The 60469-nt window shown below is 39.0% G+C and overlaps 1 protein-coding gene across 2 annotated transcripts; it reads left to right on the top strand.

The window, feature by feature from the left end:
- Positions 1 to 31413: 31413 nt before the first annotated feature.
- On the top strand, positions 31414 to 57182 carry smad6b (SMAD family member 6b). 2 transcript variants are annotated; one of them, XM_055028183.1, is made up of 4 exons: positions 31414 to 32956; positions 38401 to 38457; positions 40472 to 40537; positions 56461 to 57182. In XM_055028183.1, exons 1-4 carry the CDS (start codon positions 32155 to 32157, stop codon positions 57000 to 57002), a joined length of 1467 nt encoding a protein of 488 aa, XP_054884158.1. In that variant the 5' UTR covers positions 31414 to 32154; the 3' UTR covers positions 57003 to 57182. The 2 variants fall into 2 exon arrangements, with proteins under 2 accessions (XP_054884158.1, XP_054884150.1); XM_055028175.1 differs by having other exon boundaries at positions 31416 to 32956; positions 40472 to 40549.
- The last annotated feature ends 3287 nt before the right edge of the window (positions 57183 to 60469 follow it).

The raw sequence follows: 60469 nt of genomic DNA, 5'->3' as shown, positions 1-60469 counted from the left end.
TATAATGATTGTGGTTTTGATAGTTTGGGGGGGCAGACGGCCTCCTGCTGTGGTGACGCAGCAGGCACCAGAGATGTTTAGGTTCCAGTCTGTCTTTGCAGCTCCCTGACGTCTCCCTGCTTCCTTATCTTAATGAGTCTTTAACCGTTTCTGCTCTCTGTCAGCTAAAGGAAGGGACAGGAAGGGAGCAAAAGAAAAAAAAAAAAAAAAAAAAAAAAACAAAAAAAAAAAAAACAAGGGGGAGTCCAAATGAGAGCAGAGGAGACAGCGAAGGAGAGAGGCAGAAAGAGGGCCTCTGATAGAAAAATTCCTGACAGCTGATAAGAAGGAGAAGGAGATCCAGTTTGCTGCACAGATAGGATAGGAATGTGTGGCCAGATGATGATGACTGGGTCCATGACTACACTGCCCCTATCTGTGCCTGCCAAGACACATCACCACTGCCTGCCTGCATGCTATCCAGCCTCATTTTTTTTCTAAAAAAAAAAAAAGCACAAAAAAAACAGGATTTGATGAAGACTGCGCCCTCATCGCCTCTCTCATGTTTTTACTCAACAATATTATGAACCCATAATTATGTTACTGCAATGAAGCTGAACAGTTTGTCCAAAATTCCTATTTTCACTGTTGTGTTCTCTATAATACTGTGGTATAAAAAAGTGGTATAATTTCATCTTGATTCACTAGCAAGGACCACGCCACAAAGACATACGTTTGAAGATTTATTGATGAAGGGATGAGGGATGAAGGGATGAAGGAAACAGGGGATAAAGGAACAAAAGGATAAGGGTTGAAAGGATTAATCTGGAGGATGAGAGAGCCTTGAACAGAAGGGATGCTGGCTGCTTTTTGGTGGAATATTAGAAATGTAAGATTTCTCTGAGGAGGGATGCAAATTGCATGGTTCACATAGTCAGCTGTTATTTGAAACATCAATCGGTGGGTAATTAAAAAGAGAGCAAAGTGATTTGATTGATCTTCCAGGGCTACATGATGAAGGAAAGAGAGGAAAGCTGTGAAGTAATAGTTTTTTTCCAAATCATGTCTATGAGCGCCAGAAAATCTGGGTGAATAAGGAGGACTTTGAAGATGTCTGCTTTACAGAACCCAGCGTCTTGGCCTGCTAAGCAAATGATTTTAATGATCTTATTAAAACCTTCTTTGATTTCTTTGGCTAGAAATGAGGCAGCTGAATCAGGTCGTGAAGGAGCAAACTGAAAATAGAAAGTGATATGTGGGATTTGGAATATCTATGTCTCAGTGAAAACCATGAATGAGTCCGTCAACGAGAAAGTTAAACTCTCTATCAGGATGGTGTTTAAGGGGAGGAATGAGAGCATTCACCTTGATTTAGAGTAAAGATATTGCTCTTGTTCATTTACAGGGGAAGTAGGGTTGTGGGGTCAGAATATCTTTGCGTAGACGGCGTCACAAATTAGCAGGCATGCAGCGGTTTGCGGCTGGAGACTGAACTGTCAAGATTGTTGAAATCATTGCAGATAATCCTGTCCTCCTAGTATAAGATGCCATAGCTTCATTTGTCAGCACCATCAGAAAATTGGTGAGTTTACGAGAGGGAGCCAGAAACCTAAAAAGGTTCAACCGTCTGATAAAGAGGACTGGTATTGTTCTGTGGATGACCAATTCAGACAGCTGCAGCTGATCCGGAATCCTGCTGCTGGTGTTTGGCTAAAGTCTGAAAGGTAGCGCACGTCACTATAGTTCTATAGTCCCTACACTGGGTCACTGAAGCTCCGAGAATAGACTATAAAATACTGTTGTTAGTTGATAAATCACTGAATGGGTTGACGCCACAATACGTAAAGATCTGTCCGTAATCTTGGGTCTTCCGATTACGGACTGTTCTGCTTTCACAACCAAACATGGAGAAGTGACGCCTCTAAGCGGTCTACGATGTGACTGGAATGTTGTTGGTGGTGAAGGATGAACATTAGACGAATGTTGAAATGACGCCAATGAGGTGCGAGATGGAGCTCGAGTATCGAAGATGACAGAGCGCAGGCATCTGCGACTTGGAGCTTGACTAATTACTGGAAAAGGAGAATTTTCGGCAGCAGATCATCGTCTGAATCAGTAGGGTAGAGCTGAATAGCCACATTGCATTCCGTGGTGGTTGAATTTAAAGATTTGAAATTGAAGCAAGAAACTTGGTTGACAAAATGTAACAGACTGAGATGAGTGGGTGAGCAGATTATTTTAATAATCTGCTCTAATTTTCCGTCTGAAAAATTAGAGGTGTGGTTTGGGCGTGGCCCTGCTCCCAAACATTAGGTAACACATTAACTCCGTTTGGCATGGGCCACAGAGTTCAGGGTTAACTAAACTTTTCCTTGAAAACAGAGAATATTCTTTGAATTATAGGCCTGCAACAAAGTGGACATGAGAGGAAATAAAATCAGGCTCAGACACCGTGGAGCTCAACCAGGCAGCCAGAGAGGGCATTTTAGACATGCAGCCAATCTCCCAGCGTTTTAATTTACGGTAAGCAGAAGTGCATAGATGCATCCTAAAGGCCTCAGCAGACGCCGTCTCTTGGTGTGAGATGGAGAGAAGTAGTAGATTGTGTTAGTGGGAGCCAGAGGTGCGTGTGGATCAGACTCTAGCTTGGCTGGCTCCAGAGGTAATCAAACAAGCTTGCATGGTTCGTTTGTCAGCTCAGTACAAAGCAGACAGGTAACTTCACCATTCACAAGGAGTCTCCACTGATCATGCTTAGCCAGAACAGCTAAGGATGCTGTGATACTTACTGCTATAGGGAATCTAAACAAATCCATGTCATACTATATTCTCTTATAAATACAATGAAAAAGAAACTCTCTGATCATTAAGCATGAGATTGAATCTAAACAATAGTTTGTCCGCAGTCACTGTCTGTTCTCTGCCTCAAAGTATTGTGCATATTTCTTAATCTTTTGAAGTTTTTCTTCAGAGTTTCTGGAAGCAGGTCAGAGAATTTGTGTGAACATTGGCTGCTTTTTCACTCCTTTTCAGTATGAGGAGCTAAACTCTTGCTATGCAGGAGATTGTCAACATGCCTTTCAAAAGTATTGATGACGCTCAAACGCTTTCACATTTTTTTCATGCATATAAATACAACACATATTTAAATTTACTTTGAGATTCCTGAAACACTTAAAAAAAACAATCAACATAGGTGTTGGCCAATGTTAGGCACTTTCACATCGTCACTTAAATAATGTTTATTTTCATCTTGATGCCATTTGTGTACGTGTTTATACTCCAGATCTTAATTTTGTCATCATCCTGCTCCTCAGTGAATTTTAATAACTAAGTTCTCATACTTCCCGTTTTAAAGATTCCGTGTCCATGTGACCTATTGAATCTTTATTACCTTTGTCATTCACAGAAACTCACATGGTTTTCATCTTTACTACATGCTTTTAATTTCTCCACAACTTTACTCCGTACCTGTCTGATGTGTTCTTTGGTCTCCAAGTTGCTGTTTGTGAACAAATGTTTCCTAACAGACCTCTGAGACTTTCCCAACATTTTTGTTTTTATACTGCGATTAAATTAGCTTGCATGGTTATGACACCCCTTTTTATTTGGGGTGTCAGAGTTTAGTCTGTCCCTGAAAATTCCAAAATATATTAAAGTGTGTGGTTGTAATGTGAGGAAAATGTAACAAAAACATTCAAGGGGTATGAATACCTTAGTAAGCCAAAGTAAATCTAAAATCTTTTCTAAAGTCCTTGGAATTTTTCTCAACAATCTGCACATAATATTTTTTATTTTCTCATAAATGGACACTTCTTTTTTACATTAATCTGTCCATTTAACACCTTTTATAAGTAGACAGTTTACAGCAAACTGCTCTGGTTTGGTCCAAGGACTGGACTGGAAATGACTTTAAAAATTGAAGGTGCAGGGAAAAATATGAAGGCCATGGAGCACAAAAGAGATGAATAATGGTCTGTTCAATTTGTACTGGCAACTTTGAATTTTCAAGTTCCAACTTAGAGAAATCAAACAAATGAAGACAAAATATGGAAAATAGACATTAAACTTTGGAAGTCCCCAAAACACCTTGAGTGTAAAGAACCAGTATATCTAAAATGTATTGGTCAAAGTTAATCAGAGGAGCACATATTCCTTTTGTTTGTAATTCATGGGTGCACCACTATCAATAAAAACAACACATACATTTAGTTGGATTTGAGACATCCATATAGGTGTGACCTCTGACATAAACATGATTCAGCAAAAGTCTGACTACTTGGAGGAAAATGTTAAAATTTTTCCATTACATGTACATTTTTACTGAACATAAAGTAGTCGAGAAGATTCTGCTGATACATATCTTGTGTTTTAGCGTCTGATTAAATAAAGAGTCCTGTGTTTTGACCTCCTCTCCAAACTACTCGCAGCCTTACAGTCAGGAGGAAACAGCCGCACAAGGACACAGCAAACCCACACTTCACCTTTCAACTGAAAAGAAAAGTCAGGAAGAGGAGACATGTAGAAAAGCACGTCCTCCTGCGCATTACATTTTTCATACAACTCAACACTGCAGCGTGATAAAGTCCAGGCTGCTTTTTTTTTTATTTCCTGTCCGACACAAAACAAAGAAGAACAAAGAGATAATCCATGAGTCAAACCAGGGCTGTGTGTGCGTACATGTGTGTTAATTTGAGATAGAAAGGATCTTTTTACGACTCAGGTCATAAATATAAATATAAACATATATAAACATAAATATAAATATGTTTTTTTTTTTTTCCATTCTCTCAAATCTTCTTTTCTGAAGCAGAGCACGCCTGACAGCAATCTGCCAGCTCAGACGCCAGTCTCCACACTATCATCAGGGTGTGATGAGGCAGATAGCACTCAGAGCGCTCACTCCTTCACAGCGTGCAGTCGAGCGTGAAGGCATGGGTGGAGTTGTGGGTGTCTGACGGAGGACGTGGATGGGATGAGGTGGTATTCAAAGATGGCTAGACATTTTTGCAATCTGCTGTGAGAAACAGACAAGAAACATCCAGTCGGCTGGTGTGGGGAAGACACAATGGCACCAGCAGAGCGCCAGCAAAGCAAGTTCGCCTGAGGCATAGGTCAGAAATGTTATCACTCAGCCTCTGGTGACATGCAAAAGCCTATCTCCATCATCAGGGTAAAGTCATTGTTTTCTTTGTCCGATGGTGAATAGTGAGTCCCGGCGCCCACTCGTTCGTAGTGGACAATCAGGTCTAGGTGGAGAATTAGGCTGACGGCTTCTATCAGACTTAGACCACAGGAAAAGGCATGCATGTTTAAAAAAAATATAAAAACAACTTAATGTTTGGCTTAATGTTTTCAGAACTGGTATGACCAGGTATTTCTGCCAAAAAGCATTCATTCATGAATGTTTAGACATGTACTTACTGAAGTACACACACCGGAAGTTTTGGAAATATTTTCAACATAAAAGACGACATATCTAGAAGTCAGGGTAATTTGTTAATTTTTGAAAGGTCATGAGTAATTATTTTATGAACTGGATCAGCTAACACTTCTCACATTATATGTCCAGATTAGTTTATCGTTGAAGCTGAAGTAAGTAGATCAACGCCTCTACTAAAACAACTTCCATGGCAAAAACATCAGAGTGGTCTATGAAAACGCTATTTCAGGAACCCACAAAGCCTTCTTAGATTTTCATTGGGTTGTTATTTTCAACAGAAGCTAATTATCATCCGCAATGGAAACAATGGAATGAGGTGATGTGGGACTAAAAATCATGTCAGTACATGTGAAACATGTAATGACATGATGACATGTCATGTAAAGATCACTGGTATTCAATACAGACTGAAATTGTAATCTTTAATTCCTGAATCACTTTATAGATGTTGATTCATCTTTTTTATATCGTTTTGTGAATTTGCTTAATATTTGTGCCATTGCCTACTTGTTTTCATGCTTGTCTGGTTTCTGAGTTTTCTTTGTCTCCTTTTGGTTTGATATTTTGAGTCTCTTTTAAGTGTGTGATCTGTTTGCCAATTTTTGCATGTTTTCTTTACCCATTCCTCCAGAATAGATTCCTACAGCTGCTATTCATCAGTTTTCCTAAATGCCTATGTTCATTCTAGTAATCATCCTCCTCAGTATGTAAGTCTCATCATTTCAACCATATTCTTGTTAGATCCTCCTCTTCTCTCCTGCTTCTATGTCAGTTTCTTGATGTTGGCAGTGGCCCTGGTGCTTTTCCTGCTCCCTTGTGTGATTCCGGAGTGCATCTTTCCAGATTTCTGTCATTTCTGCTTCATTTTAAGTTAGCCAACTTTTGTGTTATTTACTGGTTCATAAAACAGTAACTGCATAAGCCACAGTAATACTTTTCAAATAGATGTTTATTTAAGACAATACACATTTGATGTGGTTGTAGCCCCTTTCTGGCTAGCCATTATGTTTATCGTCCAGCATAAACTGCAGGTAAGATATTAACTGCTAATAGCTTTTTAATAGAACCCTACAAGAAACATCCTGTAGAATCCCTCTAATTTCATAAATTGTAGCACTATACTTTTCAACAGCATAAAGCTTCTCCCAAAGGGTCAAAGGTCTTTAGGATTAGATTTGTGAAGTGTCTAAGTTTATGTGTGGTAATGAAGGAGCCAGGAGCCATGAAGAAAGAAAACTCAACGGTAACTTTTTTCATTGCAACAGTTTTTCAGAAGAGCAGCCATAAACCTCCTTGGATAAGAATAGATTGATGTACAAATGCATAAATAATTGTGTCTGTGTTGTATGATTTTACTTGAGTTTTCATATTAGACTGACCTGCTATGAAACAAGTAACAGGCCTCATCTCAAATTTTAGACTAGTAGTTATCTTGACTACGCCATTCCCCAGGAGTTAGGCATGCAGGTTATTGAAAAATTCCTCAGACATCATAACTTGACATCTGAATGTAACTACAGGAATCCCGGAGCCAGTCAGGAAGTGTAAGTTGATCTGGAGTCATACCAGCTGTCATGCTTAAGAGTCTGGAGCTGCAACCAACCAGGCATAGAGCATCTTTCCAGGTTGTTTTTTTTACTTCAGGGATTTCCCAGTAAGAAATTTGTCCTCATCACAGCTTGGAGACACCGTTGCATAAAACAAAGATAGGATGGAGATGGTTGTTTATAGACCAATGTAATATATAAAAAACAGAATCACTGTGACCTCTCTTACCAAAGATTGCTCCTTGACCCATTTCAGAACATACAGAAATTTGATACAGACAGCACCCTCCACATTTTTGGCATCTCTCGTAAATAAAAAACAGTACAAAAAATGTTACTTTCAAATTGGCTGAAATGTTCAATTGTAAAAATACTACTCCAAAAATAATCTAAATACATATATAGAGGAAGTATTTTTCTCATTTAGTCTTGACTTTTTTTTTTTGTTGATCAGAGTTTTAATTGAAGATTTTACAGTAATGCATGACTTCCTCTTGCTCAATCACAATATGACAGAGTCTTGTATCTATTCATTAAAACAGGAAAGCCAAGCCATAACTGATGCACTTTGTTCTTTGCAGTAGATTAACATGTCTAGGAACATTTGATTACTAATCTGCATTTTTTTCCCCCCGATGTGTAATTATGAAAATAACAATTTCTCTTAACTGGTCTTCAATGTTGGAAAAACAAGAGCGCCCATTCTGAATCTGTTTTGTGAAGGATTTCAGCTGTTGACCGATCACCTTTGGATTTCAGCTGTTGACCGATCACCTTTGACTTCCTTTTTCTCTGAGATTCACCACTAAGTAACTTAACTTTACAGGTTGGAACTTTGCATTTTTCTACTGTGTCAAACACACTGCAATGTTCAGGAAGGATGTTCATTTAGCTGCAATACAATAATGTGAGATTGCATGAAAGGATGCAAGTTTTTACAGAAGATCATCTGTTCTTAGTGTATTTTTCACACATTTTAAGTAAAAGGTCAGACAGATCCAGCATCAGCCCCCCACCAACATTGTTTTGGACCTTATCACTACAGTTTTAGGTTGTTTGTGGCCCAGTGTAAACAAACTCGGAAGATAATACATTTAGGCTACCTACATGTACTGGATAGCTAAAACTCTTTCAACCAAAAAGTTGGGAAGTACCTTTTGCATCAAAACTATGTAGTTAAATGCATTTTCCATCATTTCTGGGATTCATCATAATTATTTACACTTACTTTGCCAGACTAAATCACAAGCTGACAGCAGTTCAGCTGCTGCCAGCTTGGGACAGCAGTTGAAGTTTGTTGCATATCGACATTGCGAGATCTTGTCACAACTCTAGATCGTACAGATATTATACTCTTGGGAGAACTCAGATAGCTACAGCTCCAACATCAGTTTTATGGCCAAGGAGTTTTTCCAAATGTTGTAAAAAAAAAAAAAAAAACATAAATAGACTTGAAAAAAGTCAAACCTTACATCTTCCCAGTATAAACATTGGCTCATAGTTTTCCTAACTATTTTATTAGCAGTTGGTCATAAAAGGTTTTCTCTCACTCTGAGCGTTGGTGTCACAATATCCTTCAGGCTACATGTTATTCAAACATATTCACTAAGTCCAGGGATCACAGTAACATCTTGTTCTTCATTCCTTTGGTGTGCCATAAAAGGTGCAGTATATGTTTGTGTTGGTGTTGGCACGACGCCCTGTCTGTATTTGTGAGTGTTTCTGCCTTTCGGAAAGCACATTTGATCATGATTGTGTAATTCTGCAGCACGGAGGCAAGGAAACCAAAAACAGATGTGGTCTCTTAAGTTAGGATGGAGGGTGTATTGGAGGGTGGGGTGGTCTCCAAAAGTGGGGGATGTGCATGGGCAAAACATGCTCCCTACCCCACATTATTGATTGCTGATCCTTTGGTATGTTTGAGCTAACAGCAGGTGTCTAAGGGATAAGATGACAAACCGAAATTAAAGGGGAAAGTTGGAGATGAGCAGAGGAGTTCATCTAGCTTGTGTCTAACTCGCAATCTCCTCCAACTTTCTGTCAACAAGCTGGAATTCATTAATTCTCTGAGGATTTTTAAGTTACTGTTCTGCTCCTGATAATCACACACACATAGGCTGGTTGTCTCAGTGGCACAATGGAAACAACAGTGTTACAGACATGTTTTATCTTTGGCAAGTTACACTATGAGGGAGGGAAAGTTTTCTTGTGAAAGAAGGAATGCAAAGTATTCCCCACAATGCCACACTGCTGCAATTACTGCAGCGCCTGGTGATGGGCCAAGACAATGAGACGACAGCTTGTGGTGTGGGGGGGGGTTCAACTCCCATCTCCCTTCTCTATAATGCAGACCCGTTGTTAAACTATCTGTGCAGTAGTTTTGCTTCCAGGCGCCTAAACCGAGGTCTTATTTGATTGTTTTCTATGGTGTAAAAGATTACTGTTTAGACTTAGAAAGAAGTATTATGCACTAAAGCTTTTGGGTGTCCACTTTTGCTGCTGTCATTTTGGTCTCAATGTGATACTTACATATTTTTTGGCGTCCTCAGTAATTAACAGTACAATCCTGTTCTGTATAAAAAACACAAACTAAAGAGGTGAGATTAGGCATGTTAGGGCAGAGCGTGGGATGTGGGAAAAGAACTCGCTGTTGCCAGAGTGTCTGTCTCCCGGCGGCCTCGTCCGCTGCCGCCAAGGGCCGTCTGCCCTCCCGCCCGCTGTTATCAGCTGGCTCAGCAGTGGCAAAGAAACAGCCAAACAAGGCCCTGTTTATCTGCACAGATTGTGTTCACTACACATCCCAGCCTTTGGTCTGCGGCACCGCTCAAATCTGTCCGGCTTCACAGAGAAAAGACCAGTGCGCCTCCTCTCAACAACAGTCTGCGCAGAGGAGACGGGTTTCGATCAATAGGTGGCAACGTCCCAAATCTGTCCAACACCACAGAGACAACAAAGCAAAACTCCCCACCCCAGCATCCGCCCTAACATTCCCTCATCCACTTTGTGTTGCATTTAATATATCAAGCGCTGACAAACTCAAACTAATACAAATTCAACTATTCATTGGGTCTGCCCTTATAAACTCACTATGCTCAGCTACAGATGTGACAAACCACAACAAGGACTTTCGAATGTCTGACCCATCACCTGTTTAACAACATTAACAGAAAATACAGAGTATTTTGCCAGGACTGACAGTTATCAACTGGTGGGATAAGCAAACAAACATGTGGGATTTAATTTCTGCCTCTTTCACTTTGGTTCTAGACTAGTTATCGCTTCTCAAGAAATGTTTTGTGCTTATATGCATATATATAGCAAGTAGCCCTTAGCTCTAAAGACATACATTTTCACTGGTTTTCACAATAGTTTGAGTATTTATGCTAACTATGTGTATGAACAGGTTTTATTTTTACAGGAGTGAATGATAAGACACATAAGAACTTCATCATCAGGGCTTTAATGATGGATGTAAATTGCATGTAATTTTTCGTCAGGTTGGTAAGGGACATCTATTTAACTGTTAGTGGTGATGTTTGCATCTTTTTGAATCTGTATGTGTAATTCTGCTAAACTTCTGGAACAAACGTTTGTATTTAAAAACAACCAAACTGCAGTATTACATTCAGACTCTGGAAGCAGTTGAATCATTAAACAAACTAAATTCCTCTAATATTCATGTCAAACATGAGTGAATGAGTATAAACATTTGCTTAAGCAAACCTACATTTTTTAGTATTAATTTATAATTAAATATCTTCAATAATAGAATGTAGTATTTGAAAGAAAACATTAAAAGCATTCTGTGCAATTTGGAATTACTCTGAAATCCTCCTCCCTAATTCTTGTGGTCTAATTAGGATATGTTGAGATATGCAGTATCTATAAGCGCTGTCCCCTGTCAGACGCAGAAACATTCATGCACAAAGTCATGTTTCCCTTATCTTAAAGGCAGGGGAACCCTGGCTCCAGCGTCTGCAGACAGTGGCCTCTTATGGGTCAATGTTTCCAGATAGAAAAGGAAGCCTCCCACCCATCATGAAGAAATAAAATCTCTTTCAGACATCTTGACCCTGGGGACCTCCTGTTGAGATCATTTTAGATGAAGCTTTGATGAATGATATATGTATCAACTAAAGACCTGGATGGAGTTCTGTTTCAGCTCTTAAGCATATGAATCACACAGTGGTCATCTTATTAAAATATTTTTTAGGGATCAACTAGGGATGTTTTCTGGATTCTTAAAACAGTCCGATTTCAGAAACCACTGCAGCTGATGCTCAGGTACATTTGTTGTGCTGTAACAATTTTACTTTATTCTTTCAGTGATGAATATTTCTGCCATGATGAGTGTTGGGATTCTTGATGTTGACAGAACTAGACAGGGGCCTTGAGGGACGTCAGGGGTCAGAGGTCAAATGGAACTTAGGATAGCCTACCTCTCTGCAAGCCAAACTGTTCACTGGTGTTGACTTGAAACTGCCCAGACTCTTGAAGTGGTTCTCACTGGCCGTTTCAGCTGACCTTTCCCAAGTACACACTACGGGAGGCATCAGCTAGATCCCTCATAATAATCCAGCGCAATGGGAGTGCTTCAACATGTATACTCCCAGGACCCTTAGTGGTAGAATGTGCTGCTTTATCAACACCACATGAGGAAGAACTTTTTTTGTTGTTTTTTTTGCAGACCAGCATCCTTGTTGTGGGAGATGTCACAGCTCCATGATTAACTGGAATTAAAAGCTGTGCCTGAGCCCAAGAGGAAAGTCAAGGATAACCCTCATTTTCTTTTTTCTAATTATGATGATTGCAATACAGAAACTTCAGAAACATTAGGAATAGGTAATGTGGACTTCAAGTTTTATGATGAGATTTTGTGACATTTTTTGCTATGACTATAAAAGCAGAAATAATCTATTTTATATAGTCAGGACCATATGAAGATGGAGCGTCTTTAAAATCCATTTTCTAAGAAGTGTTATTAATTGTACAGGTCCTGCAAACCAGTTAAAAATAAATGAATTCAGTCATATTGTTAAATGTAAACACGGCTTCTAAGATCTCCTCAAAACAGCAATAAAGTTTATTGTTGTTTTTTTTTTTCTTTTTTTTTATGGTATTAATTCAAGATCATGGTAAAATTTTATTTTTCTTCCACCTCACAATTTTGTACAACTCTGTGTTTATGAATCACATAAAATTTCCCAGACATACGCAGTTTTTGTAGTTTGACGCAATGTGCAAAATATCAAAGAATTTAAAGTTATGATTTACAGTAACATGCTGTGAAACTGAGGGGATGTGTACATTTCAGATATTTTCAATGGAAACAGTCTGGGTAAAATAGGGCATCATAAAATGGCAGATGTCCCAGTAAAAGTACACATCTTGTATACTTACAAACTGGATTCCACACTTTTTGTTCAGTGATATTTCTTCGGCATCATGCTGAGCCGTGTTCCTTTCAACCTTGCCCCCTTATATCTTTGGCCTTTCTCACTTCCCAGAAGTTTAATATTCCCTGGGCATTTAATCATTTCTGTCTGGATGTGGCCTGACTGACACAGCGGGTGTCTCTGGATCGGGGTAAAAAGAGAAGGAAGATGGCTTATTTTTACCACTAGTTTAGGAAAGACTGAGCTACGATCACTAGGAGAAAATATGGTTCTAATTAAAGATCTCTTCCTCCTCTTTCACTCAATGTCTCTGTTTCACCTCTAAATTCAACCAATTTGCTTACTGCGTTTTCATCAGTCTAAAGTCGTCTTGTTTCACTTTTAATACCTGTGTGGTATATTTTAGGACTCACAGACTATTTCAAAGAGCAATTTTTCACAATACTAAATGGGGAAATAGAGTTACAGAGATAAATAAAGTTTTCTGTTCTCTGCTTTGAGCTGTCCATGAAAGAACTGCGACAGCATGCCATTCCAATAATAATATTGTTTTTAGGGGTTAGTGTGTCGAATCAAGATTAAAACGTGCAGTTTGAAACCTTTTAAAAAGGACTTTATGTAGAGGTCAAATCGTGTGGATCGTCAAACATGACGACGTTTCCCCAAATGCATGTGCTCACATATGTCTTGCAGCTGTCACTATACAGTAAAAGTTACATTCACAGAAAAAGATGGTGGATTAGACCTGTTCCAAAAAAGCAAAAAAGCTGTCCACCATGGAGGAGGACTGGAAAAGTGTGTAGGAAGGAAGAAATCAGAGATCCCCTAGGAGAAGACGGAATAAGAGGAATAAAATGGAGCGAAGAGGACGGCTTGCTTGAGAGCAGAAATGAAGCAGAAGTGTGAGATTAAAAGCTAAAAGCAGTGTGAAGAAAAGAATCAGAGGAAAGGCTAGTGAAAAGGAGGGGGAAAGAGAAAGAGACAGAAGAGAAGAAGGAGTCTGCATCCATCCTGGCTGTGACTGTCAGTGGCAGGGCCTCTCTCCCAGCACCAGGGGCTCCAGGGCTGTGGCCACATAATGAAGGCTTGTTTGAGTTCACATTCAAACATCACAGAGAGCGCCTAGAAAAACAGTGCCCCATGGGCTACTTTTATTAACCCAGCTAGCATTCCCAGCCTGAAAGTCTGTTCTCAAGCACCTTCATCACTTTTAATCCAAACTCTTCATACCTTCCAGGCATAAATTATGGCTTTTGTTTCTTTATACGTGCAAATTCAATCAAAAACGATACTCTTGTTCAAGAGAGAGTTTTGTTCTGTTTCACTTTTGGTTGTTTCTGCCTTGTCGAAGCTCTGCTGCTTGTCTTTTCACTCTCTCCCCCTCTGTCATAACATTCTTAAGCTTTGCTGAATGATGGCTGTGTGAGATTCACAAGGGAGGATATTTGACTCAGGATTTTCCGATAATAGGATCTGAAGCATGTTTGCAACAGATAGTGGTTTTGTGGTGATGAAAAGGAGTATGTGATCTTGCTACTGTTTGGAACAACAACTCCAATACAAGCTAATACTTCATACTTTCACCCATTTAAAAACAACACTTATGGACAATATCAAGTTCACAGAATTACACAGTCACCTAAAAATACCGGCCATACTGACTGACCTTGTGACATAACTGGGCCCATTGACTGATGGAAAGCTAGACTTTACTGATGCACTGAGAAAGGCAGAAAATATGCACAAGAGAAAGGGCACAATGGAGTACACGTGGGGCTTATTTAATATTTCTTATCGTCTTAAGTGTCTTTTTTTGAAACATTTTACAACAATTCTTAGAGCCAATAAGGACCGAAATTAGGTTTCAGGAATAACAAGAAATAGAGCTACTTCTTTCTGTGTAATTTGGCACGTTAGCAATGAATACATTTATTTTAAGAAATTGCAGTGTCACATAACCAGCTTTTCATGCATTTAAATGAAGCCACTTAGATGGAAGTGTGGAAGAATCTTGTAGTGGGGTTTCAGACCTCTTAAAATGGATTGTGCCAACTCTGAATCCGTTGGTATTTTAATCACATCCCTAATGACAGTAAACTCTGCCAAAAAAATAAATAAGCCGTTCTGTCAGCAAGATCACCTGATCCAAAGCAAATTAATCCTTTTTTTTTTTTTTGATAAAAAAGAGCTAAAATCTTTTTTCTAATATTTTCCAGTAAAATTATTTCCATTATAGTTAATGTCCATAAACATTATTATAGGGATCATCTGCAAAGGTCAGGTCTGACCAATCATTGTTGGCCACTTGGATCAAAAGTACCTGGGATATTTTTTTGTCCCAGTCCACTCCTGTTTATTACTGTGATATGGAAAATATAGCAGCCAAATATATAAATCTACTCAAAATGTGAAATGATTGTAATCACAATATACTTTTTCTGTGATTAGCATGTTATTTATTTGTTTGACAACAAACAAAAACATTTGAAGCCACTCTACTTTCAGTGCCAGTTTCTGGTTTACATTCAACAAGCTACAAAATTGCTTTAGATATATGCTACCAGCAATCCTGGAGATGTTATGAATAACATGTCCCAGTTATTAATAATAACTGGGACATGGATTGATTTATTGTAAACTGTCTAACCTGCCATCCGGATTTGAAGATTTGATTTGAGTTTTTGGGAATGCTGTTAAAGTCACTGCTTTGACATTCTGTGGCGTTTTCTTATATGTAAGGCATTGTTTAATCCAAACGATCAAACAAAATTATAATGAAGGAAATCAAGCATGTAGCCACATCAAAAATGACTTTCTCAACTTAATACTGTTATGTTTCTTAATCAAATTGCAGACAAGAATGTAGATGTTACATGATGGTTTACTATAAAGACCAAAGCACTTACATAACTACTCAGGACAACTGGGAACATAGAAAAATGACGGGTTAGAGCACGATTATACGCAGAGGTAGACGCAAGACTTCAGCGGAGAACAATGACACAGGTCAGAATATGTATACACACAGGGGTAAACAAGGCGATGAGGGTGGAAAAACATCTGGAACGAACTGCTGAGGAAGGAGGAGACACATGACAATGTCTGAAGTAAATAATTAAAATTAAAATTCCTGTTAGGTCTTTGCATACGTCATCCTCCTATCCTAAATTATCACCCCTAAAATACGTCTCTTTCGGTATTCACATCTTTAACTATATCCCTCATATTTTTGTTCCATTTTTTAAATTTGATTCAATTGTCTTCTTTGGTAAAACTTCTTTGGTAATGTCAGAAAATATCTTAATACCAAAAACTACACCCCATTTGGTAATTATATCAATTTTAACCAGATATGCCAGGAAACAATGTGAAAGGAACTGATACGCTTTGTTCTTAATTAGTAACCTAGGAGTTAAGATGTAATTTAATTAAATTAGGAAAGCTGGTCAAAACCCAGTATGGGAAAGAACTCCCCTCATCCTTTTCCAGACTTTTCATAGGGCCTCATCGGCCCTTTGGAGTCTCACAAATCCCCTTAAAGCCCCTGGAGTCACTGATGGTGTATCAGGCCCCTGGATCTGCTGTGTGCAGGGCTCGGTGACGGGCTGTGGTTTGGATCCAGCCTAGGGGGGTAAGAGGGGGGTGGACAGCTACTGTGAGGGCGCCCAGAGAGCTGGGAGTCACTCAGCCACATAGACCCTGTGTTTGTGTATGGAGCATTGCGCTCTTATCTCCCGCCTGTACTGACGCCACACTCTTCCTGTTTCAAATCTTTACTGCTGATTTTCTCTTCACTCTTGCCTCAGTCCCAGCCAGTTCTGTTGTTTTTCTGGCGCTCTTGTTCTTTTCAGGCCAGATTAGATAGAGTCTCAGTGGCGACAGAACCAGTGCTGCTTTTATTGTGGACGAGGGTGAGAAGCTCAATGCATCTGCTTGTTTAAATCTAATAAAGCAAATATTCTTAGTACCCAAAATGTTTTTGATTACTTAAGATGTTGAGATTTCACCATGAACTCACTGATCTTCCTGTAGCTCAGAGAAAAGACTTTAAAATGCTTCATCAATCCTATTGGGTCAACTTTCCAGATTGCTCAGGTATTCTGGTTCAAGTCTCTTTTGCATCCCCAGAATCAGAACCAAAAGCATTCAGCATTCACTGTCTATGTACCACAAATGTGGAACAAACTTCCAGAAAACTACAATAATACTGAAACAACATAAGTATAGAGTACAACCCCACCTGTTTACCATAGCCTTTGATTCATAATAACTGGGACATGGATTGATTTATTTGACATATAATTATTTGATTATTTTGATGATGGCATTTGTTTGTTGGTTGTTTTACAATTGGTTACTGTATCTTGTTTTCTCTAAGTGGACCGACCTGTGTTTTATTCAAGAGTTCCAAAAAAGACACACTGTTGAGAGGGCATCTATTGAAAATCCATTTAGCACATGTGCAAAATGATTTGTGGGGCAGAAAATTAATGTTGCACATAAACTAGAACACACCAACACCACAACGAAACACAGTTGTGTCTTCATGCTGTGGAGATGGTTTTTGTCCAGGACAGACAATCTGGAAAGAGTTGATGGAAATATGAATGAAGATACTTACAGGGAACTCATAAAATAAAACATGCCAAAAGCTACCAAATACCTGAGACTTCAGCGAACATTCATGTTCCAGCAGAAAAAAAAATCAACCCTCAACACACCATTTGAATTACTATGAAATTATTTAGATTAAAACATATTTATATTTTAGAATGGCCCAGTCAAAGTTCAAATAAAATCTAATTGGGAATATGAAGGAGCATATGAAAGGTAATGTTAATATGTACTACTGAACTAGAGCTTTTTTTGGAAAGAGAAAACAGCAAACATTTCAGTCTCTTGCTGTGCAAAGCTGCTATGCATACCCAAGAACTTGCTAATGGGTATGAATACTTTTGCAAGACACTGCATAACAAAACAGATCAGTGTGTGCCGTACAACTGTTGAAAACATGTTTATTGACTGTGGGAAGTGCACATCTTTCTTCTCCTGTTTCACTGAATCAAAAACAACTGTTTAAAACACATAAACACTGGAAAAGTTCCCGACAAGTCTTTTTCTTGGTATCTGCGAGCGTCACCACCAGTCTTCCTCTCCGCTGTCTGGCCAGCCGGCGGCCTGGGTGGCTGATTTTGATGGCGCCAAGCACTCTGAAACTCTGCCGTAATCAGGAACAGTGAGGGGCAGTCTCTATCACAGAGAGTTTCTTTCCTTTTCCTTTGTTTTCCACAGATTTCCTTCCTCGTTTTCTTAGATATTCTCTCCCCACTGATGTAAGTCCAAACAGAGGCCTATTTAGAAAGTAAACAAATGAATGAGGGGAGGTGCTGAGCCTGGCGTCCAGAGAGTCGGGCTCAAAGAAGAGACGTCTCGCTCCACCCGCCCTGCACTGACACAGCCTGTAAATATACAGCATGACAAATGGAGTGGCTCTGGAGCAGCCCCCTAACCAATCTCTGGCAGGCAGGCCTGATGCCGGAGAGGCTAGCCGACAGGCTGCGTCTTATTCACTGTCACAAGAGACACATTGTTTATAGGACAGAGAGACACTGTAAGACAAACACTAATACCCCTTGAGTGGGTGACACACTGGGAAAACCCTCAGCTTGTGGCTCCAGTGTTGGCTGGGAGTGCATGTATTGAAAGGTTTGTAGCAGCTCCTTGTTATACTTTGTTCCCTTTTCTGCATAATTTTGATCAATCAACTGTGGCCAACATTCATTTCGGCACTGTGAAGATCTTCGCAGATGCCCTGCTCTGGTTACATGGGTTCAGCTCTGCCTGTTCGGCTTTCACCGCATATTTATGCATTTGATTACTGACTGAAGGCATATATTTTCACCATGGCAAATTTATTTTCATGCTTCTCTCAGAGGACATCCTCTAGGGGAAAATTCATCTTGGGAGAGCTCATAATAGCAGTTTTTCTTCCTGTTTGTCTCACACTTGGCAAAAACACCAGCTTTCATGCTTCCCCTAGAAGTGTGGTAATTGATTAAGTAGAAGACTAAAGAAAGAGAAACTTGACAGCTTAGAAGACAATCACAGAGCAGTAGTTCAAATCCCCCCTTTTCCTACAAGTTCATTCATATATTATCCATTTACAAAGATAACCTCCAACATTTTATCACAATTTTCCAAAAAATTTTGTTTAGTTTTAACGAGGTGGCTCATGGTGTTCCGTATGATACTTCTCGCAGTCTGTTTGAAGAGTTTGTATTTATTGTTACCAGAGTTTCCAACAGCATTTTATAGAGACCCATTCTACTAAATGCTAAATTGTTCTGTACTAAACTGTTTCAAATCTTATTAGTCAGACTAGAACTCAGCAAACTAAGATTACATGTGAGGTTCCTCAAGGCTCCACTCTCAGGACACCTTTTTTCAATAAATACATACATCCCCTGGCTCTTGTTAGGGAAAAGTACAACATATCGGTACATATGTATGTTAGTGACACATTACACTCTGAATCTGAGAACAGTCTATAACAGCCCTTGGATACAAAATCTGCTAACAATCCTAAGGACCAGACATAAATCTCTAGCATACACTGGAATGAGCTTCCTTTTCTTTAATGTTGTTTTGATATTCCTGACTCATGCTTCCGTTTTCAGCGGGAAAAGGGATGCACTCGGTCTCTGTTCTCATAAGTACACATGTCAACATTTGCCTGAAAGACAGAGAGTGTTTTAGGGCTGAAATACATTTGGGAATTGAGTGGCAGGTATAAACAAGAGAGGCACGATATCAAATTACAATGATCTTTGTGACACCATCGGCAATATCACAGTCACTAATCAGACAGGTTGCGTGCAATATTTGATAGGATCCTGTATTTCAATTGTATTTCAAAACACTCCATGTTTATCAATGCTATATTTGACTATATTAATTTTGCAGATATTATGCAGTTCTGTAATGAATGAACTCTTAAGGTCAAAGCCAAACTGTTCACTCAATGTTGCTTAACGAGAAGTAAACAAACAAAGTATTTAGTTTCTATTCTCCTTTGCTTTGAAATCAACTCCAGGAAGACGTGAGATGTGCAAAAAGTGTTTGCTTCATCAGATCAAGACTGAAAACACAACTGGAAACACAATTTACATATAAATCAAATTCTGCTCTCTCAGTTCTTTTCTGAACATGTCTTAGATCTGAATTTACTTAAATTTTTGCTATGCTATAATAGTATTAAACTTCTGACATACTTCTACTGTCGTTTATTTCTTACGTAAAACCTTTTTAATTATAATGTGTATAAACTGTACTGTACACATAAACTCACCCTGCCTTTCCTTCATGGCGACATAGTCTTTGAAGCTACTCAAACTGAATCGCTCATTCTTTGAAAATTGGATGATTTTCTGTTATTTCTTCTCATGTTTTCCTTTCTGAAAAATAAATTCAGATGATAAAGTAATGGCATAGAAGTGAGTTTATACTATTTAATCTCCATGATTTTGTTGCTGAGACTCTCAATTTGACAGTTTTTCCCACTCCACATCTGTTGCTCTGGTTTAATTCAATTCAGGACCTTGCATTAAGTTGATGATCTCATTATAGTGAGTTAATGTGTCCACAAGGTAAGATGTTTTAATCTAAAACACATTAGTCTGCTTTCTGTCATACAGACGGTGATGCTTACATACACTTCATTTGGACAAACTTTTACCTTTTCCAATAGGTTTTTATGTCGTAATCTTATTCAGCATGTGCAAATATAATTTTAAGAATCTCACAATCTGAGTGCATGCAAAGCCTCACACACCCCCAGGTTATAAACCATGGGCTAAGAGAAAGGAATGTCTTTGAGGAGGAGAACGGGGGAAACAGAAAGAATATGGGGGCTCTCTAGGGAAACAGTTGTTTGACCTCTAAAGATAGACCTGCAAACTGAAAGGACCATACTCTTTCCGGCCTCGCTCTCCACCAGGATTTCCTTCCCATGTCAAAGCACACATGAAGCACCAGAGATATTGGCCAAACTGGGCGACCTATTGTGAGCTTTGAACAAGTTCGCTCACTGAGGTCACACAAGGAGCCAGAGAGCGCCAGACTGGCAGGCGATCCAGGGTTTCCTCCAAGATAGGAGATCAAGTAAATCAGAGTTAGGAGTCGTTACCCTTTAAGAGTCGTAATGACCACTGCTCCCCCCTACCTCTCCAACGGCACACAGCTATGTCTGAGAAATGAAGCATTATGAAGACAGTATTTGGTGTTATCATCCACTTTTCATCAAGTGACTCTTCTTTCAGTAAACCTGATATCATCCTGGTGTCCCTGTATCACAGCTAACTTAATGCAACAGTATTTGTGTTATTTAGCATTAGCGAATGTGCTGGACATCCATTAGTCATGTCCTGTGGGCCCCCGCCCTCGCAAATGAATACTATGTTACCTCATAAGAGCACCCATTTTTCACAGTGTCCTGTGTGAGACTCAAACAAATTGATTTCAATTTATGGTTAATATCAGAGGAGCCTCGAAGATTAGATACACAGAGATTCATCCCACCAAACAACAGGAACGACAACACTGTAATGACAATTTACTGGTCAGGACAGATTTACTGCTGACAGTACAATACAAAACTGTTGGACACAGACCGTGTTTCCTGCTCACTATACTCACGTTGAAAGAATCCACTCAAAGCTAATGACAGTTCACTTTAAAGTGCAACTTACAAGTAAAATCCGGTGTTCGAAGTCTCTTGCATTGATGTTTGAAACAGAGATCCATTGACAAATCAGAGGGTCAGAAACTGATGCATTCAACATTTTTTCTGATCAGTTAAAGCATTGCACTGATTGGTATTCATTGACACATCTCCTTTCAAGATAACAGGTTGAAGAAATAAAGAAGTGTGTAAAATTTAAACAAAAAATCTTCATGGCTGGTTTTCGCATTTACTTCTTTAGATGGAGTCAAATGCTGACAGCAAGACGTTACTCATCGAGGAGAAATATAAACTTTCAATGTCAAAAAATGATCATTTCACCTTTGCACTACACTTTTTAATGGTTGTAATGATAAATAAAGTATTATGAACAAAAGACAAACTTTGTGTGTTCAAGCCTAAGCTTTAATGATTACATGCTACCGTCTTTGCTTCTCCTCAGACTGTAGCCATAGAAAATGGACCTTCAGCTCTTCAGTCATACTGAATTGACAACAATCATTATCAGCTCTGTGGTAGGGACTGGCTCCATCTCTGTAGAGGCGGCTAAATGTCTAAACTGTCTAGGGTGTGACATGGCTCTGCTCAGTCAGAGAACTAAACGCTTTAGTTTGGGTTCACTCAGTGTCTGCCGCCTCTATCTGCTTACCATTAGCAGCATCGGCCCTGATGACATGTTCTTCCTGAACTGCTCTTGTCTGAGCTCACTCCTGCGGCTGTGGTCGTCCGTGGCCTGTCCGTATTGAGGCTTGTCTATTTTAGGAGGTCATTTAGAGCTGGACACTGTGTCTCCCCAAAGCAGCCTGTCTCCTGATACTGCTATCAACTGTTGGCTTTTTAACCGGAGAGTTATGGCAATTTACAAGAGTGACGCCAAGCAAGAGAGTTATCAGGACCCCAACACCAGATTAGATGGTTGGTCTTCTAATGAGTATCCTTGAAAAGGGAAATGGAGGGGGGACTTATGAAGAACAATAATAACTCTACAATCTGCGGTGTTGACAGAACAGGAAATACTCCTCAAAGTGCTTCTTCGCATAAGAGAAAATGTTACTCAATTCTAATGTTCAGAGATACGCATAGGCTTTTAGGCAACCCTCGCTTCAAGTGATGAAGAGAGGATTCTGTGAAGATGAAGAGTGAACATGTATCTTTCATTAAGACTTTACATAAAATTTAATTAGCTATTTTGGTGCTATTTGCATAATGTAGTTCTTCAGAAAATGTAAGGAAATGTTGCCACAAAGATGAATAGAAAACTCAACTGATTTTGTTATGACTAAGTTGACAAGTTGACTAAGTTTTGAAATGAAAATCATATTTTATTGTCGTAAAACATTTAATTTATTTCCTCTTTGCAATTACTATCTCTACAACTGATTAACCAATCTTAATTGACCAGCTGACCAACTGCGATTGGGCAATATTTGTTGCATAATATTTTTATATATGATGCTGACATTTGTTGATTGCATGATAGTTTCAATATGCACATAGGTCATCACTGTTGCTGTTTCAGATTTACAGTTCAATGATTTAGTGTGACTTTGATAAACAATGTAAAACCAGAGGTGTGAAGGGTTTATTTAAAATTAATAAACCAAACACAAAAGTGGGATTTGTTTTAAATGTTGCATTTTCTCACATTATGATTCTTGCTTGTTTTTTTTTTTTTTTTTTTTTTTCTTCAGTAATTTAGTAACTTTGTAGAGAAGTCTGTTTCATTTCTGGGGAAAAAATCCCTTCCTGGTTGAATCAAAGGTTATTTTAATTCAAAATCTATCGGGTTTGCTCCCTCTGTTTTAGTTCTTGAAATTACGGTTTTGAGATTTCTGTTTCAGCACCACTCAAGTAACTGACAGCATCTTGGAACACATTCATGATCCATTATTTCATTAAATTAACAGCAAATGTTTAAGGTACGAAGAGGAAGAAACAGCAACTCTGAGGAACTCCCTGGTTTTGACTCAGCTTTGCCAACTTCATTTCTGTTTTGTGACTTTGTGTTTTCCCCAGTCTACAGTCTGAGTGAAAATCATAAAATGAGTTTTTTCATGAATGATGTCATATTTGGCATAATGTTTTACTGTACATTTTAGAAAGGAGAGAATTTACTAGCATTTGGGAAACATTAAAAAGGTACAGCGATTTAAACCTTCACTGCCTGTAGTATTTCTCAGCCCCTGTCTTGCCTTCACGAAACCTTTTTATTCAGAGAGAATTGAAGTTTGTTACACATTAGCTTTAGTCAAGCTTGGGAAAAAAAAAAAGAAATACTGAAGGTATGGAAGAAGATGAATGTCAACTTTACAGAGCAGTTGCATGCTCTTTCACTGCCAATCTTCTGAAGGTGAATGATATCCGTCTGAAGTGTGAATATTCACTCTTTGCCAGTTTATGTTGGCCTCAGGGCTCCTCTTCTGGAACAGTAGTTTCATTTTAACATTATGTGTATGAACAGCCAAAAGCAGTCAAGACCAAATTTATGAATACATTTGGACCATTTAGACATTTCAAGTGAGCTGAGTGCAGATATACTGCCAGTTACCGTTTTTGTTGAAGTTGCTACTTTATGACTGCAGTCTGAAAGAAAAATATTGAAAATATGTGACATCAGTTATATTTTAACACATTTCCATAAGTGTTCTGTTAAGTGTGGGCTTGATGAGGACAGCTTGTGACTTGGAAAGGCTTTTGTGGATCATTTGGACACCAAAGACAAGATCCTTTGATCCCACTTGGATATGGAAAATGGGAATTATATTGCATTTATTCAATAGTGTTCAAATGAAGGTGAAAGTTTGAAGCAAATAATAAGAAATCTAGTCAATGGGCCAAGGAAAGGTAACACATTTGCACAGTTAGTTCTTTGCATTTGTTTTTAGGTGTGTTTTCATTTCAAGCCTCTAAGAGCAAAGTGGTGACTAAAATAGGAGTACAATCAAAAAATGTATTTATGCAAGCACAAAATTTCTAAAAACATACAAACATCAGTATAGTTCTTATATCGACGGAGCCACAGACCATTGATGGATCTTTGGTCAGACCAATTTATCTGAAATTTTCTACATTTAGAGCTGATGAAACAGTTTTATCAATGTTGGTTTGATTGGTGTGTTGCAACAAAGATTGTTTTTTATAATCCTGGATATCATTCTGTTCTAAAGAAATGACCAAGCTTATGTAACATCCAAATGAGGATCCCAAACACAGACATCAAACTTCACTATGACAAGAAATATTGTTCTGTATATTGTTACATTGTGAGATCTGATGATGCTAGATTTTGTTATATCCTTAACAAGCAGTGATGATGAGGAAATGAGATCCACTTGAGTTAATTGCAGCATGGAAGAAGATCAGCAGCAGCAGCAGGAGGAGTAGTGAGGAAAAGGAAAACAAAAAAATTATACAGAGAAGAAATTCATGAAATGTTTTAGAAACCAAATTTAATAATGAAGAGATTAATGTTATGATCTGATAATAAGTGTACGGGTGTGTGTGGGTGTGTGTGTATGTGTGTTTCCATTATATAAATGTCCTGCTGCTTCGTGGAGGAAACTTATTATAAGTTTACGTTTTTATTTTTTGAATTGTGGGTCAGTGGGACTGTTGAATCAGGCCTGTGTGAGTGCCCAGAAGGTCAGTGCAGAAAGAGGCCCTCATGAGCAGGCTTCAGTGCTGCTGAATGGGCCGATAATGGCCTCGATCAGAAGGAATGTGTTCATGGAGCCTTGCTACTGACAGCCAGCCCCTGAGGACAGGAATTACTCTGACTGATTTAAAAAGAAGATGACAAAAGCAGGGCCTCAGGCACAGTTTCTCTGGACTCCTTGTCTCCTCTGCGTCTAAACGCATATGACTGTCTCCAGTGACTGTGCTTCTTTTTATCTACCCAATCGCTTTTCTTCTGTTGCAATTTCAAAAACATTTCTCAGTGCAGCATGGAAGAAAAAAAAAGAAAGTTGAAAAGCTCTGTAATCTCTGTAATTCATCCAAGTGTTTTACAAAGAACCTATTGGGAAAACTGTGTTATACTCAACTTTTACTGTCATAAATGTGCAACAGCATGTCAACAATTTCAGATCGTTTCTGTTTAGCAGGGAAGTTTTGCATTGAGCCAAAGATTTTTGGAGACCTCTTGCATTTGGAAAGCAAGAAAAGTGCAACTCTTCTTATGTGTTCTGAATTGTTTTTCCGCAGTTGAAAACTTTAATTATGTTAAAAATTTCTGTGAGTTTCACTTTGATTAATTTCCTTTTATAATTATCCTTAGATAACAGGGTTTTGTTCATGCCAGAGGATTAAGTTTGTTCTTGTTAGTTAAAGTCATCCCTAAGATGATACTCTGTGCAACAATATATCCGTTTGTCAGTTATAAAATAAAAATTAGTAAAACCATTTTATATCTGTTTGACATCTTAAGTGAAAGTTACTTTTTTATAAGTAGAATGTTCTGTTTGTCTATTTCATAAAAAAAATTAGCACACATTGGCTCAAATTGTTTTCAATTAAAGAAGTAGCTTTATAAATACAAATTCAACATAAAATAAAACATCTTAGCATTTTATATTATGAATTTTTGGGACGTATTATGAGTAATTTTAATGAGACAAAAAGTTTCTCATATCTTCTGTTAGCCTCTGGTTCTCTTCACCCAATCGTCTCAGGATCCTCTCTGACACATCAAACCCTCTGCATCCTTCAATCTATGGATTTTCTCTGTGATTTTCCACTTTCTCAAAACTGGAACATCACCTGTGGAATATATCCACTGTCATGCACTTCATGTGACCAGAGCACGTTCATATGGTTGTGTCCCCTGAATGAATCGTAGCTATTTCTTTAATTTCCCTTTGGGAATAACAAAGAACTTTTGAAATTTAATATGAATTGGAATTAGAAGCTGGACTTATAATTTTTCTTATTAGTGACTAGTCTGCTGCATTCCTTGGTCATCATAATGCAGCTTTTTTCTTTAATGTTTTCCAACAAACCTGTGAGATCTTCACATCTTCAGGAAAGCTACAGGGGAAGCTTTCTTCCCAAGGCCATCTACAACAACTCTGAAGAGTCTTTGATTAAGTGAGTTACAACATCTATTTTCCTTTGGGATAAATTAAGTATTTTTTAATTGAACTGAATTGATTAAAGCAGTTAAATGTATTTATAATAAAGTTGGACTCCAGTTACTAATCAGATGACTTCTACACCTGCCTGACTTGGCTGCACAGATAAAATGGACATCAATACATATGATAGCCAATCTTTTCAGATTTCTATTTGTAAAAATGTTGAGAACATGGTCTTGGTGTTGATCGATAGCTATAAAACCCCCCAATAAATATTCATTGAAGTTTGAGGTCCTGGCATGACAAAAAAAGAGGAAAAGTTCAAGATGTATGAAGACTTTATGAAGGAGTGGTATGTCATTATTATCTTACTTTTGTTCTGCCATATTTGTACTGTCCACCCACTTTGTGAGCAACATCGGTAGCCCAAGCTTTGCCGGTTTGACCACTGCTGGAGATCCAGAGGTCTCCAGGGGTGGCTGGGCCTGGACCTTCACGGGATAGACGGGAGGCCAGGAGACGGGCCTGTATGAACAGCTGTGCCCTGTTTTAGATCGCTGTTCTCAGTTACCTCTTACTCTTTGAAGGAGTCTTTTCTTACACACTTTCACACATGCAGCTTGCATTAGTAAAGCAGGGTTTGGAAATGACTGCACAATGAAAGCTTGAAGTGCCTAAACTTTGATGTCTCAATTGCACCCTCTGCCCTACCCCCACCTCAACACTCCTGCCCCCCAAAAAGTTTTGAATTCCATTTTTTTAAAAACCGCTAATCTGCTAAGAATGAACCCAGTTGTGAATGCATCTGGAAGCTGAATGTTGAATTTAAAGCCAGTACAACAAGGGACTGCTCTAGATTTTATTCCTATGTACTTCATTGAATATTATGTGGTTCTGTTGCAAAATATTTTAGTGAATCAGGCTGGTTAGGTTACTAGTCATCCAAGTGGTATGTCATTAAAAAATATTTTTTCTGATAATTTTTGCCTGGACAATACAGCATGAATTAATTAAATTATAATGACATAGTTAGTGTAAACTTTAAAGAAGATTAAGTCAATTTTTCAATTTGAATCAAAAAAGGATGTTGAAGTGTACATTGTACTTAGGTCTACCCCTTTATGAATTTCCCTTTAACAAATGAATCTTTTGTGAAATGCATAACCCAATTTTAAAATACATGTTATTTATTACAAATAATAATTTTATTTATAAAAGATATTTAGATGCTATGGATATTGTCAGCCAGGAGCTGAACAGCGGCATACCCATCAGTAACACACACGGGACTCTCAAACAGACGTGTGATACTTAAACAGACAACCAAATGAAGTTATTGATCCACAGCCATTACTGACAACAGCTCCAGCTGTCTGCCTTTGCACCAGTGTTTTTTTTTTTAATAATGAACGACCATAATGGGCCTTTGTGATTGTCAGCTGAAAGATGCATAAACAAACTGCATATTAAACTGTTGAGTAAAATGTAAAATGGCCTTTGTCAGAATGCAGAGACTGGTAAGAGTCTGTTATATACTCTTTCTCTATCTAAGAAAGAGAATCATTTTTTTTCCATTACATACCCCATCTGATATTTATTTGAATTAATATTTTTCATTTTAGTCTTTAAAATACCAGAATTTGTATGTAAATTTACATTTAAATATTAAATCAGATGATCTGATCATTTAGTACTTGAGTGGCCTTTTTATAAAATACCTTTTTACTTTTTTGGGATGTTAATTTTTTACTTTTACTTGAGTAGAAATATGTTGAAGTCAACTTTTTCTTGAGTCACAGGTTTTGGTTACTCTGCTCACCTCTGGAGGCACTGATCAGTTATTGAACATGAGCCTGACTGTTTCATTTAAAATTTTTAATTCTAAAAGTTTAAACAGTGAGATGATACTACATCAATAAATGTTGTACAACACCAGTACAAATGCAATTACTCATTGACTTCATTGTAAAAAAATAAAGAAGCCATATGCAACCTATGTAGTACCAAATTCACAGCATCTAATACCCGCGCATGTTGCTAATCATTTCGGACATTTGTTTCACCTGAATCAGTTCCAGCAGTAGAACAGATGGCAGTCTTTTTTCCATCACGTTAATTGAAAGTTGCATGATTTAAATGAAGCAATTCTCTGTAATAATAGTTTCCTTTCCTTGTATGACATGTGACTGACTTACAAAGGGGAATGTATTTGCAACAGGTGCCTGTAACATAGTGCAGGCATTAGGGCATTTGTGTTCACCCTCAGTAACCTCCCTGTGCCCCAAAAGTCCTCTGCCTGCCAGGGAAACCCGATTCCAGTTCAGACACTGGCACACTCTGCTACTGCGGCCGTTTCACTGATGCAAAGCTGAAAGCTGCAGAGCTGTTCTTACAAAAGCTGCTTTTGTGTAACATAGGTTTGAAGTGCAAGACTGTTTCAAAATAGAACTTGTTTCAAAATTAATGTTTAAAAGTTTAATAAGTAGTCCTGTATTACTTCAGTGACCCAAATGTATAAAATAACAGTCAGACTGTTTTTGGCATATGAAAGAGGAACATTTTGTGGATTGTATGCAAAACTTTTGGTTTTGGGTTTTGCTTTACTAAGCATATTGCAGTTATTCTGCTGGAGATGTCCACCTGTAGCATGAAAAAACAGTGAGGAGGGACCATATTTCCACAGCACCCAGGAGGAAGGACATGATGCAGAAATGTGCTGTTAACTATTTTTTGTTTATTTGTTTGTTTGTTTCAGTATGTTGAGAATGACTGACTTTAGATAATTTGCGACTTTTATATCAAGTTAATACATGGCTTCAAATCTCTATTAAATTATGCCACACAGGTCAGCAAAAAACGGTTCAGTTATTATCAGTATGTATGATCCCATTCCAAAATGGGATCAGTTAAGATAAAGTAAAATTTATCTTTATCTTAACTCCTTTGTGATGTTTCTTCACACCTTGATGGAACAAAGAAATTTCAAAAGATGTTTGAGTTCTCTAAAACATCTGAACTTTTCAGAAATGCAGTTCTTGCATGAAATAGATGGAATGATATGGAAATGTAATGAAATTATACTTGTCATGTGAGTGGTAGCAAGAAACTGTAAAAATTATTTATGGGCTGTGTGTGATATGTTGTGTCTAATAATTGGATTTCAACCTGTGATGATAACTCCTCATTGCATGTAGATATTTCTGGTGCAACCAGATCACTGAAAGGTAGGGAGAAGATGGATGGGTAATAAATGCTTTATAACTGGTCAAATCTGAAGCTGACAGGTGATAAAGGAGTAAGGTTGTATGTCTGTTACTGTTGCTCCTCTGGTCTTCCTGGAGGGAAGCAGGCAGAGGGCAGACAAGCAGGTTAAAGTTTTCTAGGAGTGTGGTGAGGTGTGGATGACTTTGTCCAGGGAGACATGCTGAAAAAGAAGAGATCTGAAGGATCTGTAAGAATGATGGAAGACTGGCTGAGGAGTGAAGGAAACAACTCCTGGAAACTCAGGTGATGAAAGGACGGACAGACGGACGGATGGATTTTCTATAGTAAAATTTATTGATTGTTTAGTAGGTGTTAACCGATTTTGTGCAAACTGTCACCTGAAGCACATATAAGAAAAAAAAACAGCTCATGAATTTATTTAAAGATCATTTTTGATATATTTTGTAAAGCCTGTGAGGACCTCAACAGATTTTTTTATAGAGGCTAAGTGCATGGAGCATTTCTTTTTTTTTTACTTCTGGTAATCAGTGGCTAAATGAAAACTCAACAGAAACAGCAGGTCCATGTTATTCATTATCTGCCTTGACCAGACAAGAATTTTGAGATAAGGTGGAGACACACATATTGACATGTCAGTGAGCAAGAATTCACCTGCTGTGCATCCAGACTGTGGGAAGACAGTTGTCTCTAAAAGTGGAAAAGCTCTCAATCATCATGTCATTTTCCAAACAAAAATTATTCTTTAGATGCTTTGAGTTAACTTAAAGTATCACTTATTCATTGCAGTCATACCTCAGTATTGTGGTTGTCCTACTTTAATTCAAGAAACTCACTGAGAGCTTCCGCGTTAAATAAGAAGCCAGCTGGAAAAAAAAAATGCTTTGATTTTAATTATTTTTTTAGCCAACAATTTGATTTTTGTCGTTAGTTTTTCCATTACTGATTTCTGTTGAGAAGATCCAATGACTAAAACATGTGTTGCAACTACTTCCATGCTTTTATAAGCCTCTCAGGAACTCAGGAAATTCCAGGGAAGAAACTATAATAGGATATTACATGACCAATATGTCTGATCATTACATTATCTCACCACATTATATTTTTTACTGTCAAATGTTACCTCTTTTTTAGGAAGTGAAGGCAATCGGGAACAAGTGCAACTAGTGGAGAAACATGCAAAATCACAAAGCGATTGCAACCAATGTTGAGGTGCTTCGGGCACGATGGTCCTAAATAATAACTGCACAGAGAGTTCAGACACGGTGAGTGAACATGAGTGGCACACAGAATATGGAATAAGAGCAGAAACTGTTAGTCAGGCCTCATCTAACATCACTCTCTAACCTCACACATTGGGAAGACTGATCAAAAATGTTCATAGACACAGTACCAAACTTTGTGGAAAAAGTGGTAGAAGGGCTGTAGCTAATAAAACTGCAAAGGATGGACAAATATCAAATTAAGGTTGACATTGTGTGTCACTGTTATTTATATGTATGAAGGCAGGTGAGTGAATACTTTTGGCAATAAAGTGCGCAATAATGCCAGTCATACAGTTTGCTGCAAAGTTTTTAAATGAGTCTAAATGCTGAATGATTTGACTGTTAAAATTAAATAACATTGTTAAATAGTCTTTCATTCAAAATGCGTGTGGTATTTAACAAATATATATGACAATCACATATTAAATAAATAAATGAATAAAAAAATAGCAATTGGTTGTTGCTATTTGCCCCAAAACACAGGAAAGAAAATCCAGTGAATGATAAATAAAAGTTCTCTAACGTTCTCTTTTTAATCCTCATTTTATGACAGAATAAAATGTGAATGAGTTTCAGTAACTTTAACTTAAAAAACGAGAGGTAAGTGTTTCGCCTTTAAGAGTTAAGAAACTTGAAACCTTGTTTGCGCAACAATCAGTGCAGCTCATAGCCGCCAAAGTGTCTAGACTAGCACATGATGGTAGTCAGCCAATGGCTCCACCGCTCTCCTCGGGGGCCCCGTGTGCGTGTGCGTGCGTGCGTGTGTGTGTTTGAGTGAGGAAGACGGGGAGAGAAAAAGAAAAAGAGCGAGAAACGGAGAAAGAAAAGGATCCAGGCTGCAGTTTGGTGTAGATCTGAGCAGAGACGCGGGAGAGCTGTTCAGCCGCGGATCGAGCCTCTTCGCGTATAGTTTGAACTCTCGTGGATGTTTACTTTCTAATTATTATTATTTTTTTGTTTTGTTTTGTTGGGATTTAACGAGAAACGTCTGAAGGATCGTGGACTTCTGGTGCATGGTTCCTGGGATTTGAATCGCACCGAAGTGGGCTACCTCACACTGTGTGCCGGTGTAGAAAGTCGATCCGAGGCTGTAAAAAGTGTTTCGGGCTGTGACTTTATACCGTCTCTGGTTGAAGGGTACAAGCTTGGATTATGTTGCTGATCGTGCTATGATGTTTTATTCGTTCCTATCAAACACATAAACAGTCCATTCCGCAGCGATCTGCCGCAGTTTTTGGGTTATTTACTGTGAAATCAGCTGAATGCATGCATTTTAAACGGAATGCAGCAGTGCATTTGTTGCATGGTTTTCTTACTCTAGATGCAACAAAATAGCCGTCAGTCTAATGTTGCGGTTTTGCCACCTTTGCTCTCCAGTTGGCTGTGCATGCGACTGCACGGCATTTCAGTGTCATTGATGTTTTGCAAAGACAGGAGTAGTATATCCGTTCAAGAATAAAGCCTCCCCTTCTCGATATTCAAGTTGTCGTATGTTCAGGACGAAACGCTCAGGTCTTGTGCGGCGACTCTGGAGAAGCCGTTTGATCCCAGATAAAGAAGGGGAGGATGGAAATGGCAGAAATAGTGAGGGCTGTAGGGACGATCTTTTTGGCAACAACCCAGAGAAAATTCCCAAAACGGAGTTCAGACCGATGACCCTCAGCGGGTCGTTTTTCGGGGACATAGGGAGCGTGTGCGCCGTGGAGAGCGGCGGCGGAGACGGCGGAGGTTTCGGCGGCGTGGGGGTCACGTCGGACCAAGATGCAGGCGCAGTGTGCGTCCCGGAGCAAGGGAGCCCCCGCTCCGTGCAGGACAGCGAGTCCAGGACTGTGACGTGTTGCTTGTTTAAAGAGCGGGACCACACCGAGGCGGCTCAGGGCACCAGGGATCCGGGGTCGTGCCACTTCATGCTGAGGAGCCTCGGACCGGGAGACGGCAGCAGCTCTCCCGAGGCGCAGGAGGCGATGCCACGCACTGTGTTGGAGCAGGAGCTGAAGACGGCGACGTACTCCTTGCTGAAACGGCTAAAGGAAAAGGCGCTCGATACCTTGCTGGAGGCGGTGGAGTCCAGGGGAGGGATGCCCAGCGACTGTGTTATGATTTCCAGGACAGAGTTAATCCTGGGTGGACATGTGGCATCCCCGCAGCTGCTTGTGTGCAAAGTGTACCGATGGGCTGACCTGCAGCACACGGCCCAGCTCAAACCGCTCTGGGAGTGCAAGAGCTTTGGGGCCCAGGACAGTCCAACCGTATGCTGCAACCCCTATCACTACAGCCGGCTCTGTGGGCCAGGTAAGGAGACCTTTCCTCCAAACTGCTTCTCTGTCGCTGCTCTTTTCTTTCATTGCTCGTTGTTACCTCTTTCTCAGTAAACACAAACTAACACCTAGGTGAACCAGAACCGACCCAATGCATAAGCGAAACAAGCGAAGGTCTAAAGAAACAAATATTCTCACATAGTACATTCTAAAATGAGCTATGGGTCAGTTGGTTCTTTGCTAGGTCATAACCCTATATCATAGCTAAGAATGCCATTTTCTACCTGAACACTAACAATTTCATGTGCATGTGCACCATTGCAAATGAGTTTTTTTTTTTTTTTTTTACTGAAGTTGAGGACTGATTCTCACAAAATTCACATTAATCTCTAGAAACTTAACATTACATTCTACCACCATTTTTTTGGCTGTAATCTTTTTCATCTCTGAAGATTCTGAAAAAATGTGACAAACAGCTTTTGAACATTCATTCTTAATACCGCTACAGTTTTAGTCACTTGTACCTGACTTTTTTTTTGCATGAATTGGTAGAGGATATTGTCTTGTACTAATCACATGACATTCTGAAGAACTTTGCTTTTTATATTAATATTTCATCCCCTCCTGTCCAGTTCAATCCAGATTTATATTTGAAGCACTATCCAAAAGTACAAACTCTATTATTTACTGGTGTTTACTTTGTTTCTGATCTTCTGTTTGGGAATCATAACTATACAATTTTATAAACTATTATGTTATGACCCTTGATTGAACCACATTCATTATCAGTGACTTGAAGATGCCATTTACTGGAGTCACAAAAACACATTTTCTGACAGCTGTTATCAAATTAGGCATCCAGCATCTCCTTGGAGTGTCTGAATTGATGCATGGTCAGTGTGAAACATTGTGCTGCTGACATAACCATTTTGTACTAGACTGAGTACAAAAAGACCAATGCTGCAATGTCCAAAATGACAAAGATATGTAATGACCAGAACCCCTCAAAATGGGGCTTTTGTTGATCAGTAGGGATCTAATGAGATCCCATGCCACAAGATCCCCTAAAATGTTGCACTGCATTCTGTTACGTCCCACCCCATCCAGTTAGTGTCTCAGTATGACTTTACATTGAACCCTGACTATAAGGGCAAGAGCATTATGCTAGACACCCTCAATTTATGTTATTGACTTTTAATTTGAGCTTTGAAAGGTCCTTAACTTTGCCAATTGAGTTGACAAAGTTGTCTAAAAATTACAGTACATTTGTGTCTGGGATCAAGGAAGCTTTTATTACCTTCAAATTGTTAATAAGCTAGAATTTTGGGTACCTGGAACAAAACAGAAACAGTGGCAGAGATACAGTAAAAACTTGAAACTTTGTAAAAATGCTACAACTGAGTAACCCTGAACCTCTAACCAAAGAGCTCTGTCAGTTTTCTTATGAAATCCAGACATGTTTTACAATTTAAAACCCTGAGCACTTAAAATCTGTAATTCTTAGTTTGTGGAAAACTCAAAGTCTAGTCCTGTTCTCATGGCAGCAATATTGTGTTTTGTCTTGCCTTTGTTAGCTGAATTTATCATTACACAACTCAGTTCAGCAGTGCTTAAATGACAGTATCAGAATTTCTAATGTGTTACGCACTAGAAGAACAACTGCTGGCTGTTTTTTGTGCTTTCTCTTAAGCCTGGAGCCTTCTTCCCATCTTCACCATGTTTTCAAAATGCTGACAGTGGTGGAAAATGTTTGATGTTGGGTAATTACAGTAACTGATCCCCCAAATCAAACTCTGCTTGAGACCTCATTGAACTCTGAACTAGCTCCGAGGTGAACACTGTGCAGCATAGCATGTGTCAGCACAGTGTGGTGTGCTAATTTATGGTCCAGTGTATTCAGGAGAGAATTGCCACCACCAGTTAACTCTCAATGAGCAGTTAAACCCGAACGTCTAATGTTGCATCACATCAGTGCATCGAAAGTGCAACGTACTGCTATGCTTGCTTGTTTCAAGCAGTGATGTTTATCCATCGCACAATCAATGAGCTGTGTTGTGTGATGCCAGTAGCTCCGGTGTAACCATTGTTCTGTGGTCCTACAACTGATGAGGGCCCAGGAATGGGGTAGTATGGGTTGGTTGTATGGTCTACTTTTACATCGGAAACAGACAAAACATCACACTGAATCACACCAACCTATGTAATATTATTCAAAGGAAAAAAAGACATAAGGGAATATGAAATTTCACAACATAACTATGAGAAGATTAGTCAATTTATTCCCTTCATTATCTTCTCAGCTTTGTCGCCTTTTTTTTCTATCAGTCATTTGTTTGCAGAGAGAGAGAGAAAAAAGCTCAGATTCTTGTTTGATTAAATGGATTTTAATTTAGAAAATTATCCACCCTGTCACATAAGCAATTTTAAACTGTTGTTTAACAAGAAGTTGCAGTGTTGTAACACTCATTCGAGATAATTTGGCTGTGCTCAAGAGAAAATGTTGTGTCTCTCTGACTTATTAGAGACTTGGATGCCGATACTTGATTATTCCCCATACCAGAGAACAATGCATTTATGGATTTTATTCAACATTTTGTTCTGTCACTAAAACACTTTTGGTGAATAACTTTAAAATTGAGAGTAACTCACTGCAACAGTGACAGGATTTAATTGCTTTATATGATGAAAAGCAACAAATATCAATGGAGATGCACAAAATGAAACAACAAAAATCATCCAATGAGTGGAAATGGATAGTTTCCCCTTCATTAGCTCTAATTAGTGATTGCATGCTGAAAAGTTAGAATGTTTCTTTTTTCTATGACACATCAAAACTAAGAACTTCTATCATTTTCGGCCCGTAAATACATCAAGAAACAGGAAGTACTTTGATACATTTCCTTAAGTTGTGTAAAAATCTGTGTAAGTATAAAGATATGTGCTTTAATGTGTAACCTGGTATCCTTTATTTCCTATTGTACTTAAACTGCTAACTCTATCAAATTACGAACAGCACATTTATTTCTGTTTTGTGTTGTAGTTCTTTGAAAAAATATCAGAGTTGAACTCTTCAGGTCAAACCTAAGAGAAAACTACAAATCAGGGAAGTCAGTTTTATATTTGTAATAATGTCATCTGTTAGATTTATTTCTCATTATTAATTTGCTTTTGATGCAAGAAGAAAAATTGTGCAAAATAGTATTCCATATTGCTGTATTTCTCTTGGCAGAATAAAAAGCTGATAGTACTTTCTCTTTCTGAGCCTGTAATTAGCTGAGTAACTTATAAACCATTTATAGATTTCCAATTGTACTTTTAAACAGGACTACCTTCATATGAATAGGCACTTCTTCAAGCCTGCTGACCAACAGTGCACAGCAACAGGTGTTGGAGGAGCAGCATTGCATTATTATGTGACCCATACAGTTGGTTAAAACACATTTGCTGGTTCCTTTTTATTTTGACTTTAAACTGTAGGAACGGTATGATAGAAGATTTTAGTCAATGTATCTTAGTATCAGTAATCAGTCAATGTGTATAAGCCTGTATATGTCAGAGGCTTCAGTGTATCTGTTTTAAGATAAATTTCTGAAAGCCTGCCCGATGTGTGTTGGTGTTTAACCTCACCCACAGATTTGGACCTGCTGCCCAACAGGTCACTTTCAGTTAGTGTGCGTGTGTGTGTGTGTGTGTGTGTGTGTGTGTGTGTGTGTGTGTGTGTGTGTGTGTGTGTGTGTGTGTGTGTGTGTGTGTGTGTGTGTGTGTGTGTTGTGAGCTCTCCACGGCAGAGCCTCTCTGACCTATATTAAACAGATTAAGTTTTGGCAGGAGCGAGAGTGTGATTTGGAAAACCTTAAACGCTTGGCCACTCAACCCCAGTGACCCGATGACAAGGCCTGGTATCGTGTGTAGAGATGTGAGTGTCAGTATTTCTGTCTCCTCGCTGGCACATGGGCCGGATTTTCCATAACATCTATGTTTATTAGAGCCAGCTGGTTATGACAAGCAGTTTTAAAGTCACAAAGCCAACAGTATCACAATCTGTATCGAAGCAAAGTTGAAAAACCGATGTAGTTTTTGTGTTCTTGTTCTTACATATGCTGTTTATTATAATCAAGGCATGGTAACTTAAATGTCAGTTGATAAACTAGAATTGAAACATTATCTTTGGAGAACATTTCACTCTTGTGGAAATGTAGATGTGAAATCATGCCATGTGAGCTTCCTTCCCAGTAAAACATCCAAGATGAATTGGAAGCAGAGTGAGAGAGGCACGTACCCCATATTGGGACTAAAGCTCGTAGTAGACATAGCTCACATGCGCTCATGCGTGGCCCAATAGAACTGGTATTTCTTTCACGCTATTCAAGAAGAGCCGCTTTGAATCCAGGCTTTAATCGCTTCTTTTGACATTGTTTGTAAAAAGGGGAAAGATAGAAATAGAGTGGTACCAAATGTCGTTCAGTTAGAGGAGTAATTTTTGATTGAATAGTAGTTTAATCACATGTGAGACTCTGAAACATGTCAAATAGTTTGAATTGCAGTACTGGAACACACTAGTTCTTAAAGTGTTTATATAACCTGTAGGTAGAGATCTTATTGAACTCCAAGTGGACTTTTTCCCTTTTAATTCGCCAGGCATTATACTTTTGGAATGAGATCAGTTTCAAGTTGCACTTTAAAAGCCCTTTTTGTCCTGAGGAGGTCCCCTCATGCTATTTAGGTGAAGGAGTGGTGATAATATACAGTTTGCATACTGCTGGCGCCAGACTGACTAGCTGTGTATCTGAGTGACTGAGTTCAGATCCTGGCAATTACTGCCGCCACTCTTATGTTTTCCTCCTTCCCATTTTCCCTGTAGGCGAGGTCACAGCATGCTCACAAAGTTTTCTTTCCTTTGTGCTCTGCCTCTTGTGCAAGCTTCTCTCCATTTCTTTGTTTTTTTATTAGATACAAGTGGGCTCTTTGGGCGGAGTGGCATTAAAAAGAAGAGTTTTGGTCATGTTTAATAAACTGCTAACTTCAGGTTATGGCCAGACAGTGGTCTGCATCAATTAAATGATACATGATTAAACAACAGCAACAAAAGTTTTCTGTTGAGTTTATTAGCATTTTAACTAGCTTGTGAAATAAAAGATTGGTTTTTATACTGTGCAGATGTAGCCTGCACTGAATTTGATATGTTGTCTTGTGTTGAAGCCCTTGTTGTGGCTTGAATTCAATTCTGCAACCATGCCCTTTTTTTTTCTTTGCTCCTTTGAAAGCTAAACAGAACTAATTTAATACTATTTGGTAATTACTTACATATAGCTAATTCTAAATATTTCATTTACCATTGTCATCAAAGCTTTTATCTTTCCAGAAGCGATGTTATACTACATGGTCTATTTTGTTCTGAGAAAAAGTTCTATTTTACTTTATATATATAAAACAAAAAGATAATTCTTAAATGATTAACATCGTGGTTTTGTGTTGCAGAGTCACCTCCACCACCATATTCGAGGCTTTCCCCGAATGAAGAGCACAAGCCACTGGGTAAGAATCAAATACTCGGATTTGTTTTCAGCCATTGAATTTTTCAGAGCTTTCTGTAATACCTGAAGAATTCATATTTGATTTCTCTTCTAATAAAGTCACATCATTTACAAACAAACTCAGCTTTATTGGCCGACACTGTGGGATTTAGCTTTTGTTCAATCTCTCATGCCAGACAGGCATTAATTATAAATACATAAAACTTGGAGGAAATAAAATAAAGGGTCGAGGCTACAGTGTGTACATCAATGTGTATGTACAAAACCATGCATTAAAAAATTGCTCAGCATTCATTCAGTATTTTTACATATTGAACATTATGTATTGATTTAATTATATTAGTTAAAGCAATATCATTTTAAAATTGACTTTTAAAGTTAGTTAGATTACTTGTCAGACAACAAATAGAATACTAGAAATAGAAGTGAAAGTGAACAAGCCCATTACAGTCATTTAGTTTAGTGGGTAAGTTGCAAAGCAGATGCCAAAAGTGTTGTTACCTAACAATCATGATATTCCAGTAGCAGTTGTCCACTCTCTTATCTGATTTGTCACTCTGCCAAAATGTATTTTTGCTCTGGTTTCCAAAATTCTGTTACATTAACAGTTTAAAAGCTAATTTAAGTGAGTGCTATTAGTCAGCTTAACGAGAAGTCCTTTTTTTTCCCTAATTCTTCAAAATAAGAGTCTTAAACATGGGCACAGAGTGCTATGCTCAAGCAATCACCTCCTCATCACGAGCTCATAATAGCTTAAAGAGCAACTAGTTAGTGTTTGTGTCAAGACAGCCATCCCCATAAAGAAAAAGGTTGTGGCGTCTTCATATTGTCAGATTCATTACATTGATGTTGTTAACAGCATCAGATAATGTAATTGTTTTAATAGGAGTGCATCTGCATGGATTTTGAAGGGAATAAAAATTTGTTCCAGGGAGAACAAAATGACAATGGCAGGAACACAAATTAAACTTTTTTGTGTGGTTGAAGAGGAAGAAAAAGAAATTAGAGAAACCAGATCACCAGATCAAACTAAATGTGGATTTGAAAAAATGAAATACTGAAATAGTATCATGATTTTTATGGAACGTTGCGCCTAAATTGGTAGTTTTTAGGCCAATGATTCAACAGCATGTTCCTTGTAAGAGGGAATAACCAATAACCAGACACCAAAGAACACAAACAACCTAACTCGGGGACACTGTTGTCGTGCTCTTTGCTGCTGCATGATCTGATAAACATATACAGCCATCATAAAAAAAAAAAGATGTGACAAAGACGCAGTGTACTTTCCATAAAGATAATGATTCCAGGAATATTTCAAAATGAATTAAAATCAGGATTCTGTCCGGTTACATCTTATTGGAGAAAACCTCAGTCCTGGACTCAAATCACAATGAGAGCCTTTGATGGGACGGAAAATAAAAATTAAGGAGAAGGGAACTTTTGCATAGCTTAAATCAGATAAAAGTTGTCAGGTTCATATGAGACTCCAATTAATTTCTTTAGTAGGTCAAATGTAGTTTATCTAATGCTTGACTCTCTTGTTATCCTAGTTTTTTTTATTAATCTTTGAGAGAAACTACAAAAAAATCAGGAAGTCATCCAGATATGTCAAGGAAAAAATGTGAGTGACTTTCATGAATTGCTTTTGCCCTTTTTGGGGAGAAATGCAACGTCTTTCAAGTTAAAAGACATGACCAACTTTACAATATGTAAAGTTTGTTTGATGAAAATGTGGAGCCTGATCTCTTACAAGAGCTGCAAACCTCATTTCAGTTCAAGTTACAATTGAAATGAGGTTTGCAGCTCAAACCTCATTTGCAGGATTTGAGAGAATATTAACACTAAATCCTGGCCAATGAATATACTAAGTTGTTGATGGTAAGATGAAACCATGTGCTGTTTTTGAACAAACGCCACATATTGGTGTGAAATTTGCACATGTTGAAATGACTTTTACAGAGTAGCTACTGAAGATAATTATCTCAGTACACTTTCTTGTTTCTACCTTGCAGATCTCTCAGACTCCACTTTGTCATACACTGAAAGCGAGGCAGCCAGCTCACCAAACATCACCCCAGGCGAGTTTTCAGGTGGGTCTGTTTTTACGACTTTCATTGGCCTCCAAATAGGGACGCCCCAAAAAAAATGTTTTGACCTTAAGGTTGTGATTAATGATTACATGGAGGTAGTCGATAACGAATGGCCAATTTGTAAATACTGAAGTAGTTTTTCAAACGAGGACATCTTTTGAGAACTTTGAACATTGGAGAGAAGACATTTATTTATTCCAATTTTATGTGACAATAATCAAGCAAAAGGAAAATTTAACACATGGCTTTCAAACTTTTCTACAAATTCGAAAGTGTTTTATGCAACTGTATCCATCTCCCTGATCCAATACTTTGTAGAACATCACTGCAATAAAAGATGCAAGTACTTCAGGGTATGTTTTTAGAAGCTTTAAACATCTGCAGATGGAAATATTTCCTAGTGTTCTTTACTTAATAGTTCAAGCGTCAGAATGGATGGGAAACTTCTATGAACATCAATTTTCAAGTCTTGCCATGAGTCCTCAATCAGTTTTAGGTCTGGAATTTGCCTGGGCCATTTGAACACATTAATAATGGTGTGATGTAAACCACTATGTCATAGTCCTTGTAGTATGTTTACAGTTATTTACCTTCTGATAGGTCAATCTTTACCTTTGATTCTACTTTTTTGCAGTCTCTAACAGGTTTCCCCTTCTGAATAGAAGTATATTTAGCACTATTTATCTCATCATCAACTTTAACATTAGTTTATGTCCTTTGCTGAGGACCGCATGCCACTATCACTGCCATGTTACAAAATGGGGATAGTATTCGTTTTTTTGTTTTTGTCTTTTCTGACCAGAGCAGCTTCTTCCTTTTAAATTTAACTGTCGCCTGCATGACTTGTGGCAAACTCAAAATCTGATTCCTGATGTATTTCTTTCTACAATAACTTTCCTCCAGCCTGTTTCAGAAATCTCACATTTATAGTGTACAACATTAAGAGATTCTCCCATCTGAACTGTGAATTTCTGCGACTCCTTCAGAATGCTTCTCTAAAGAATGTTCTCCTTGCTTAGCCTGTTGACATGGCTATGTAGGTCTGCCGGTGTCCCAGGCTCTTTTTGTTTTTTATGTTATTAATTAACAATATATGCTTAAAGGATGTAATATTGTTTTCGAGCATTAAACTAACATCATCAATCCTCACTTGTTGACTGGGTTTCTAGGATTTTGTGATGCTGTTCGCCCTCTAATTGACTCTAACTAACCTCTTGAATTATACTGTGACTAAAGGTGGATTCTTAATCAGAGAACTGGCGAATTGTAAGGGCATCTGGTTGCACTGGATTATATGAAGAGGTACCAGAGTAAAGGTCAATGCATGCAGTTGCACGACACACTTTTTATGCATCAGGCTCCTTCTCTTACACAATTAAACTTGGTCCATTTCTGTAATACCGATTACAGGTATTATACAACAATCTGAGTAAGACAAATTGAAGATTGTGGTCATAACAAGGCAAAAAAATGAAGAAAATAAAAGTATTTTTGCCACAGTTCATGTTACATGTACTGCATGGTTTCATTTTTTCATTTGAAATGTTTAATGGTAAGACAGAGTATATTTGAAGTGAATGTAGGTTCTTATCATTTGATAATTTTTCTTATATTTTTATTATAGTACCAAGTAGGAATGTTTGTAAAATCATGTATCTATTGGCAGTAGGGTTGTTTGACAGACTGTGTTGTTGGTGATCAGAGTGCTGCTTATGCTTAATTTTCTGACTGAATTGCAAGTTAAATCCTAATTTATTTGTAAAACAGAGTTTCAGCTCAATAATAAATCTGTGTGAGGAACACTTTGATCACAGAGGTTGAGCTTTGGGTTTTAGTCTTCCTTCTTGCCAGCAAAATAGAAGATTACTATTAAAGTTCAAGTTTCCTGAAGTTTTCCTGAAATCTTTATGTGTATTGCAGAAGTTTAATTTTCAAGTTGTACTTTATCATATTAAGGACCATTTAAAGAGAAAGGTTTTATTGTAAGAGGTGGAGGGGCTCAAAGGGGCGTGTGCGCTGGCTCCAGTGCTGGCCTTCCTTCTTCTGTTTTTCTTACAGAAATATTTGAGTGGGATCAAACCGTAATAAGATCCAAGATTACTCTGAAACAGACACACACACACTTAGTTTTCCATATGCATGTGGGCAGACCCACTTCCATGCATAGCTCTATATAACCTGACTGAGTGGGCTGAGGGGAGGGGGTCAGAAATGGAGTTCCCTCTGTGAATGTGACCACACCAAAGGAGAGGGTTGGAAATCCTCCTGTCCTCCTGATTTGAAATGAAACACTCCCTTCTCCTGGTACAGTAAGCATGCCTTTCATTCGCCCATTCATGAAAGGGTCACATCCAGCATCCACAGGATCAAACAAACACTCAGTGAGAGCCCTGGGTCTGGAGCCAGCGAGGACCAGTGCTTCCTGTTAAAGGGTCTGCCACGGCTCAGGGGCCTGGATACTGAGACGTTGACATGGTTACCTTGCAGAGATGTATTAAGTCAGCAGAACGCCCTCCTCCTTCGCAGCACGCACAGGCTGTCACCACCTCAGCATGGCCCGGCGACACTCCCTGAGTCAACAAATGAGGGGCTTGTCAGAGCGCGCACCACAATTCCTCTGAGGCTCTGGTGAGGGAGGATCAAGACATGCAGAGCTTTGGTTTCTTCCAGCTATATTGCTGTTTGCACAGGCCAGTTTAGATCACACTGCCTTGGTACACTCAGGTCTATGGGCTTAAGAACGTGAATTGTCACTTTGATGTTGCATATGATGTTCTTTTGTTTAGAATATTTGAATTTGAATTAGATGTAAAGACGTTTTTCAAAACAGCATCAACTGCATTTACTCAAAGTCATGGGATCGAAATGCGTCCACAGAAGGCAAAGACCATTTCTCTTGCAAAAACATTAATAATCCTTCAATCTTTTTATTATATCCCTTTAATTAATTAAGTTTTCACACAAAATAAAGCTGAACTAGGAAGTGAAAGAAAACAATTTTAAATCGTTTATTTCACATGTCAAAACCTTAAGAGTGTGTCATTCATTTGTTTTTAGGCTTCTGAATCAATCCCAACTATTCCTGCAATTACAGCTGTAATCACTTTGCTGTACAACTCAACCAGCTTTGCACATCTCGACTGGAATGTTTGCCCGTTGATCCTTAAAAACTAGTTTAAGTTCAGTCACCTTTAAACCAAAGTGTGTGGAAGAATTAGTTTTCAAGTCTTTCCATAGATTTTGAAGAGAATTTAGGTTAGTTGTAATGTGACAAAATGTTAAAAGTGGGTAAGTGGGATGAATGACTTAGTGAAGACATTGGGGGGGGGGGTTATTTGGTTGTTTTTTTACAGTATTCTGTACTGAAAATCAAAGCTAACTACAGCATGTGTGTGTAACCAGAGTTGTTTGGGATCCACACTCCAAATGTCATGCAGAAACAAGTAAATTTCTTGAAACCCCAGTCTTGGGGGCATTAGCTAGGTGAAATATTGTCAGATAATCAACTTCTGTTTGCAGCCCAGGGCTACAGAAATACCCAGTGAGCATTCTTCTGCATCACACAATGGCAAAGAAACAGATCGGAACTGGTTGGTGTTCCAGATAAGCTTGCTCTACCACTTTTCAGAGTATATTCAGTGGAATTTGAATAGCAATTCTCTCAACTCACTGCCTTATTATGAAATGTCGTAGTTATTAATCCCATGGTTCTCCCTGAGAATGTTACAGTGTTTTTACAATATTTCTTCTGCCACATTTTGTAGGCATTTTGACTATTTCCAGTTCTCAAAAATGTTTGTATTACTATATTAGCACCCCCAGGCTGTCTGATTAGTGGATCATGTTCTCAGCTCTGTACCCTGGCTATAATATACCCCAGTGTGTGAGGGAATGTGGTTTTCCTGGTCCTGTACTCCTGCTCTGCCTGCGCAAAGCTGGGGCTTCGTTTTGTTGGCATCAAAATTAAGCCTTTTGAAGCACATCTCATTGCTTCCTGTATGACTATCCGAGGGGAGGTTAACACACACTGACGTATTGTCCTGTCGCATTGTCTCTGACATCAGGAGCTCTTTAAGTTTGTCGCTACTGTTCACCAGCTGCTCCAGTGACCATAGGAAGCCTAGGTACAACGTTTCTGTCCCTTGCATAGGTGTTGATATACTTCAAACTCCTTTGGCTTTTGCATCACATCACACGCATAACCTTCAGTTTATTTTATTAGCATTTTATTCAGTACACTGACACAAAATAGATGTGAAGTGAAAGGGAAGTGGTGAAAGGGAAGTGGTATATATATATATATATATATATATATATATATATATATAATATATATATATATATATATATATATATTATATATATATATATATACATGAACATCAACTTTCACTGATTATTTTTTTCTCGACTTTGACTGGGTCATTCTAACATGACTAGGCTTTGGTATTATTCACACTGTTGTAGTTCTATCTGTTTATTTGAGGTCAGTTGTAGTGCATAGTAGCCCTGTCTACATATGCTCCTACATTTTGACTCTCATGTTTTTTTCAGTTCTTTGCCCGATGTTTAAAACTTAGGATATTGTTTTATAACCCAACCTGATCACAACTTCTAGTTATAGTAGTAACACCTGTATGTCAGGTATTACTACTATAATGCCACATTTAGCATTTGGATTTAATCCCACCTGCCCAATCAGAGTCCAGCTGGTGATTGAAACGCTCTCCTGAATACTTCTCACCACAAAATGGTGAAAAAATTAGGAATGACTAAAGACTTTTTGCACAGCACTGTTGATCAAGTATTGACAGTGTGCTGTCAGCAAGCCTATTCCATCAACTTTGCAATGTACATTCACCGAAGAACATAGTCTACCTTCTGCCTTCCCTTTCCTTTCATCTCCTGGAAGTTATAGCAGAGAAGCTGAAAGATTTAAAGTTTCTTGATGTGGATAATAAACTGTCGGGATTACCTTAGGCAAGAGCATAAGCAGGTTGAGCAGAAGCTATCACAAGAATCGTATTTCAACATTATTGTAGTTGCAAAAGTGTCTCTGAGCATTCTTTCTGCAGAAAGCCCCTCTGTCAAGTCCACTCGGGTATTGACTAATTTTTCCATGCAGAACAATGCAGTTGTTGGCTAGATCAGACAGACCTCAACTGAGTTATGGAGCAAATTGCACTGAAAATTTGTAGTGTGCGTCACACAGTGAGACTGAATAGGCGTTTGCAGTCCTTTTGTTTATAAATCTGCAAGTCTATTTATCTTCCTCTGTGTCTTCATACGAATGCACATTCATACATTTTCACGCCGGAGCTAAACAAATTAAGCTATGCAATCAATACTAATCACACTTGCTTGTCTGTGTCAGGAAGAGACTATCACGCCCCATCAAATCATTCCCTCTGTCTGTGTCAGAGATGGGTGGAAATATGGCGAATAATTAGGCAGTCCAGTCAGGCCTTGTGATGCTTCTGTTGATTAATGCAGTTTAGACTTGACCCATTCTTGTAGATCTGACTGTGAAAGCTGCTGAGATGTGTCTGTGTTATTTGATTTATAATAGAATGAGTCTGAAAAATCTCCTTTCTGAACCCCTTCCTTGGACTACAGACCCCTGAGTGATATAGCACGAACCCGTCTTCCCCCTCAAACCTGGCACATGGCCTCAGGTTTCTACCGCAGCCCCGAGCCTTCCCAGCGCCTGGCCGCCCACACTCCCTCAGGAGTCAGAATGCTGCAGGATGCGGGATGTGGAAATAATGTGACTCGAGTGCTTCCACTCGGCCTCCTGAAATCAGGTTTTGCGGATTGTTTATTTGAGGGGAAGGAGGCCTCAGACAAACATCCTGTTTTAAAAAGCTGCCTGGGTTTTGTAGCAGCGCAAGGCGGTGAATTGCCTCTTTGACAGTGAGGGGAAGAGTGAGGAATGTTAAAGAGAAGGCCAATGTCTCAGGGGATACGAAGGGGTTCTCCTCACCAGTTTGTCATGTCCAGTTTGCGACGTCTGTTTTAAACTGTGGGTGGAAGATTATAACTATACATCCTGAAGGGTCTTGAGCTGTGTTCACTCTGTGGCGGTGCAGGGCTTGTACCCACAGTCCCCGTCTCAAGTATCCGTTCCTGTCCTGCGAGGCTAGCTTCCGTTTCCCCTTACGTAACGTGTACACACAGAAAAAAGAGCCATTGATAAAAGTGATGAGGCCATTTTTCATTTTCCCTTTCTCAGCATTGTTATATTGTATTGTGTCAGATATCTGGCCTGTTTGTTTCTGGCTTTTGCTGGAGGAACAGTGAGGATCCTCCATAGAGTTGCTCTGACCCACTGCTCTAGTATAATAAGCTTTTTTAGCTATTGTTGTCTTGAATCATTAAAATAATATTTGAAAAAATGTTTAGTTTTGCAGGCTTCAAGAAGTTATTAAAGGTAACTTATCAGAGATAAGTCTCTGACAGGGGTGGAGGATGATAAACAGAAATTTCATACCTATTGATTGTGGTTTTCTTCATGTGTGGCCTGTCACACTGTAGAAATCTAACTTTAAAATAAACATTTGTATCATCTTTATCTGACTCAGACCAGGGGGACGCGAGTTTAGTTGTCACTCTGTTTATATTTTTTTAACACTAATTTGTTTTGAGAGGCGACTCACAGTCAGAACTGCCAACCCAGGTTCTCAATGTGGTGAGGTAACGTGACCTCTCCATGCAGAGTGAAAGCTGGGCTAACCTAAAGCAGTCCTCAGAGCGAGCTTTGACTCCACTTGCATGTCAACAGAACTGCACTTCTGGGCTTTAAAGAAACAGCATTTTTCTGTTTTTGCTTGTGGAGCTTTGTGGTGCCATCGCTAGTGTGTGTTTAGCTAACATCTCACAGGCTAACCGATAGAGAAATCATCACATGTGACTGAAAACTGCAAATTTTCCTAGTGCAGTTAGGATTGTGTAGGAATTTTAGAGTAGACTATTCAAAGAAAAAAGCGTGAATAAACAACATAAGGTGTGCTACGAATCTGTCACAGCAAATAAAGAAAGTCAGCTAATTTTGTGCTCTTGGAGGACTCCTGCTGCCATCTTCACTCCCCTCACACCACAGAGCAGCACCCGCCTGCCTCCACCAAAAGGGCCATTCATTCAGCTCAGGGCACAGGGTTACAGCAACAAATAAAGAGCGTGCAGTGCCATTAAATATGTATGGAATGTCCAACTGTTAGTTTAGCATTTTCGTGTGCCTTCCCTCAAAGCGAGCGAGGGAACAATACTCCATTTGAGCAGGACTGTGTAAATGTGTTAGCCTTGCTATGTGAAGGTGGTTCCAGTAGTGGATGCAGTTTTTATTTTCTGACCATTTCACCCACAATTATAAATCCAGACACTGGCCTTGGTTGGCTATGATTTAGACCTGTGGCTTGATTGCACGCAAAAATAGATTCAAGATTTTTTTTTTTTCCCTTCCTCCCCAGAGGAGCATTGACAGTTGTGCCTAAGCCTATGGCTGTTAGTATTTTTAAAACTCAGCATAGCCAGGGCATTCTTGGAGCCTGCTGAATGCTGTGTGTGGATTAACTGTTGAATCCGGTGTCATCCTACATCTCTTGACAAGGCTCTTGCAGCTGGAGGATAATGATAGTGGATGACTGAAGGAACCCAGCATTGTGTGAAAGCATGTCAAAGTTTTGTAGATGTTAACTTAAAAATTAGGCGTATTTTTTGTTCATTATAAAATTATAGCCATGATAAACTGGAACAATTTTATGTCATACGGTATGGTTAAAGCCTTGTTAATGGGTCAAGGTAAAATGCTTGAGTGAACTTATTTTTCTGAAACTGGGGATCCCAAAGTTGGCAATTACCAGATGTGAGCTCTTGGGATACTGTTCAGAAATTCTACCTAGATACTAAAAAATTATAATAGCAAAATTAAAGATGACATTTATGCTGTGAATATTAGCAGTTATAAGTTAGCTCGCTTTTGGGGGAGGCACACAAAAATAGCACCTACTAAAAGACGATAGCTTTAGATTAGCTAGCATTATGAGTTTCTTATGCTACACCCTTTACAGTTTCTTCTCTATTTTAAATAATAGTAACAGCAACATGTTAATTTTGTTACAAATATTGTGATACAGAGAAATGTTGTTTGTTTGTTTTTTCAGGTTATTATTCTATCAGAATCTTATAGTAGCCTGTTTCTAATAGAAACTGTCTTCATTTTAGTCTCTTGTTCTGAAATTTGGAAAAAAGTGTAAGGCATATCCTGGACTTTTTGTGAGATCCAGTTCTCTTCAAACCTTGCTAGAAATACTTTTTCAATCAACAAGATGACAAAACAATCTGTGTTCTGGTTGTCATTACAGAATGAAAGCATGCATATTCTTTAGTTCACAATGACTGGGATCCTCTGGGAAAACTATATCTACTTCTGCCATGTGTGCTTTGCTTATCTTTTATTTGTGTACATTTCTAAAGTCTTGCTGGCCTGAGTTTGTGCAGTCAGGCTGTCGCGTTTCAGGCTACGACTTAGATTATAGTTCTGGTGAAAGCTCTCCCCCACTCTTGTCTGTGACTGCCAACATATAATTTACTTAATGAAATCCTGCCATTCTCTGTAAATTCTGTGTTTCTTTTTTTCTGATGTTGACAGGGAAGGACTTTATGAATAATTGGAAATGTTCGCTCCTGCATTTTTAATGAATGTCTCTCTTGTTGTGAGCGCTCTGACTTGGGGGAAACAGTTGTCTTTGTTTGGGGAGCTAGTGTTTGGATGCCCGCGGTGAAGTAGTGTGGGTTTCAGTCGAGCAAGTGTTGTGATTGAAACAGAAACTCTGGTGCCACATTATCCTGACAGAACACATTCTTCTCACAGACTCTGATCCACTGGGCCAATCAATAGAAAGCCATTGTTTGAACGGTAGCTCTGTCCATCATAGCCACCTTCACTTTCTTGTTCAGTGGTAACAAGACGCCTAGCTTTCTCCTTAAATTAGTCAGACTAATATTATAAATTTCCATGTTATGGTCCATTTAGATCCAAACCTTTCAGGCGTATGTAACAGCATCGATCAAAGTCCTGATTTAGATCTGGACCCTAAATCCAATTCACACCTTATATTCAAGGAACACTTAGCTAAGGCTCAGAAAATTTCCACACATGGTGAGCTGCAACCACGAAGAAAAGAAGGAAAATTATCAACAAGTCATATTCAAGGAAGTATTAGAAACATCTCCCTGTGCAAAGATCCTCAGTCGCTGTAAAAAAAGTATTAATAATTCTTAGCATCATGACTGGCAAACCAGTTTGGCATTAAGTAGAACCCAGTCACCGTACGTCTGCAGATCATGAATGAGATGAATTCAGAATTTTATCTCAACAAAGTGAATTGTTAATTTTCTGTCGTATGAAATCTGTATATTCTTTTCTTTATTAAAAAATTAGACAGTACTAACATTTTGAATACTTTATCAAAAAACTGAATTAAACCTAATAAACACATTTATATTGACATCATAACATTTTATATTCATTGTGTGATTAGATGCTTTTTGTGTTTGGAAATATGTCACCTTTGAAAAACACTGAATTCAGAAAATGAAAGAGTTGCCATTCTTTGTCCCATGACATATGCAGCTTACCTAAGGCTGATCGTAATATTTTTTACAGTAGATTATTGAATATTATAACTGCCTCTGACTGTCTGCAGCCACTGCCAGTTGTTGTTACCCTGTACAAGACCCTAAGTTATTTTTTAGCAATAGAGAACAAGTTTCTCAAATCTAGACTCTTTTTTTTTTAAATATCCTTTAATCAGTGTAGAATACATTAGTTCAGGAATAACTATTCAGCTTCTATTTAGAACAATATTCATGCTTATCTCAAACTAAGATAGTTGTAATGGCAAACAAAAATGGTCTTTCTGTTCATTCACTAACAGAATAAAAGTGTGGCACAATAGTTTATATTTCCAATTTAAAAAATAACAAAAAAAAGAACTGTAGTTTGGTCGTTATTTAATTTAATGCAGCATAAGAATCTGCAAACTCCAGTGTCGCCAGGCTCTGTCAATCCATATTTTCCCTGAGTGCTTACACTGTAACAACACTGAGCTTGAAGACGATGCCATCAAGTAACTTGTTTGCTTTAAGTGCTTCTGTCACTTCCTGATTAAATGGCTCTCTGGGCAGTCAGCCATATTGCTGTATTGCCCATAATAATAACTGTTAGTTTTTGTAACATTCACAACATTTTTAGTGTCTTGTTGCAACGTAAACTCCGTTTATTTATCTTTGTTGTTTGTGGAGATAATGATCGGTACTTATTTTTTATGACATGAAAATGTATTAAGTTGATCAAGTTAACATTTTTAATATAGTTATAGTGCTCATTACCCTTTTGTGTCAAAGACAAACTATCAGCTGCAAACTGACAGCAAATTAAATAAAAGTAATTTGCTCAATCGCCAGTTGTATTAGACATCTCACAATACCAGAGGAAAGAATGCTTTATCTTTGAGTTTCAGTCTGTTGCTGTATTGATGACTCAGTATGAGGCTGACACATTTTAAACTTGATTTTTAAAAAAAGTTGTAAAAAGTGAGAAACAAACCCTCCTTGCTGCCCACGAGGCCTAAACCCGAGTAGGAAGTGAGGAGGTGCAGCGAGGGAGAGGTTCAGGAATGTGCTGGGTCTTCCCTACACAAATCCTCCAGCCCACTTGGCTCAAACCTCCTTCACACACCAGCAAACAAACACGTTCACACTTACACACAAAAACACATGCAGAAAAAAAGGTTGCACGAGGAGGTGAAAGAGCGCAGCCACCCAGCAGGCTGTTCCCTGAGTATTTTGCTTTCGATGCTCTGTCAGACTCCACTGACTTGTAAGGCTGCCTGTAGATTTGACATATTCACAAACAACCCCCTGCAGTTTCCACAGAACTTTTACATGCCCTGGAAACTTCTCCCAGGCCTCTCTGGGATAACTTCACTTGTGTATACAGGAGAGTTCCCTCTCAACCTCAGTGACTCCGCTATATTACCTTCCTTGGCTTCCTGTGCTTTTTACACCCTCTGTTGTTTATTGATTTAATTTATGGATTCTGTTAGTTATCTGCTATCTGGGGCACAGCACTTTCCTCTCTCATGGGGTCATCCTCAAAACAGAAACAGAGGAAGTGGATGACAATGTAAAGCATTCCCATTGTGACCAGGAAGGTTTGGTGACTGGATTCTGTTTCTTGGGCTCCCACATTGTTGTCTCCCGGCACGTATCTCTGTTGCTGTATCTTTTGCTCTACTTTCTCTCTCTCAGCAGAGAAAGACCAGACGTCAGGGAGAAAAATCCATAGACATGTAACAGCAGCTCCAGTTAGCATGTCTGTCTGATAAAGCCGACTTTGATGGCAGCGATAGCCTAGACGCCAGCCTAAATGCGGCCTGCTCAGTAAAGCCTGTGCTCGCCATGATCCACAACATTAAAGCCATACCATACACTGCGGCAAGAGGCTTTGGGTCACTTGCTTTTACTTCACGTTGTTGTTTCTGGATTGAGGGTGGAAAAATTACACACAGGCATGCTTATTTTGTCAAAATAGAAAGATCAGAATGCTGAGACTGATTTCTTATCTGTAGGCTTGGTAAAGCTTGATCTGCCGATCTCATTGCTCTTTTAAAACTAGACTATGTGGTAAAAGAACATCACTGACAATCATCTCTATGCTGTAAGCAGCCATTATTGTTAATATATCAGTTATACATCCACAGTAATATACAATCCATCACTTGGATTTTGACTTTTACTGAAACACACGTTTTACTGTGTTTTTACCTAGAGGAAAAAACACAGTCTCATACATTTCTGAGCTAATAAGAATTGATGTATTGTTTGCAACTTATATTGTTAATTTAGTGCATTTGACATGGAAATTCATTTTGTAATTATTGAGAAAGGCACAAGTTTAAGCAGAATTTGTTCTTGTTTAAACCAGTCTTTTCACTTAGTAAGTGTTGTAAAAGAATGTGTTTGTAAATTAATGATAAAACTTAACGCGAGTGAATACATGGGTTGATTTATTAACTGATGGACTGAGAATGAAGCTCATTGACTCTGAAATTTCAAAAGGCAATTAACATGTCCAAATCCAGTTGAATTTCAGAGCCCAAGACAACAGATCACCTTAATTGTAGTCTGCTTTCCCTTCCAGTTTTTTATAAAAATGACTTTTGGATCTTTGTTTCTTAACCACTGCTGCAGCCATAAAGAGTGTTGTTTGTCGGACAGCCGGTTAGCAAGAAGGTGTGGTGCTTTCACTGATTAGAAAAGAATTTTATTTCTGCAGTTTTTTGACCAGCCAATTGTTGATCAGGCAAAACTATGACTGCTTACAGTCATAGTTGTTGGTTTCCTGACTTCTCTGAGCCTCTAATCAGTTTGCTGGAAGAGACTTTTAGCTGAAGGAGGATCTAATCCTTGGCACAACATGAGACAGTGATGCACTCCTCCCTTCAATGTAAATAGCCTTGCATCCATTTTATGTTTTTTCCCCCGTTTCACTCCTATTAAAAGTTTCTGAGGACTCAGTGCTTTTCTTATACCCACTCATTTTATGGAGAGATGACATCTAACAGAGGGTGGGGGGGTGATGGGGAAATGTTAGCACGGAGGGGAAGCTGTTGTTTGTCTGCCTGTCCCTGACACTCGGCCTCCCATTCATCTCACTCCAAGGCTGCCGATCCGTGTTTACCCTGGGGCAGCTCTTCTGTGATTCTCCCTCTGTACTCATCCATCCCCTCTTGCTTTTCATGCTTTCTTTAAAAGCATTACTGGGTGATCATCAAGGATTGCCATTGAAACTCTCAGGCGCTCATTTTTGTGTACTTAGCAGTAATTATCCAAACTCACCATTGAGTGCAAAGCAGCCGGGATTTTTTTTACTTGGGTTTACCAGTCGAAGAAGCTCCATTTATTTCCATTTGACAGATTTGACATAAGGTTATTTAAATGACTTACCTAATTAGATATACTGTGTAACTTAATTGCAATGTCAGTATATGTAATAATATCAAAAAGTGTTGTTTGATGCGTTTTAACTGTGGCATATTTTGAATGCCAATTAGATATTTAGACATCATTATAATATTTACCGCCAAAACTGTCATCACATTATTTTGTGATGTCAAGCAGCCCTACATAATACAGTGAAATGGTTATGAAATCTTCAAATTGCCTTTATAATTTGCTTTGGAGGAGCCAGACTTTTTAGCAATTCTTTTAAGTGAGCTTCAACAATTGTTCTTCAAATGTCACTCAGGGTCTTTCAGCTTCTTAAAACAGATAATGCTCCAATCGTATAGGTACAACACTGCTACTTGCTTAAACCATAATGTTTTTAGTAATTATAGAAAATCTTATGGACTAAACACATTTTTTCCATGTATTTTGTCAGTTTAGACCTACAAGGCGTTAGTCCTCATTAACTCCAACTCCAATTGTTCAGATTGTTGCCTCAGGCTGTACAAAGTAGGAATTGCAACATCCACGGCACAGTGGAGCCCAACAACCCTGAGACTGACACTAAGAGGAGAGGCTTTTGAGAATAAAATAACAATAATAACATGCGCTACAATTCTAATGGGTAAACTGAGCTGTTAAAAGGTGGCGGGGTTAAATGGATGCAGAGCGCCAGTAATTGCTCCCAGCCGTCATCGCTCCGCCCAGAGCAGACCCTCTTAAAAAGCAAGACGTGGAGTCTGAGAGAGTTGGGTGTCCATGTTGTGGTCAGGGAGGGGGAGGAGGACACGCCCTGACTTCGCCGCCTCGTGTCTGAACTTTGAGTTTTGCTCCCGGCTTCACTTGGATCTGTGTTTGAGTCACTTTATGGTCCAGCACTACTAATCGGGGTTTCGTACCCACTGAAATTTGTTTGTGAACTATAGCTGAAAATGTGCAGTGTCCAAACATTGAAATTTAAAAACGCAGGGGAAGATGTGTTAGATTCAATATAATAAAATAAAAATGAGGAATGTGTGAAAACATGCATTTTTTACAACTGCATGATTGATGTAAAATAATTTTAAAGTAGAAAAGTCTTGACTGATGGAGTGCTAACATAAAATACATTTCCAATTTCCCCTTCTCGTTCTGCTTCCTCTCTTGCATTTTTACTAAGTCTAAAAACTATATACAATTGTCAAAACTCTCTGAGACATTGGGCATTTACAGCTTTCTCTTTATCTGTGCTATCTTGATGTGTGTTTGATTTGAGACAATAGAGGGCCATAAATGAGTCGGGGTTGAGTTCTTTGTGTGGCCAGGCCAGGCTGCAGTTAAAGCCGAGCTCAAGAGCGGAGGAGCTGGAGTGTGGAATTCACTAATGGCACATGCATGTTGGGGCCCCTGAAGAGAGGGGGTCATTTCAGCCATCAGTGTGTGCGCAAACACACAGAGAGCCTGTCTACAGCTTCCCCCTATCACCCCACTCCACCCGCTGCACATCCACGCTCACTCCGTCACTCTTTTCCTCCCCCCAACCCCTCCACAATAGAGCGCCTCAAACCAGCAGGCATTTTTGTCTCTGCAAGTCTGGTCAACGTTTTTGCTAATCTTTGAATAAACTTTACGAGTGTGGGTCACTCAGCAGAAAGCTTTAGTTGGGTAGGAGGTGAGCGAGGCATTCTGGTGTTGTGTGGATCCACAGTGCTCCACCTTAAAGGCGTTTGTTAATGGGGTGGGCGGTCATTAAGCCTGAGAGCAGAAGGGCTGAAAGGAATGGGGCCACAGGCCCAGACTTTAAATCCTCTGTGCCAATAGACTCTCTGAAGCAAAATAATGGCATCACTCTGTGTGTGAGTTAATGGGAGCTGATAGCATGAAGGCTGGGGGGTCAGCGGGTCACAGGCTTGTGCTAAGTTGTCAGGGAGCTGAATGCCGTCCCTGGGCCGCAGTCGGGAGAAGAGTCCGGTTAAGGGGGAGGGGGACCCCCTGCCTGGTCTACTCCCATCACCCTCCCACCCCACTCACACACACACAGGCACACACTCCTGTGGAATGTGAGGAAGACGAGTGAAGAGGAGAAAGGGGGTTCCTTTACTTTTTAGCAGAGGTGGGAGAAGGAACGGATGTGAGATCATGGAATGCTCTCTGAGTTCCATTCCTATTTCTTCCTTGTCCACTAGCCTCTCTCCCTCTGCTCATACCACAGATTTTATGAGCTATATAAATGTTGAACAGCAACGAGCAGAGTGGACTGAAACGGTCTCTGGGAGCAGTCATCAGCGTGTGTGTGTGTCTATGGTAAAGATCGAAGTCTACCTTGGGAGCAGTAACTCACTGTGGAGTGCTGAGGGCTGTCACTGAAAAGAATTCACTGACTGCAGCCATGAAACTGAATTAAGAAGCTGATTTACTGGGCTGAGATGTTTAGGAGCAAGATGTCAGCTTTGTTCCATTGGAACAATGAAACACTATGAAGTAAGCGTTGCCTTTAAATAAACTTTTCAGAAAGTTTTAACGTAGCTGGACTGTATGAGTGCTAAAACCCTGTTTCATTCAAGTAAATATGATCTGCTTTAAAATTGCATGAGCAGAGAGCATTGAGCAGCTCTGCTAGGTGGTCAGTGATTAATTATTACAGTGCCCTCTTGAGACTGTGTGAGGAAGTGCATATTCTTAACTGAACTGACCTCACTACACCCTCAGGGTATGTATGGTACTGTGTGTGAGTGTGATATGATATTTATGCCAGGGTTATGTTTCAATAGGGTGCCTCCTTCAGTCGTTTTAATAGTGTGTCCATCTGCTGTGAACAATAAAAAAAGAGATAGTTAATCCCTTAGATCTCCCCATTCCTTTTTAATAGCTCTGTTTACTTTTGTTTATGTTTTGTTTAATGACTGTTTCTGTGTCGCTTCCAGATGCCAGCATGTTGCCAGATGCCCCGAAGCAAAGCCACTGGTGTAACGTGGCATACTGGGAGCACCGCACGCGCGTGGGCCGCCTATACACAGTATACGAGCACTCCGTCAGTATCTTCTATGACCTACCTCAGGGAACAGGCTTTTGCCTGGGCCAGCTCAACCTGGATCACCGCAGCAGCACCGTTCTACGCACGCGGGGTAAAATCGGCTATGGTATCCTCCTCAGCAAAGAGCCTGATGGCGTTTGGGCGTACAATCGAAGCGAGCATCCCATATTTGTCAACTCACCTACGCTGGACATACCCAATAGCAGGACTCTGGTTGTTCGAAAAGTGATGCCAGGATACTCCATCAAAGTGTTTGACTATGAGCGCTCGTGCCTCCTGAGGCACTCCCAAGACTCAGACTTCCTGGATGGACCCTATGACCCCAACAGTGTGCGCATCAGCTTTGCTAAAGGCTGGGGCCCCTGTTACTCAAGACAGTTCATCACTTCCTGCCCTTGCTGGCTGGAGATTCTTCTCAACAACCATAGATAACACAAGCGGACCCTACAAACTATCCCAAATATCACCTACCTAAATTTAATATAAAGTTTTATATATTATATGAAATATATATTATACATGTAAATACAAAGTCATTTTTACAATGTCATTATTTATGTATGTGCAATGTGTATATGGACAAGAGGAAAAACAGAAAATGCACTTTGGCAAGTCCTATATATATATATATATATATATATATATATATATATATATATATATATATATATATATATATATATATATATATATATAAAACTTGAGAATTTATACAGCAAAATTAGGATGAGCCTGGATTTGGTGTATAGTTTTCATATACTATTAATATCCAGACAAAAAGCTAACACCATTCACACATTGATAATAAAGTATTCGCATATTGATTCTGCTTGGTCTGCATTATTAGCTTGTTCCAGCACATTCACTGCTTCTCAAGGTACCACTTTACAAACACTCATAAATATTTAATAACCATCTTTTAATTAAGCTGTAAACTTTAAGAAACTTTTCATTGAGACTTTTAGTTCAACTTTTAGAGTGAGAGCTGAACAGGACTGTTGTTTTGTTTGGGTCATTGATCCTTCTTCAGTGTTTGGAGTCTCATATTACGGTCTTTCAACTGTCTATTAATGTTTTAGAAAGTGCTCAATTTTAATTAACTTTATTAATAATTATTTATTAGCCCTTTAAAAGTTCAGTCTCATTTTCAGTATGATCATTCTTTATAATTGCATAATCTTGCCAAATAGTGAGTATGCAGTACAATCTGAAAAGATTGTACTGCATACGTCATCTGTGAAGAGTTACGTGATGTTTTTGTTTGCTGCAGCCATTGAAGAGTTAAAGAAAGGATGCTTGGGATGATGACATCTCCATTTCAGTAACATTTACAGCATTAAGTTTATAATTACATTTTAAGGATGGGCTTGCTCCACTGATCCAGATGTCCTTGAGGTCCTGAGGAACCCGAGTAATGACAACTGGGAAGAGCCGGAGCATTCGAGGACAATAATGTAGGAAATAATGGAATGACTCAGTCTCAGTAGTTATGAAAGGTTCCCTTAATTCTTCAGTGCGTCTTTGATGAGCGGTCATTTCTCACAAAGGACCTTGTTGTTACCTAGAAAGGGATATGGCAGCTCTCAAACCATCACAGCGGTACTGGAATGTCTGCAGAGAAACCAGGAAGTTTTACAAGCCTGCTGGAATCTTAAAAACTGGAGCCAAACTGGATGTGGTTTAGCTGACTTCCTTCATAATTGCTGGTGTTGGGTTGTCAGGTTGGCGGTGATGAGAGGAGGGGTGCAGAACACTCTGCCAGCATTCAGCAATAGAGGCATTCAGTGACACTCAGATTCTAATAGGAGGCAGTTGCAAGAGTGCATTTGAATCTATGTGTGTTTTCACAAATAGAGGAATATTTTTGAAGTTTCTTGAGAACAGAGTCCCTTTTATATGACAGCCCATCAAACTTTTTGTTGAAAACAGTTGTCTTTGATTTTGTGTTCTGCTCAATCCATGTCTCTGTCCCGCATCTCCTTCATAAAGGCTCCAACAGGCTCCATGGGGCCTGCTGTCTGTCTGGAGCCAGGACTATGAAGAGTTCAAACAGCAGAGAGGAGTGGCTCCACTCCACTTCTGTCTCTGCCTACACTCTCTTCCTTACAACCGGGGGCCATTATCCTTCTCCTTTGTGTCTCCGTAATGGGAAAAAGGGCCCACATCACCACTGGAGAGGAACTGACACGCCATTATACTGGGTGGTGAGGAGTTAAGACACAGTGAGCCGATCTAACAAGCCACCGTAAGAGGTGGTCCAATTAGACGGGGCTGGGGAGAGGCCAATTGACAACACAACTCCCAGCCTGGCTGTGTCTCTTGTAAGGCGCCTTCCCTGCTCTGTTCCTGCGCTGCAATAGTTGTGGCAGGCAGACTGTAACTCTGGGCAAAATGGAGAGAAAGGGAAGAGCCATGTAAGCAACTCTGTGCACTTCATGAGCTCAGGAATGGTATTGATTTCTGTTTTCTGGAAAAGAATGAGCTTCTATGAAGGAGACGCAGTGCCATTTCGCTTCAGTGTTCACAAAAAATACCTAGGTTCATTTTGACTGGTCGTAAGTCAGATCCCTGTTCTAGCATGTGGCACACTTTGGCATCTGGCAGCATAGAAACATAGGTGCAACCAAAAGCAACTCCATCCATCCCTTCCTGACACATAACAAATTTACGTGAGTAATCAGAGATTGTGTTGCTATGGATGTTACTTTTTTACTTTTCAAATTAACTGTTTCTGGCAGCACAGAAAAAAAAATCCTAGCCAAAGAGTGTCTTACATTTTCTGTTTGCAGATGATGTGGTGCTGTTGGGCCATGAAGCCATAACTTTCAATGTGTACTTTTGCAGTTATGAGCCCAGATAAGATTTAGCTCCTCATAGCTTGAGGCAATGTTTATGCCAATCTCAGCCTCAAATGTCGGAGTTGAAGTATTGTGATGTTTTGTTCATGAGTTCATGTTAGGACAGAGTGGACAATTTATAGAGAGATCAGAGCCTTCTGTGCCAGTACTCCACTCTGAGGATATGAAGAAAGGACTGAGTCAAAAAGAACATTAAGAATTTCACTTCAACAGAACCTCATAACAAATTTCAGGACAAGAAATCTGTTCCACAGAACCATATCTGTGTTTTGTGAAAGAACTGAGGCTTAAAAGTCAACCCTGTTCCATCCCAGTCTTGCCAAGACTGGTGGTTAATGCTTCATATTACCTCTTTGCAATGCATATTTGATGTCACTTCTTGCCATTAACACACACTAGATTGATTGCACAAACAGATTTGCTTTACAAGTGGCTACACCTGAGAATTGAACAAAATCAAAAATTCAACTCCTACATAAGAGATATCCAACACACAAAGTTTGTGCAGTGACTCATATCGACCACTGATTTCTTTCCTGTGCCCCTTTTGATTCCAGGATTCTGGCTTGGTTTTTGAAGTCTCACACATTTGGGATGTTGCTCATTTTAAAGGTTGTAAGGATTTTAGACTATAGCTCTGAAATAAAATGCGGGAAGTAAGAGGCCAGTCAATGTTTTGAATCACAAGCTTCCCTGAAGTTGCGGTTTGCATCTTTTTAACTAGGGCTAGTTTGCAGTGTAGATTTATTGTGATAGTCTTATTTGGGTCTGGTAATTGCCGCAGTCAAATTCCAGGTGGGAGAAAAGCTACTCCAGAAAAATATCCTGGTCTCTGCAAGCACATCTTCAGATGGTCCAGCCTTATAGCAACGATAAAACAATGACATGGAGAGAGCTATGTTGTAGCCACTTATGCTTGAATGGCCAACTGTTTTTAAGGCACAACATTTTGAAACCCTGTTATTTAAGTTTCCTGCCAAAGCCTCGGTACATTCTTCTGGCTCTAGATTCTTGTCTGTTAACTTCCTCTAGCCTTTCAAT

This window comes from Poeciliopsis prolifica, unplaced genomic scaffold (assembly GCF_027474105.1).
Source record: "Poeciliopsis prolifica strain line A6 unplaced genomic scaffold, Auburn_PproV2 SCAFFOLD001, whole genome shotgun sequence".
NCBI classification, from domain to species: domain Eukaryota; kingdom Metazoa; phylum Chordata; class Actinopteri; order Cyprinodontiformes; family Poeciliidae; genus Poeciliopsis; species Poeciliopsis prolifica.
Note: the sequence above shows the minus strand (reverse complement) of the source record. Positions and strands in the feature narration are given on the sequence as shown.

What these genes read in the sequence shown, in the direction of transcription:
- smad6b (XM_055028175.1), top strand. Translation starts at nt 32,155, where the DNA reads ATGTTCAGGACGAAACGCTCAGGTCTTGTGCGGCGACTCTGGAGAAGC. An exon ending in CAGCCGGCTCTGTGGGCCAG is followed by an intron (nt 32,957 to 38,400) that starts GTAAGGAGACCT and finishes TTTGTGTTGCAG; the next exon opens with AGTCACCTCCACCACCATAT. An exon ending in CACCCCAGGCGAGTTTTCAG is followed by an intron (nt 40,550 to 56,460) that starts GTGGGTCTGTTT and finishes TGTCGCTTCCAG; the next exon opens with ATGCCAGCATGTTGCCAGAT.